The sequence below is a fragment of the Pinus tabuliformis genome, chromosome X, assembly GCF_031772625.1.
Source record: "Pinus tabuliformis cultivar Carrire ecotype Pingquan chromosome X, CPIR1, whole genome shotgun sequence".
NCBI lineage: Eukaryota > Viridiplantae > Streptophyta > Pinopsida > Pinales > Pinaceae > Pinus > Pinus tabuliformis.
The window spans coordinates 623,733,713-623,805,801 of NC_142308.1; the positions used below are offsets into that span (position 1 = coordinate 623,733,713).

General features: G+C 40.1%; 2 protein-coding genes across 3 annotated transcripts; both read right to left on the minus strand.

Moving 5' to 3' along the window:
* Positions 1-7,008: 7,008 nt before the first annotated feature.
* On the minus strand, positions 7,009-53,625 carry LOC149141553 (dolichyl-diphosphooligosaccharide--protein glycosyltransferase subunit DAD1). 2 transcript variants are annotated; one of them, XM_089449621.1, is made up of 5 exons: positions 53,404-53,607; positions 53,194-53,241; positions 7,731-7,818; positions 7,531-7,574; positions 7,009-7,343 (listed from the first exon to the last, which is right to left on the minus strand). In XM_089449621.1, exons 1-5 carry the CDS (start codon positions 53,485-53,487, stop codon positions 7,260-7,262), a joined length of 348 nt encoding a protein of 115 aa, XP_089305747.1. In that variant the 5' UTR covers positions 53,488-53,607; the 3' UTR covers positions 7,009-7,259. The 2 variants fall into 2 exon arrangements, with proteins under 2 accessions (XP_089305747.1, XP_089305748.1); XM_089449622.1 differs by lacking the exon at positions 53,194-53,241 and having other exon boundaries at positions 53,404-53,625.
* On the minus strand, positions 38,274-39,012 carry LOC149141554 (uncharacterized). Its single transcript, XM_089453267.1, has 2 exons — positions 38,911-39,012; positions 38,274-38,808 (listed from the first exon to the last, which is right to left on the minus strand). The coding sequence occupies exons 1-2, from the start codon at positions 38,993-38,995 to the stop codon at positions 38,393-38,395; spliced, it is 501 nt and encodes a 166-aa protein (XP_089309393.1). The 5' UTR covers positions 38,996-39,012; the 3' UTR covers positions 38,274-38,392.
* Positions 53,626-72,089: the final 18,464 nt, after the last annotated feature.

Sequence of the window (72,089 nt, forward strand, 5' to 3'; positions counted from 1 at the left end):
ACAACAAACTTTGTCAAATTAGTTTAAATGCAGTCAAGTAGTAGGAGAGTGATCTTAGTCTGACATTCTCCTGGTTCACAGTTTCCAGCCATTGACATTGATCATGGACACATTTCAGGGAAGAGTGCACATGAATTGGGTGTTTAATGTGAGTGTTAACATGCATGCCATAACGCACACTTGTCCCTCTTTGGCTTTTGATCGCTCAAGGAATATTTTCTGCTTTTTTGATCTTCAGGTCATGGGTTTTCTTTATAAGTACAAGAATCTCGCCCCAGGGTTGCAGATTTTCATGAGTGTTTCCAAGTCTGTATTGCTCACCAATGTTGGCGCTCTACGAATTCAGTAAAGGTCTATCTATATATATACAGCCTTTCCGCTTTAGCGTTTGTTGTCAATTCACCGGTTCTTGCATATCATTTTGGTTTGGTAGTCTAGTCGATTATTGCAGGTGCCCATGTTTTTTGTTCTCTTTCTACACAACACAGCGATAGGTCCTTCATTCGAGCTAGTTGTTGTGTTGCCTTCTGCGTCCTCCCAAACTGTTGACTTTGCAGGTATATCATTTACTTGTCCATTCCTGATATGTGGTGTCTAGTAATTGGGCACATTTTCAATTTAGTTATGATAGAATTACAGGCCTAGCCTTCCCAAGGTTATTTTGTGTAGTCCCCATACATCAATCCACCCTCAACTTTAGTAAGAAATGCACTTTAGCATTCCTAAAGAAAGCAAACAACATCATCATATTCAAAGTTCTCCCATAGTCAAATCTTTCAAAACAAAGTCTAATAAGCTCATATGCAATAAAATCCTAACTAGCATTCCAATTGTCAAATACCTTCCAAATTGGATCCCAATAAGTCATCTACAATATAAAAAAACTAACTCTTACATGAGACATCCCACATAGATTGCTAGGGAAAACATCCACATCCATAATGTTGCACTCTAACATTTAAGGAACTCAAATAAATATTTAACACAATAGGCATGGGAACCATTACCAAATTTTAACCTACCATAACATCACCTGGAAATGAACCTGAGGGCTGTATATAAATCAAAGGTGATTATACAGCCTCAGTGGGCCTTACATTTAAGAACATGGGTTTTCTCCTCAAAGACCACACAATAAATTCTAGAGAGATTTAGCGTATGTACATATGAGCAAGATGTTCTTTGCAGATAGTGTGGATTTGGCAAGGTACCAACACTCTCATTCTCATTTATGAGTTGGAGAGTGGAACAACTTGTGTGTTTTGGGCAGACCTCAATGCCTAAAAAATTCTACAGAAAAAATAAATAAATCAAAAGGGACCAAAATGGAAATTTTAAAATTAGCGATTGTTTATACTAGCTTATCAAGTATAACTTAAATGAAAATTCACCTTAGAGAAGCTAAATTCAATCTTCTAAGATCATTTTTCGCGTTGAATTTGCTCATTTGGGTGCAGTTTCTTTTCTCAAAATAATATTTTCAAACCAACTTTCAGACTTAATTACTTGTTCATTACAGACCATTTTTCTCCACAAGCTCAATACCGAAGCTCAGACTACCAAGACAAACTGAATCACCATAAAAAATTTAAAGAGAAATATTTACATGCAATACCATACCTATAATCTACGAACAAAAAGTATTCAAATTTCAGTGTTTGATTTTTCTCTGCTCTTTGTTAGCATATTTATATTCAAATTTGGTCGTTTGAATAGGAGAGAGAAACACATGATTTTAGTTTTTTGAACTTTTTATTTGTGAAATTATTGTCAAAGTTACTTTTAAAAATTGACAATGTATATAGCTTTTAGAATTAAAAATTTACCAATTTCCTATTTTTCACCCGCAAAAACTTTCCCTGCCTGGCAGCATGGGACAAGTAGACGAGGCGGCCATGTGCAAGCCCTCTGCGGAATTGGACAGCAAAGGCACCCCTCAGATGCAAATTTGGCCTTAAAAATTTTGGTTATGCTATAAACTATCAGGCTATATAGAGAGAGAAACACATGATTTGATTTTTTTGAACTTTCTATTCGTGAAATTATTGTCAAAGTTACATTTATAAATTGTCAATGTATAGCTTTTAAAATTAAAAATTCACGGGTAAGTCCACAATCTCCTTTTTTCCTTAGATCAAACATGAAGCTTTCCTTCACTTTAAAGCTTTGTACTCAGACAATAAGGAAAACGAGTCAGCAAAAGTTGGAGAATTTTCTCATGTTTACCAACTATAGTTTCAGTCTCCGAGAATCAGCAGCTCACAAAGCCAATAGACAAGGCAGAAGCTGTTGAAGCAATTTGGTCCCTAGATCCTGATAAATCTTCTGGCCCGGACGGCTTCACAATAAGTTTCTTCAGATCTTTTTGGAAAGTGATAAAAAAGGATTTAATGAGAATGCTTAATTCGTCCAGGAAAAAAGACAAACTGGGAGGGAGTACAAACTCTTCTTTTGTTGCCTTGATCCCTAAAAGGTCAAAACCTGTTAACTTTTCCCGTTTCAGGTCTATCTCTCTCTGCAACACAGCATATAAAATTCTCACCAAGATTATAGCAAATTGATTGAGGAAAATATTGCCGACAATAACATCAGAAAATCAAGGGGGGTTTATGCAACATCGACAAATTCTAGACAATGTTACATTAGTGCAAGAGGTCATTCATTCAAGCAAAGAAAGGGGAGAGCTAGACATTGTCATCAAACTGGATATGGCCAATGCTTTTGATCGGGTGGCACCCCTTCCTTTTCTCTGTTACGGAAAATTTTGAATTTAGTAAGGATTTTATTAGATGGATAAAGGCATGTATTAGCACCCCATGGATTGCTCCCTTGGTTAATGGTAGACCCTCTCCATTCTTCCTCGCATTAAGGGGGCTCAAACAAGGATGTCCTCTCTCCACCCTATTGTATATATTGAATTTAGTAATGATTTTATTAGATGGATAAAGGCATGTATTAGCACCCCATGGATTGCTTCCTTGGTTAATGGTAGACCCTCTCCATTCTTCCTTGCATTAAGGGGGCTCAAACAAGGATGTCCTCTCTCCACCCTATTGTATATATTGGTAGCAGAGAGTTCAAGTAGAAATCTGGAGTTAACAAGAGTCGAAGGCACACTGATGGGGTTCTCAGCATAGCAAGAAACACCAAAGAAGTAAATCACTCACAATTTGCCGATGATACACTTCTTCCAGGAGGAGCTTCAAAAATAATTGTGTTTCGCTTCAAACATGTGCTTGGTTCCTATCTCTCAGGGGCCCTTGTGAACAAAAAAAAAAGAGCCAATTATATGGCTGGAATTGTTCTGACTCAACGTTGAGAGATATCTCCAATGCCCTTGAATATCCAACAGAAATTGGATGGAGATCCTTAGAATTTGGGAGTCCCCATCTGGTTAGGACCACAAGTATGGTGACTGGAATGAAGTCCTTCAAAAATTCAAAAAGAAGATAGTCTTGGGGGGCACAATGGCTTAATACTAAGGGCCAAATTGTCTTAGTAAAATCAGTGTGATCAGCGCTCCCATTATACCTATGCTCTAGACTACTAGCTCCCAAGAGCATAGCCAACCAAATAAGTGCTATAATAAGGAAATTTCTTTGACAAGGGGGAAACACAATGATATGAAGTTCCAATTCGTGCAATGGAACATAATTCGGCTCCCAAAATTATGGTGGATTGGCAATAAAGGATCCTTATTACATGAATCTAGCACTAGGAGCGAAGAGTGTATGGCGACTCTTATCCGACACCAATGAAAATATTTCCATAAATCTCGATTGCTAAGAGTTGATTCAGCAGAGTGGACAGGTACAGGCTCCAAAATTTGGAAATTATGCAAAGACACCCAAATAATTCTTGAACATGTGAGTCGGTGCCCTGGAAATGCAGCATGCATCAACATCTAGAAGGACAATTACAATCTAGGACCCCCTGGGGAACGAGAAGAAATTCAGGATCTGGCAAATTGGACGCAGAACGAAGGTTATGTAAGGCTAGAAAGCATCTCCAAATGGGATGATCATGGGGTCCGGAAAGGTTGGTCGTGCCCAAATTTACCTCCAAATCTTCAGCTGCAAAGGGAAATGCTAGTTTGCAATTTAGAAGGACTAGCTCCTATATCCATTACATCCTGAGATCAGTGATCTTGGAGAATGAGCCTTCAGCATGGATATACATTTAGAGCATGCTACAAACTCCTAGTTAAAAGGCTCCCTCATCCTGGTCCCAACAAGTTGTGGAGGAGACTTTGGCAAAACGATGGGATCCAAAGTGAATACCTTCTGTTGGGCCTTAGTACAAAAAAAATTAACTGCAGAAAACCTCAAGAAAGAAAAATACAAGGTCCATCGAGATGTGTTCTATGCAGGGAAGCAGAGGAAAACATCCCACATCTCTTCAGATACTGTCCCTTCTCCCTAGCAGTTTGGCAAGTGGTATATGCAAATTTGACACATATTGAAGCAATCCTTGGAACATGGGCAAAAATGTTCAAAACATGGAGAAATAACTATCCATGGCCTCAGAAGGCCTCATCCCTACCAGTTTGTTGTTGGGAGGCTCTTCCTAGATATATCTGTTGGTCAATATGGATTGCCAGAAATCGAGCAATTTTCAAAGGAGAACAACCAAACGCTTATCTTTGTGGCCCATAAGGCAACAAGTCTATTATTTGAGGCAATCAGTCTGTGGAGATAAAGACACTGATCTTCTAAATCTTAATCCATTGGAAAAGGAATGGATAAAAGTAGGCAAGCTGCCAGATCAAGCTAGTAGCATCAAACTGTGACCTACTGATAACGGAAACTTCTGTATCAGACAGAACTTGACAGACTTTCAACAATGGAGAATGAACAAAAACCAATTTTCATTCTTCTTTGATGGAACCTCAAAAGGCAATCCAGGGGTGGCAGGAGTGAGGGGTTATCTTTCACCAATGAACAAATAGAGACTCAATTTGCTTGGGGCCTGGGAGTAGCAACCAACAACCAAGCTGAATATCTTGCACTTTGGCAAGGACTGGAATTGGCAATTGAAAAGAAAATCACCAAAGTCTCAGTGTTTGGAGACTCACTGATAGTAATTAGCTAGGTGAGGAAAGCTAGGGGAATGTCAAACTCAGACCTCCCTCCTATTTTACAAATGATTGTTTCACTCTCTCTGCAATTTGAACAAATTGAATTTTTCGATGTACTTAGACAATTGAACACAAAGGCTTGACTCATTGGCAAACAAAGGTACCACTTTGGAACAGGGGACCTTAGAAGTGGATCAAAGAGTGATAACAATCTCATATATCCCATGATTTCTAGGAGCAATAATGAAGTTCTAAGTTCTAAGTCCCCCTTGTAATCGGATTTCGGTCAATAGTTCGAGGTTAAGAGTGGATCATTGGCTTGCATTAACTCCCCAGCCTTGGCGCATTATGATGGAGTACCCCTGTCTTTGTCATTATTCCATCAGGCGATTGGATCTAGCTCCATGCAGGTGAAAGTGGCAACTGAGTTTAGCATATCAAGGTGGGCGGGAACTTACACAACAGAGAGGAGCCTCAACTTTGCAATTGCATTTAATCCTCAATAATATGAAGTTAATCTCACTCCTCCGTATCAGTAGGTTCATTCCAAAGAATTCACTGTGAGCATGGATTTGGACACCTTGCAATTTAATGCTCCAGGTTGGCAGATCAAAGGGAGACTTGGTTATATGCGGCATAGTGCAGCTCAACTTCGATCCCGCTCTGCGCTGTGTAAACATATCTGTGAGAAGAGGTGGTCGTCTTTTCTTGGCTTCAGTTATGAGAAGTTGCAAAGCCTGGCTATGGCAGTATAAGGGGAATCGTCTCATGAAGGCGAACTGGCAAAATTGAACTGTATCCTGGAAACATTACTGGAGTCAATTGAAGGGCTTCTGCAAACTTTGATTCATAGGGGAGCTGTGGAGGAAAAGGAACAGGTGACATTCCAGTCACTGATGAATACCAAATATGAATTATTGCAAAGCAAGTTGGAAAAGTTTCAATCAGAGATGTGTACTGAGTTGGCAGTCATGAATATCAGGGTGTCAGAGATAGTGGAAAACTCCAGCAACAGAGTTAAGTCTAATTTCGAAGCGGTTGGAACTAGCAAGGATCAAATGCATAAAAAGGCCAGGAATGCTTGATGGACAGGATTAGCAGGTTGAGGATGGCAACGCAGCTGCGTGAATACGCTGGTGATGAAGGGCTACTCTCTGTCAGATAATCTATTAAATTTTGAAGTATTCTAATGTTATGTAGATACATACTATTGTTAGGAATTTTTGTAGAGTCTATAGCATAGATACTCTATCTTTTGGGCTTCTGAATGCAGTGTAGTTTTGGAACATGAAGCCTTTTGTAAGGGTTCTGGCCCAGACTCCAGATTTTTATATAATATCAAAGCCCTACCTGTTTCTTTAAACTAATAAAAAAAATCAACAATTTTCTATTTTTCACCCGTAAAACTTTCCCTACCTGCCAGCCTGTGCAGCATGGAACAAGTAGACAAGACCATGTGCAAGTCCTCTGTGGATTTGAAGAGCAAAGACACCCCTCAGATGCGGCTGCTTGGCCAAAAGGATTTGAGTTTATTTATCTGTGATGATGTGAGGGAGTGTTTCCCATATCTTCCTACCAAAGAAAAACAGACTAGAAGAGAAGGAGGTAGAAGAACATGAAACTCTACAATATGAATTTATTCCCATAAAATACTTAGAATCTAGATAACAGAAACTGACACTTACAATATTTATATATACCAAGTATGCACAAGACAGGCAGATTCTCTCCATCATTTCTACCCAGATAATAGAAACTGACACTTACAATATTTATACATACCAAGTATGCACAAGACAGGCAGATTCTCTCCAGTATTTCTATCCAGTACTTATTGATAGCTGAACATAAGGGTTCTCCCGGGGGAAAGTGTCTGGAGTTCTCAAGAGTCAAAACTATGTGAGCAATGAATTTCAAAGACAATATGAAGGTATAGTAATGCAACTCATAGCATTTAAGTTTATAATTTGTAACCACGCATTGTCTTCTAAGAGAAGAGGCAAAAGCACCCAAAAAGGTAAGGACATTACATTAATCAAAAAACCAAACCCAGGCATTGGTGCATCTGACAACCAATAAATCCTTAATAAGGAAATACATCAAGGAAAGGTATCTAGCCAATTCTTCATTTGTTGCTATTCAATGGCCACCCTCTGTTTCCAGTTTTACAAGTGCTTATCCATTAACCTAGGAAATTCATTATCACCAAGTGAAGTACAAGATTGCACAATACAAAATCTGCAAATGCTCTTTCTGGAGGAAGATCCTGTTACACAAATGAAATACTTGTCAATTACTAGTAAAATAACATATCACTTAAACAATAAATAAATAGAAATCTAGGCAATATGGATATATTGGCATTCAAATGTAATGGCAGAACATTAGCATCTATAGAACAGTTGTCATTTTGTTTATTATACACAGGGTTGACAGAACTTCATGAGACATACCTTGAATTCCTTGTTTTCTTTGTTCACTTGCATCCGCAAACAAACTATATACAGATGAAGAAAAGTGTGAACAAAAATTGATCTAGTTACACATTTCCATATCAAATAAGTCTGAAATATGAAGATTTAAAATAAAACAAGATAATCAGTCTCCAAATCAGTTTAATGCTATTAAGAATAAAGTTGAAAAGGCCATGCACCTGCAAGCACAGCTGTCCCTGTGCATGATAGAACTCCTGAAAGAAAAGCATTAAAAGGAAACGATCCAACTATTGCCATGTACACAACCTGTAATATATATGTTTTGTTATTAATATTCATACAAATAAAAAATTATAATAGAACCAGAGCATGCCAGTGGAACATGATGTAACATTAAACGCATACAACATGGTTGCCAAGCAAACTATAAAGAACATCCCCATCACTCATTGGACTATGAGATCCCAGAATAAATCAAAAATTTCATATAAAACTGACACAAATACTTGAAATTTTCCCACTGGTGTTATGGTTTCAATAGAATATCGTAAAAATTGAAGGGTGGAAAATTTCTTCACTACAATAACTGTTTCACTTTGTGCATGTGTTAAAATTTCAAACCCCATGTGATTAATGTCTTTATAACCTCAATCAAACAAGTAGACTGATGAATTTAATTAATGTGGAAATTAAATTTTACAAAATAAAATCAATCACACAATAGCTAGAAATGAGATAATGGAAGCATAAAAAATAATTTCTCAAGCATATAGGTAATTACTCCTTCAAATCAGTTTTTCATTCCTTCAAAAAACCTTACAACCTCCATACCCTCCGAAAGAAAACAGCATGCACAGATACCAAAAATGCCTTGAATTTGAGCTTCTGCAAGTTATCTGAGAGGTACAGCTGCTGGAAAAACCAACAATAATAGCTCTCTGCTGTACAGCACTGTTGTATGGACCATACAACTGCTCTGCATGATTAAACTGTTGTATGGATTCCGTACAATTGTATGGATCAATATGATATTGTCTGTATGACTGTACGGAACTGCTGTCTCAAACTGCATGCTTCCCAGGAATGCCTCTTCCCTTGCTGCCTGCTCACTATCTCTCGCTTAACTACTCAAGTGTGGAAGAGAGCCTCTACTTTTCCCTATCTTTATAGTTTTAGCAGAGAAGCTTTATAGTCATGCATGAGATACAATTTTACACTCAACAACTAAATATAAAACCTTCAAATTTTTTACTAAAGTGGATTACAAAATGGAACTACTTTTCTAAAATTAGAATTAATTTTGGAAATTATTATTTTTTTGGAAAATATCTCAAACAACTTCTCACATGTTCACATAATGCATGAACATGCGCAAAATTTCCTCCCCGAGATATAATTCTCAAGACTCCCTCTTAGCAAGAAGGAATTCTGCGCCAATTCAAGTTTGTCTCTAAATGTCTCAAACTTCCCTTCCACCAAGGGCTTGGTCAAAATATCAACTACTGATTTATTCGTGAGAATATGTTGGAGCAATACCACTCCCTTCTGAACCCTATCTCATATGAAGTGATCTCTGATCATGATATGCTTCGACCTATCATGAAAAATTGGATTCTCAAAGAGTTTGATACAACTCTAATTATTATATTAAAAGAATGCAGGCCCCAACTGTTGATTAAACAATCCTGCAAGTAATCTCTGAAGCCAGATGGCCTCACAACTAGCAGTATAACTGCTATGCATTCTACTTTTGTTGAGCTAAGTGCCACAGCAGCCTGCTTCTTGCTGAACCACAATACCATTGTTGATCCCAAGCTCAAGCAACACCACTTCCTCTTTGTTGCATTGCCTATCCAATCTGAGTGTAAATAACCTTGCAACTTCACTTCACCATTCCAAGATATCTTGGACCATACTCTACTATGCCCCTCAAATATCTAAGCACATGTTTTGTTGTTATCCAATACTCCTACCTTAGCTCCAACATGAACTGACTCAACGTGTTTACTATAAAACATATATCTAATCTAGTGTTAATGAAATACATCAAGGAACCTACCAACTTCCTGCACATCGCGCAATCCACCAACTTTGAATCTGAATTTGTCACCTTCTTCATATTAGGGATCATGGGTGTCCCAAACATCATTCTTCACGATGGAGATGTACTCCTCCACCATGGCATCTCGCCATACTTGTTGGTCTGCTGCCTCTTGAAAACTGCAAGTCACAAAATCTAGAATGATGTTTATCAATGCCATATAGTCTGGAAACTTATTTGGAGGTTTAATCTCTCTAAAAGTGCTCCTAGGAGTCTCAACATGCTCCTATGCATCCCTCAATGTCTGACTAAACCATTGAGGTCTCCTGATAGAAGTCTTCCCCTCTTCGCCTAAAAATTGGTCTACTACCCTGGAAATTGGTAATGACCTTGGCTCAACCTTTGTAACTTCTTGCTCCTCATCCACTATCAAAGGAATAGACTCGTGAGGATTCATAATTGCAGAGCCTTCTTCAAACTTTATATCCTGGCTCACTACTACCTTTCTCTACTCTGGAATATAGATCATGTAAGCCTTTGAAGTCTCACTATAGTCCACAAATAAACCCTTCATGCTGGGGCTCCAACTTGGTCCTCTTCTTCACCAGTGCATCGTTATAAACTAGACAACCAAAGATGCGAAAATGACTCACCTCTGGCTTCACACCAATGAATGCCTACTTTGATGTCTTGTCCTCCAACATCCTGTGAGGACACCAATTCTAGATGTAGAATGTTTTGTTGCATGCCTCTGCCCAAAGAAACATCAACAAGTCATGGTCATGTATCATGCCTTCGCAGCCCCTACGATGGATCAATTTTGCCATTCTGTAACCCCATTCTATTGTGGGATGTATAGAACTGTCAGCTCTCTTTTGATTCCCGCCTTATTGCAAAAGCCCTTGAACTCCTTGGAGGTATACTCCCCCCCATTGTCCGATCTCAAGACTAAGATATTATGCCCTATCTTGTTTTCAACTAGAGCTCTGAACCCCTATAACTTATTAAAGACTTGATCCTTAATCTTTAAGAAGTAGGTCCAAATCTTCCAAGAAAATCATCAATAAAGGAAGCATAATACATGCTACTTATTATTAACAATATTGCCATCGACCCACAAACATTCAAATGTACTAGTTTTAGGAATCCAAATATACTAGTTTTAGGATATTCAGACACTTGGGAGTAAGTTAAGTTCCACTCGATTTAATGTGTCTATTAGGTAAAAGTGTGTTTCTTAGTGTTTCTTTAGAATGCATTAGTTGCATTGTTAACTAACGATCACGATATGTTCTAGACATAGAGTGATCCAACAACTCATATTCTCCTCAATACTTAATGGCTATTAATTTGTGGCCTACCACCCAATTGGACCATTATCTCTATTTAAAGAGCACAAAGAGTCATTGTCGATTATCAATTGTGAGAAAATCTCTTGTACAATTTTTCTTTTGCATTAATAAAATTGCCTCAAGTGGCCACATTAGCTAGGGCCATGGACAATTTCCCTCTTAGAGGGTTTTAACCACATATAAATATTAGTGTTCTATTCTATGATCTGGTTATGTGAGTGGTTACTGAAGGTGTTCGCCTTGTATGGAATACCCTGTTCTCCAAACATGGTATCAAAGCCCGTTTGAAGAGTTGTTCCCATTGTTGATCGAGATTCTTGAGCATGTGTTGCAGCATTTGTGAGATATGCTATTTTCATACATTTCTAGCCTGAATAAACTATTATATTGCATCTGGAGCATTGCTTTCAATAAAAAATGCCTTTCATTTCATCCAAAGAGGTGTTTGTTTGCCTAAGATATTGTTAAATTATGCAACTAGGGTCAAATTCCACTTTGGACAACTCATTTGATGAAGATAATTATTGCATTAAATTCCTCTTTTCGAGAGGACCAAAATCGGCCTAAAGATCACTCAAATCAGACAAGGAAAAGTGTGTTTTTGAATCTATGTTACTTGGGAGCGGGAGCGGGAGTGGGGAGTGGGAGGGAAAACAGGAGCGAGCGGGAGCGACCATTTTCAAAAGATCCCGGTTTGGGAGTGAATCCCGAAGCGAATTTTTAAAAATATATATATTTTTTAATTTTTTAATTTTTGATACATATATGTCAACAAAAACATGTAGAATGATGAATTAGATATAAAAAAACATAGATTGAACCATATAACAACAATCATCTAGAAGTTATAATCTTCATCAACCACGTCCACAAGTTAGTAACATAGTAACATACAACATATTGAGTCTCATGATTCATCAATCTTAAAGTTTCAAGCTTTCAAAATTCAATATATAACATTTATCATCATTGATCACCAAAGTTGTACTTGTAAGCTAAGTGTAACCATTACAACAAATAATATCTAACATGAAATGAAATGTTATAAAATGAAATGGAATGAAACAACTTTCAACTTTCATGAAGCATCATATTCCTAATTCATTACGAATGAGTTATAATTGCCAACTTCAAACTTAAATTGTCATATATTGTTTAAATAAATATCATAATAAATATGAAAGAGTCAATAGTTATAAAAGCTACTAGAAACTAGAAAAGAGAGGTAAATCTATTATCTATTTCTTATGCTTGGGCCTCTTGCCACCACGAGAAATGTCTAATTTTTTAGTCTTGTTGCAAAATCAGGATCTTTGTCATTAATATCACCCTCCAAGCATTGATATCCAGAGGTATCTTTGTCATTACCTTTGTATCTGTATAGGGATCTTTGTCATTAATATCACCTTCTAAGCATTAACTTAAGATATAAAAAGCATAGCATGTCAAGTCAAGATTTTGTTTGAGTGATGCGTACATTTTTAGGAGGGTCATGATAGCGGAGTTCGACAACCAATGTCACTAACATCAAGGTACATAGAGGGATTGGTGCTCTTGATTAAATATGAGTTCCATACCCTAATACATGACAAAATTCAATGGAAACATTGCAATCCCCAATCCTGAAATCTTGAAAAACTGATAAGTCTGCTGGATTTTGAATGAAATCTAAAATTCTACTTTCTCCATATGAAATCCAATGAGGACGAAACCACTCTCAAACATCCTGAGTCATTTCATGGTAATGTTAAAAATTTAAGTAAAAGGATGAAAATGAAGATTAAGGAGAATGTCACTTTTACTTTAAGAATTTAACATTACCATGAATAGCATATCAATACTAGGGCCTAGACTTGATCATTAAGCTGCCCCACTCAAAAACTATTTGTTTCTTTCAAAAAAAATTGCATTTCGAACATTACTACAAAAAAAAAATGCAAAAAAGGCAAAACGTTCAAGAAAAGGCAGGGAGCGAAATTTTTTTTAGGGAGCGCGCTCCCAAGTCACTCCCGCCCGGAGCGCGGATTGGGAGCAGGAGCGAGGGTGGGGGGGCGCTCCCCCGCAACATAGTTTTGAATTAAAGCCCACACATGCGCAAATTGTCAAAGTGAGCTTCAACATCATGTAGGCTCATGAAGCCCAAACGACATGTCTTTTCACCCTCATCGATTCACATAAATACAAGAGACCTTCATCCTCATTTGGCATCATCTCATCACACACAATCTTCTCTCTCCTTCTCTAATTGGTTCGTACAGCTTATTGGGCATATCTTTTCTCTCACACGTGTGGCAAGAAGGACGAATTTTAGGACAGATTACATGGCCAAAAATTTCAGACTTCTATTGCAGGTTTAACCAGTGATGACCAGGCACTTTGATCAACAGTTTGACCACGATTTTTGGGTAAAAAAATTGTCTTTGGAAGGCCATACTAATTGGCACAGGAACTTAGGAATTCTGGGCACATTGACCAAGGCTGACCGCAAGATTGACCGCAGACTTCAAGTGCAGAATTTGACCAAGTTTGACCATTGATTTAGTGACTGTTTTGGGTTGACTTTGACCCTCATTCAAGGCAGCATTTGACTACCTTTCACCGCACTGTTGAAGGGTTGTGTTGATCATTGACTGTTGACTACATTGCAGTTGACTGCTGTTGACTTGAGCAGATTTCAAGAAGTTCAGATTTGACTATAGTTGACTCTTGTCTTTGTTTTGGATAGTGGATGGGATATTGAAATTGAATATTGGATGATGTACTCTTTCTCTGTTGAACATTTGAAGACAATCTAATAAGAAGAAGATTTGCAAGGGTTTTCACCATAGTGGGTTTTGCCCTGTTCTTTGACCAAATTTGTGTCTCTTGTCTCTTGGTTATCTTTCATTGTGCATTTGTTTAATTGTTCTATCTACTATTTCTCTACTGTCATTGGATAATTGAAGAAGAAAACTATTAAATTGGATGTTATTGAATATTGCTGAAGTAATAGTTGCAGCATAGAACAAATTGATGAAAAATTAACATGATTTCAGAGTTGAGGTGAAGACAAGCCCAAGAGACATAGAGAAAGAGCATCCATTTTCTAGCAGATGACTGAAAAAAATAATGGAAAATCGTTTGGCAAAAATGTCTTCCTCTTTCTTTAAGGAGCATGAGAAGTTGGGTGACTCACTTGTTGCATGGAAAGTTAGGTTGGAAACCATCGCTGACAACAATGACGTTTTGGGCTTCATTCAAGAAAGAGTACCTGAGCCTCCAGATCCATTGTTGTCAAAAACAAGCATAAGAAATATGAGTTAAAAGCAAAGCAAATTATAGTTGATGGTTTACAAGATAATCCACTTACGTATGTTGGAAACTTGAGAAGGTCTAAGGACATGTATGATAAGATAGATGGCATGTATGAAGTCAACAATTTGAGTGAAATCATCTCTTTGAAAGATCAACTCAAAGACACAAAGATGAACAAAGGAGAATCTGTGCAATCATACATTATGAGGATATCTTGTCTTAAAGATCAATTGCAAAGAATTGGAGAAACCACACCTAACAGGGAATTGGTGATAGTAACTCTTAGAGGCCTTCCTCCCATTTGGGAAACCTTCATTACTACTATAAGCAACAACAATAGCTTCCTTTCATTTGATGAGCTTGTTGGAAAGCTCCCTCAAGAAGAATCAAGGATGATATCTAGAGGAAGAATGCAAGGATCAAATGAAAGAGAGCCTATTGCCTACGTTACTCAAGGAAAGAAAAAGAATGCAAAGAAAGGAAAGGGAAAGCCATCAAGAAGACCTCCTCAATCTAATCGAGATTCCAAGGATTCAAGGAGGCGAGATAGAGATGTTGAGTGCTACAATTGTCATCGAAAGGGTCACTATGCTCGAGATTGTTTTGAAAAGAGAGATGCTCCAAGAAGAAACTCTTCAAGGTCTTACAATAATAATCGTGGCTTCAACAACAACAGGTCATATGAAATAAGAGACGATAGAAGAAGGAATGAAAGAAGAAGACTACCCTGATGATCGTGAAAATAGCTATCATCCTCCAAAGAGGTCAAGAAACTCCAGGTATGAAGGCAATGCTACTAATCAATCTAAATATATTCTTATTTCCGCATTATCTAGTTCACCTCCTCCGAATTCTTGGGATAGTTGGTTGGTTGATAGTGGGGCCTCTCATCACTTTTCTGGATATAAGGAGGTTCTCTCTAATCTGGTAGAGAGGGAGACCAATTTGAACATTATTCTTGGTGACAATACCTCTTGTCCCATAAAGGGCTTTGGTTATGTCAAATTTCATTTGAACTCTGGGGAATTTGTCTTTGCCTCATGATGTATTATATGTGTCGAGGTTGAAGAAAAATTTGGTTTTGATATCTCGTTTGGAGGATAAAGGAATGAGGGTTGCATTCATTAAAGGAAAAGTACTCACTTGACCTGCTAAATCCTATATGAGAAATGCCTTCACATTGGGAACTAGGTCTGGAGGACTCTATAGAGTCACTGGAAGACCTCTTCTAGCTATGGTCCATAATACAAATCTTCAAAGTGAGTTGTGCCACCGAAGGCTGGCCCATCTACATTATGATGCTCTTCCAAAATTGAAGAAGTTAGTCTCTGAGATCCAAGATGTTCAAGCTCAACATGATGGAGTATGCCCTCGGTGTGCTAGTGGAAAGAAGACAAGGGAACCATTCCACTCTAGCGAAAACAAGACAGAAGACATCCTTCATCTTATTCATTTTGATATATGTGGTCCAATGCCCGTACATTCACTTGGGGGTCATCTTTATTACATCACCTTCAATGATGATTTCTCAAGGAAGTCATGGATATGCTATTTGAAGCACAAGGTGAGGCATTCAAAATATTCAAGGAGTTCAAGGCTTTCGTTGAAAATCATACAGGGAAGAAAATAAAGATCTTCAGGTCCGACAACAGCGGGGAATACATCTCAACTGAATTTATAGACTTTTGCAAGAAGGAATTGAGAAGGAGACCATTGTGCCATAAACTCCCGAACAAAATGCAGCGGATGAGAGAAAGAACAGGTCCATTGTAGAAGCTTCCAGAGCCATGCTCCATGATCAAAAGCTGCCAAAATTTCTTAGGGCTGAAGCAACAAACATAGCGGTATAAGTTCAAAACAGGTTGTCTCATCAAGCTTTGGACAACAAGACTCCCAAGAAAGTATTCACAGGTGTCAAGCCCGATACTGGTCATCTTCGTATTTTTCGCTGCCTTGTATACTTCCAAGTGCCGAAGGACAAAAGAAACATGCTAGAAGCTACAAGAAGGAAAGGTATGTTTGTTGGATATAGTGAAGATTCTAAAGCATTTAGAATATATATTTCTAGTCAAAGGAAGGTTGAAGTTAGCAAGGATGTAACATTTGATGAAGATGTCACTCTTAGAAAAGCAAGGGACTTGTCTCCGCCTAAAGACAAGAGTGATGATATGGATATTCTAGAAGGTCCTTTTGTGCCTGAATCTGAGAAGGACATTGTTGATGATCCCATGGAGCCTATGGACCCCTTGGATCCTCCTCCAAGTGATCCTCCTAGCAGGAAAAGACCACTTTGGCTCAAAGACACACTACAAGAAGTCGAGAAACATTTTGTTGCTCGTGGAAATTTCAAGGAAAGCAAGAAGCCATGCAAGTACCAAGCATATTGTAGCTATGAGCAATATGATCCAAGTTGAACCTAGTACCTTTGAAGAATCCGTGAAGGAACAAGTCTGGAAAGATACAATGGCCGAAGAATATGAGTCTATTATGAAAAATGGCGTATGGAATATTGTGCCGAGACCAAAGGGAAGATCTACGGTAACCTCCAAATGGCTCTATAAGATAAAGCATGGGGTTGATGGAAGCATCGAAAAATACAAGGCAAGGTTCGTAGCCCATGGATTCTCTCAAAAAGAGGGAAAAGATTATGATGATATATTTGATCCAGTAGCCTAATATACAACCATTCGTTCGATAGTAGCCCTTCCTGCAAGTCAGGGATGGACTCTTCATCAAATGGATGTGAAGACCGCTTTCTTACATGGTTTGCTTCAAGAAGAAGTGTACGTTGAACAACCTCCAGGATTTGAAGTGGAGTGACAGAAAGACCCATGTATGTTGATTGAAGCAAGCCCCTCGTGCTTGGTATGATCGTATCGACAGTTACTTGGTAAAGCTGGGATTCACAAGAAGCAATGTTGATCCAAACTTGTACTTCAAAAGAATCCAAGGCATGCCTCTCATTTTGGTATTTTATGTTGATGACTTATTCATGACAGAAGAAGACCCTCTCATTCTAGAATGTAAGAGGAAGTTGGCTTCTGAATTCGAGATGAAAGACCTTGGTTTGATGCACTATTTCCTGAGATTAGAAGTATGGCAAAAGTCGGGTGAGATTTTCCTTTCACAAGGAAAATATGTTGTGAAACTTCTAGAGAGATTTGGCACGATTGAGTGCAAGTCCTTGCCTACACCTATGGAGATCAATTTCAAGAAGTTGTGTCAAGAGATGCCGGACCGGACCTAGCAAACCCTTCTAAGTATAGACAATTGGATGGTGCTCTGATGTTTCTCGTGAATACTCACCCCAACATATGTTTTGCATTTAACACCTTGAGCCAGCTTATGACTAAGCCTCACCATGTACATTGGGTCATTGCCAAGCATGTCTTGAGATATCTACATGGGACTATTAACCTTGGACTGAGATATGTCGTTGGAGACATTAGTCTACATGGATATACAGATGTAGATTGGGTTGGCAATGTTGTCGACAAGAAGAGTACTTCTAGATGTTGTTTTAATCTAGGATCTGCCATGATATTGTGGATGAGCAAGAAGCAGAAATCCGTAGCCCTTAACACTGTTGAGGCCGGATATATTGCAACTAGTCTTGCGAGTTGTGAAGCAGTTTGGTTGAGAAGCTCTTTGGAGAGCTATTTGAGCAGCTTCTAGACACGATAGTTATCTATTGCAACAACAAGAGTGGGATTCATTTGTTAGAGAATCTTGTTTTCCACAACATGTCCAAGCATATAGAGATTAGATATCATTTCATCTAAGACATGGTGCAAAGAGGAGCCGTGAGACTTCTTCACATCTCGACAGATGAGCAGATATCAAATATTCTCACCAAAGTTTTGTCGAAAGAGAAGTTCTTGGTCTTCAGAGAACAGCTTGGACTGGTTGAGATGACCCTTTCGAATAAGGGTTCAGGCTTATCAAGAACACTGAGCAGTGCTCTTAACCCCTGGTTGAGCTCCCAGGGTGTGGAATGGAGTTATAGGACTCCTGGGGATGAGAGACCTCTGACTGATAGGATGTTGAGACCTAAGATCTCCCCTAGTCAAAGTATGCCCCAGTTAGCGTCCTGCCCACACTATGGGATAACCCCTCCCATCTGGCCAATGGGCTGAGGGACTTGGGATAGAGTGTGATCCCTAGCCCTTGCAGTAGGTGGATCTTGCCCCAAGTTGGTGGATGCATGTGTTCTACCATCTAGATGTTCAGGGTTAAAATGGATGATCAGGGACAATACGGTTGAGTGTGATCCTTACGTTGATCTCACCTATTGTTAGGGACTTTGGGATAGGGTGTGATCCCTACGCTTAGGGTAGGTTGGTCTTGCCCATTGTCTTTGGTTTCGGGTGGTAGTCATGGTTCCCTGATGATGATGATGATGATGATGATGATTATGGGTAGTAGTTGAGTCTCCCAGAGGGTGATAGAGACAAGGTGGTAGTTGGAGCTCCCTTATAGCATTTCTTCTTCTTTAGTTTCGAGAATGTTCAGTATGAGATGAGCAGAGACAAGCAGAAATGGTACATGATGACAAGATGACATGATGATCGATGGACAAATATTGATAGGTGGAATTCTCCCTAGTTGAGAGGGAGTGTTAAATTATGCAACTAAGGTCAAATTCCACTTTGGACAGCTCATTTGATGAAGATAATTATTGCATTAAATTCCTCTTTTCAAGAGGACCAAAATCGACCTAAAGATTACTCAAATCGGACAAGGAGAAGTGTGTTTTTGAATTAAAGCCCACACATATGCAAATTGTCAAGATCGGCTTCAACATCATGTAGGCTCATGAAGACCAAACGACATCTCTTTTCACCCTCATCGATTTGTATAAATACAAGAGACCTTCATCCTCATTTGGCATCATCTCATCGCACACAATCTTCTCTCTCCTCCTCTAATTGGTTTGTACAGCTTACTGGGCATATCTTTTCTCTCACACATGGAAAGAAGGACAAATTTCAAGACAAATTACAGGGCTGAAAATTTCAAATTCCTGTTGCAGGTTTGACCAGCGTTGACCAGGCACTTTGACCAACTGTTTGACTGTGATTTTTGGATAAAAAATTCATTTTTGGAAATCCGTACTGATTGGCACAGAAGCCGAGGAATTTTGGGCACAATGGCCAAGGCTGACAGCAGAGTTGACTGCAGACTTCAAGTGCAGAATTTGAGCAATTTTGACCACTGATTCAATGACTGTTTTGGGCTGACTTTGACCCTCATTCAAGGCTGCATTTGGCTACCTTTGACCAAGCTGCTGAAGGGCTGTGTTGACTGTTCACTGTTCACTGTTCACTGGTTAGGGCTGACTGCATTGCAGTTGACTGCTGTTGACTTGATCAGATTTCAGGAAGTTCAGGTTTGACTATAGTTGACTCTTGTCTCTGTTTTGGATAGTGGATTGGACATTGAAATTGGATATTGGATGATGTGCTCTTTCTCTATTGAACATTTGAAGACAATCTAATAAAAAGAAGATTTGCAAGGGTTTTCCCAATAGTAGGTTTTGCCCTGGTCATTGACCAAATTTGTGTCTCGTCTCTTGGTTGTCTTTCATTGTGCATTTGTTTAATTGTTCTATCTACTATTGCTCTACTATCATTGAATAATAGAAGAAGAAAATTGCTAAATTGGATGCTACTGAATATTGCTGAAGTGATAGTTGCAACATAGAACAAATTGACGAAAACTTAACAGATACAACTTTTTTTTGTTGGATCTAGAGGTATAAAGTCTTAATACAACCTTTTTTAAATCTTTTCTTACAAAGTTACTATCTGTTTTTATTCCTGATTTTCTACTCTTTCCAGACTGTGTAAACTATATGCTCTTTGCCTTGCATTCTATGCAATCTTGACATATTAGAAACAGAACGAAAAGTGTTTTCTTTTATACATTTGCCCTTTGTCGTGCGTTCTGTGTGATCTCAGCTAATCAAAAACAGAGAAAAAACTTGTTAATGAGTTTTGGAATTTTTATTTCAGGCTATTGTTTGTTTTTGGATGAACACATTATTTTGGCAAGCATGCACTTCAAGGCGAAGCCCCAACAAAAACAACACCACCTTCAATGTTATTTGTTTTGCACTAGCTCACTTGGTCGAAAATTACTTTATTTAGCAAGTCGTCTTGAGTTCAAGTCTCTTTTTTAAGTTACTTTTTGAAAAAGTTCATGCAAACTTATGTTATTTCATGACTTTATTGTAAAGTGTATTTAATTTGTATTATCAAAGTGAATCACTATAAAATAACTTTAATATATTTTTCTTAGTTTTTTTTTTGCATGCAACTCTGATTTATAAAGTGACTTCATTCTACAAGCAATGCTCATTATTTTACAAAAGTGGGTCACTTCATAAAGGAACTTATTTGTAAAAGTGAGCTTATAGGCAAAGCTAGTGAGGGAAAATATATTTTTTATTTCTTGAAAACATCCATCACCATGTACTTCTACATGCCATGTAGCTCTTTGTTACCATTAATGCCTTTTTTAAAATAAGGCATAACTTTCACATCCAAAGTCTTTTTTCAGTGCTGTTTTTTTTAAGAACATTTTTTTTCGAGAGTTTTCCATCTAGACAATCAATTTCAACTTTTGAATCCATATTATCTACATATTTTAACATGGCCACTCCAAGTGAAATTTTGCTTACCAATACCAACTACTTCTCATAGATATCCCATGGGGAGGATGTATTAAGACATAAAGAATTGTCCCTGGTTACCTTGAGAAAAAAAATTAGAAGATAAAAAATAAAAAATCTCCACTAATGCTGACAGAAAAGCCAAATGGGATAATAAGAACAACGATTTACAACTTCATATTCAAGGAATCGATGACCCGTATAAAAATTGGGAAAAGTTGAAAAAGATTTTGGTGAACCTAATGTGATTAGAACTCATTAGCTTGAAAATCAAATCATGACTTTAAGTCCTAATGATTTCTCTTGCATTGAAGATTATTTATCTAAGTTCAAAACATTTAAACAATGAAAGTTTAAAAAACTTACACATTTACTTGAAGATTGTAAAGTTGATCTAAAGGATGACCGATGCATATATATTATTCTTTCTAAGCTTTTTTCTGCATATTCTGTTTTCATATCTACATCTTATGCCACTAAAGAAGCTCTAAGGGTTGGATATCAAGATCCTACTCATGAAATTTGTGTGACTCTCTAATCAGAGAGCAAGACAAGGTCTTGTATATTGGAGTGATCAACACTACAGGTACATTTAATAACGCCTTAGAAGCCCAATAAAAAGATAAAATGAAGCATCCAAAAAAGCAACATCCTCACAACAATAAGCAACACAAGGCTCCCAAACCCTCTCAGCTAGCTTCTACTCCCAATGGTGACAAAGGATCAAAATCGAACAGTAGGAATACTGACAAAAATTACAATTATTATGAGAAAGACAATCATCTAGAGTCTAATTGTTTTAAAAAGATGGAGGCCTTCAAAGCAACAATGAAGAAGCACAACATAAATCTTGATTCCTCTTCTTCTAACACTTCTTCTCATGGACATGCACTTTTAAGTTTTTACTTCTAGTTTCTCTTTCAAGCAACAATAAAGAAGCACAACATAAATCTTGATTCCTCTTCTTCTAACACTTATTCTCATGGACATGCACTTTTAAGTTTTTACTTCCAGTTTCTCTTTTGATGCAATCTATACTTCTTTTATTTAATGGAATGATTTTGGAGCATCTTATCATTATGGCCGAGGATAAAGCAATTTTTCTGCTCTTAATGATTGTACACCAAACAAATATTTGCTGGTGGTGATAGATCTCTTGTTGTAGGGTCTAGAACAGTTCAAGTAGATAATGGTTATTTTGATGATGTATCTTGTGTTCCAGGTCTTTCCTACAACCTTCCATCAGCATATCAAATCATTCATTCAAGTGAAAATAAAACAATAGAGCTTTCACCTCACCAACTTGTAATCAAGGATTTCAAAGATTATAAGCATGTCCTTACAATAAGAATACTTGATGATATTATCAAGTTGTACTGTTGTACAAGTTTGACAACTTTGGGCCATCATCTTTTCCCTCAATTTTTATTGCTCACAATAATGACTTGAGCAAACTTTGGCATGACAAATTTGGTCATCTAAACTATCACTCATTACAACAACTATGTAATCAAAATATGGTGAGTGGTCTTCCTCTTGTTTAGATGGTGTTTGTATCAGTTGTGTTCTTGATAAACATCATCATGACAATTTTGACAAATGTGCATCTTGGCACATCTCAGCTCCTTTGCAGCTTGTTAATAACGATTTGTGTGGTCCACTTTCTTCTCCTTTCTCTAGGAACAAGTATTTCTTAACTTTCATTTATGCCTTCCCCAAATGCACTTGGATTTACTACTTAAAAATTAAGAGTGAAATTTTAAGTTATTCTTGGCCTACAATGCCCTTGTAGAAAAACACTCTGGACATCAACTACAAAGGTTAACAATAGATAATGGAGGTGAATATATCAACAACAAATTCACAACTTAATGCACTATACAGGGCATTCAAATGCAGCATTTTTTTTGTGACTAGAGGAATCAACTACTGGGTCAGTTTCATACTCGCATGACATGGTGTCAATTCTGACTGCTGTTGAAGTTTCTAAGTTTACTTAGTTTAAAAACCCTTCATGCACTTTTTCTGATTTATTCTTACCTACTTGTTATTTTTCTTTAACAAGTTATTTACAAATTAAATACTGAAAATAAACACCAGTGCATTCTCAACATATTACAGATCAGCAACTAAAAGAAAGAAGAACAAACACACCATATGACACCATTATTTTTGGACCAATGTCCCCAAAAAAACCCAATGTGGGAAAACCGGTGCAGATATCTAAGGGTTTTCTTATTAAGCAATAATAGAGTACAATCTAGGTGCCGAAACTGGCCTACCTAACAGAGCATTTCCTTAGCAGCTATACCTCACAGTTTGAGAGAAATCTCCTGGCTGAAACCCCAGAAAATCCTTCCGGCAGCTCCTCAGCACAAAACTGCTCTGCAACCGCAGCGTCTACCCAATATGGATTGCGTCAGCCCCTCTCTGTCTCACGCTGACCTTGCGTCAACCTTTCTTGGCTTGCATCAACCCTAGGAGGCCCTGCATCAGCTTTCTGGGCCTCTGCGTCAAACACGTTGGCCTCTCTGGTGCTTTGCACGGCACTTGGCTACCTCTGCATGGCCCTGCGTAAGCCCTTGCTGGCTCTGCGTCACTCTCCTTGGTTGCTGCGCTGCTCTCCCGGCACAATCTCTACCTTCTTTGTTTCTCTGTACTCAATGCCCCTCAGCTGCTCTCCCGATCACTGATTCTATCTCTCTTAGCAAACCCCGCTCTAGAGAATAGAATGACTGATCACTCTGGTGTATTCTCCAAGTGACCCTCAAGCCTCCTCTTATACTTTTCCTGTTGACATCTCAACGGCCGAGATTAAGTCCCTAATCAACGGCTAAGATTAGATCTGGCTTGATCCATGTCTTTTGGACCATTCTAACACAGATTCATATTAATACACATTAATATTTTATTTTCCCTAAGTTTAGACTTAGGGACTCCATTAAAAATATTAATTATTTTAATATCTCCTCATCTGTTTAGAATCTTCCCAAACCCTTTCTGCATATTGCAGATCTCATGTGCCCCAACCTCTCTACCAAATTTCGTGGCTGGAGCACATCTGATGCTACCCCAAATCAACACTCCCTCTTAGCGAGGACTATGCTCCAACGATACTCCTCACTGAGTATTACTCTGATCATCCGGCATCGGTACCTGTGCTGATGGTAGGCCTCCCTGCCCAACATCCTCTGCACTGCTGCCTCCTGTACTGTTACCCATGGTTCTGCCACTGCCGTTGCTGCATCTGTACGACAACTCCCTCTGCATCCGTGCTGTTGCTGGTCCTTTCTCCCAGCGCTGCATCTACACTGCACCTCCTCTCATCAAGCTGCATCGTGTTGCCCACTACTGCACTGCAACTCAATTACTGAGAAGTAAGTAACTGATCTCTCAACTGACCTCCCTATTGAGCTAGAAACACCCATTGATGCTGAAGCTCCCTCTGTCGCTGACAAGTGCTCCCTATCTCTAACCTCCACGCTGTTGCAACAACTCCCTGCATCTCGCACCGTTGCACACCTCTCTGTGCCTTCCTACACTGGTGCAACACTCTCGTGCCTCTCACACTGCTACAGCCTGCTAGCTTTGCGCTATCTCGAGATTCCTACATTGTAGCTCTCTCTGTCGCTCCATCCGCATCTGTCTCTATCCACTCAGCCAATCCTGCTACTCGTCGGGGCTCCCGTAGCAAGGTCTAATCCAAAAGGCTGGGTACCTCAAGGATCCTGCCCCTCATCGCCTGTAGTCCGCCTTGACTACAGCTCGATGTCTCCCTACTTCTGCTCAAGTGGCGCGTGTGCACTCATGGCACAGTCATCATCTGTCAAAACTTCCTTCTCTGCCTGTGCTGGCGTTGCCTTAGTCTCGGAAGACTCTCCCTTACTCTTCTTCCTTAGGCACTGGGTCGCATAATGACCCATCTCCCCACAATGGAAGCACTTGACCTTGGAGAGATATTTCTTCTTCTGCTTCTCTTGCTTTCCCTCAGATGCCAGGGACACATCCTCCACCTCTTGCTTGACCTTGATCCCTTTGCTGCTGCTACCTATCTTCGACTGTCGTCTGATCTCTTCCTGACGAAGCGCTACCCACATCTCGTCCCAAGGTGGGAGAGTCCCTCTGCCCAGGATACTCTAGACAAACACTTCCCAATCTTCTGAGACAGCATTCAGGGTTGTCCTCACCATAAGCTCCTAATCCAGTGTCACTCCTATAGCAGTCAACTAGTCTCAGATCTCATTCAGTCCTCTGAGGAAGGTTTCAATCGATTGACCCTTCTTCATTTGATATGACCTCATCTGGTTCTCGTGCAGCATTCTTCTCTGCACAGAAGTATGTTGGTACAGGTTCTTGAGAGCCTCCCACATCTCAACTGTCATTTCCTTCTCGACTATATGTGGTACCACATGATCCTTGACCCCGTCAAGGATAATGCACTTGGCCCTCACCATCGCCTCTTCGTACTTGTTGTTATCATTGGGGTCGACTTGGATAGCTATAACCTTCAAGGAGAAGTTCTTGACACGATTCCTCTCAAGCACTGATAAGATTCTGGGCTTCCAGACTGCGAAGTTTGATGCTCTGTTCAGTCTATCCTACCTAGTCTCTTACCCCGTGTAGTGCCATGACACTCCTCTACTTCCCTCCTGGAAGTTCTCTGTCTGACTCTTCTGAGTCTCTACTTCCCGTCTGGAAGTTCTCTTCTGGACTCCCTCTGAGTCCTGATTTCCCTCCTGGAAATCCTTCTACCGCTTGTCGAGATGCCCCCTACTTTGATCGTCTTGTGCAACTGCACTGCTGATCCAGGTTCCTCGGCTAGAAACCCTCGGTAACAACTCCTCTGGCCCTGCTCTGTCAGGTATTGTTCTGACTACAGTACCTCACCAGCTCCACTCTGCAATATTTCTGCAGCCTTCTAGACTCCAGCAACTGCCTCTCTGTGAACTGTGTCAGCCCCTCTCTGCCTCACGCTGGCTCTGCGTCACCCCAGATGGGTCTGCGTCAACCCTGGGATGCCCTACGTCAGCCCTCTGGCCCTCTGCGTCAGCAACGTTGGCCTCTCTGAGGCTCTGCGCAACTCCCGGCTTCTTCTGCGTGGCTCTGGCTGGCTCTATGTCACACTTCTTGGCTTCTGCGCTGCTAGAAACAGCTTTTGTCACCTCGAAACAGCTTTTTTCTGTTGCTATTGCTTCGCTCGACTGATGTCTTTTAGTCCTCCTATGATCTGCAATCACGCTTTGATACCATGTTGAAGTTTCCAAGTTTACTTAGTTTAGAAACCCCTCATGCACTTTTTCTGATTTATTCCTACCTACTTGTTATTTTTCTTTAACAAGTTATTTACAAAGTAAATTCTGAAATAAACACCAATGCATGCTCAACATATTACAGATCAGCAACTAAAAGAAACAAGAACAAACACACCACATGACAACATTATTTTTGGACTAATGTCCCCGGGAAAAACCAATGCGGAAAAATCGGCGCAACTATCTGAGGGTTTTCTTATTAAGCAATAACAAAGTACAATCTGGGTGTCGAAACTGGCCTACCCAACAAAGAATTTCCTTAGTAGCTATACCTCACAGTTTGAGAGAAATCTCTTGGCTGAAACCTCGGAAAATCCTTCCGACAGTGCCTCAGCACAAAACTGCTCTGCAACCCCAGCGTCGGCCCAATATGGACTGCGTCAGCCCCTCTGTCTCACCTTGGCCCTGTGTCAGCCCCAGGAGGCCCTGCGTCAGCTTTATGGGCCTCTGCGTCAGACACGTTGGCCTCTCTGGTGCTCTGCGCAGCACTTGGCTGCCTCTGCGTGGCCCTGCGTGAGCCCTTGCTAGCTCTGCGTCACTCTCCTTGGCTGTTGCGCTGCTCTCCCGGCACAATCTCTACCTTCTCTGTTTCTCTGTACTCAATGCCCCTCAGCTGCTCTCCCAATCATTGATTCTATCTCTCTTAGCAAACCTCGCTCTAGAGAATAGAATGACTGATCACTCTGGTGTATTCTCCAAGTGACCCTCAAGCCTCCTCTTATACTTTTCCTGTTGACATCTCAACCGCCGAGATTAAGTCCCGAATCAACCGCTAAGATTAGATCTGGTTTGATACATGTCATTTGGACCACTCTAACACAGATTCATATTAATACACATTAATATTTTATTTTCCCTAAGTTTAGACTTAGGGATTCCATTAAAAATATTAATTATTTTAATATCTCATGATCTGTTTAGAATCTGCCCAAACCCTTTCTGGGTATTGGAGATCTCATGTGCCCCAACCTCTCTACCAAATTTCGTGGCTTGAGCACATCCAATGCTACCCCAAATCAACAACTGCTACCATTATAATCTCTAGGTGCCTACATATGCCCCTTTTGCAAACACGAGTAAGTTGGGGGGATTTGAACCTTGAATCTCTTGGTACATAACACTTCATTTTCACAGCAGTTTTCAATTGAGTTGCTACTCGAGGGCTCTTCAAATCAGTGTTTTAAATACCGACCGATTTGAATTGATAACCGGTCAAACCAGCCGGTTCACTAACCAACCGAGTCAAACCGACAAAAAAACCTGGTTGGACCCCTCCCTTCGCCCAAAATTTAGAAAAAACGGTCCTAACCGGCCGGTTTATGGCTAAATCAGTCGGTTCCGTCCTAAACCAACCGGTTAGCTGCCAAGGCCAATGCAAGTTATAAATACAATTAGAGTGCAATGCAATTAGAGAAATAAACACTTTTTATTAATGATATTACCCTCTAGACAAAGGAGGAAGGCTCTTTTTCAAGGAACTTCTCTACAAGGTGATAACTTGTCAAAAACAAATCCACTTTAAGATGGTCCAAAACTGCTTCAAGGGTCCGAGTATAAATGACTTACAACCTTCCAGCGAGATGATGACAGCAAAAATTTTCTTGGCCTAAGGAGCAAGATCTTCAAATGCAATAGACGATAAGAATGCCAGGGCTTTGCTGCAAGAGGAGCTTGAAATCCAGTGATGAAGAGTCCTACAATTAAAGCTAGACAGTCACCTTATACCAGTGATTGGAATGCCAAGGGATTTTCTAAGTAGAAAATGCAATAGGCCAGCAATTCTCCTCCAAAGGCTCTGCTCAAAAGCATTAGTAGTTTAATTCTGCAAGATGATGAAATCACAATTCTGGGAACAAAATAGATCACTCTAATAGGCAAATGAGCAATGTTGAATGACTTGTACTTGCAACATGAGATAGGTCACTAAAACATTACAAGATCATGTACCTTTGGCTAAAGTATTCTTTTACTCTAGGAAACAATGTCTAGGAACCAGTGAAATAACTCAAATAATTGAAATTTGCTAAGGAAGAAATGAATACCACCACTCAGATTAGCCAATTGTACCCACTTATTTCATTTTTTGGACTTTATAGACCATTTAGAGCCTCATTTCTTATGTATTTTGTCGATGATATGTATTGCACTCTATGCCATTTTGATATATTCACCTTTACATGGTATATAAATGAGCAAACTTTGCATATTTTGTCTCTATTGACTTGGAATCATGGTTTTAAATCTTAAAAATAGTTTTTTTCATTAAAAATTAATTATTTAATGTATTTTTTTAAAAACCGGTTCATTTAGACCTGACCAGTCATGGTTCCGGTTTGAAACCCGGTTTATTAGGTGGACCAGTCCAATAACTGGTTCCGATTTTTAAAACTATGCTTCAAATGCAACATATTGTTACATATACGCCACAACAAAATAGTGTTGCTAAAAGAAAAAAATCGTACATTAAAGGAAACCGCTAACTGTATGGTTCAATATAAGGGATTAAGTCTTCGTTATTAGGCAAGAGAAATCAACTATGCAAATTACAAGTAAATCGTACTCCCACAAAGGCTTTAAAAAATATAACACTAAAAGAAGCATGGTCTAAAATTAAGCTAGATGTAAGCCACTTCTATGTATTCAAAAGTGTAACATGGGCTCACATTTATGATGAGAAAACAGAAGCCTTACAGCGTAAAAGTGAAGTGTATTTTTGTTGAATACTTTGAAGATGTAAAAGGTTATAGACTTCTACAACCTCATTCCAATGAAATAATCATTAGAAGAAGCATTAAATTTGATGGAAATATATTGGCATGTGAGCTTAATTCAATGTTGGTGCCATCTTCAACCTATGAGCCATCTTCAACAATTGTGTCACCTTCTATTCCTATTCGGGTTTCTTCTTCAATGAAGACAGTGAGGATAAAAATCCACCTCTACCTACACACGTTCCTCTAGATGAATCCATTGAAGATGAACCTACACCAACACCATTGCTTCCCAAATGGGTCCATTCAACACGAAAACCAGTTGGTGATCTTGTCAGTGATCCTACATATCAATGTCATACTCATTCATAGATTCAGTGAGCTTCCTTTATTTTGGCTCAAGTTTTAGAGACTCGTGATTCGAAAACATTTGTAGAAGCTTCAGCCCATCAGGATTGGGAAACAAAGATGAATAAAGAATAGCATTCCTCAATGGTGAAAAATACTTGGGAATTTGTCGCTCTTCCAAAAGGAAGAAAACTTGTCAAATGTAAATGGGTATAGAACTAAGTATGCATTAGATGGAAGTGTTGAAAGACATAAGGCCCAATTAGTTGCTAAAGAGTTCTCCCAAGTTGAAGGAATTAACTACAAAGAAGCCTTAGCCCCTACTGCCAAAACGAATTCCATCCACTTTGTTATAGCCCTTGTTGCCTCACATGGATGGGAGGTCCATCAAATGGATGTTAAATACACATTCTTACATGGGGATCTACAAGAAAAAAATCTACATGGAACATCCCCCCGAATATGTTCAAAGTGACTCCAACCTTGTTTGTCACCTTAAGAAATCTATCTATAGTCTTAAACAAGCTCCTTGAACTTGGTATGCAAAAATAGATAACTTTATTCATGACATTTGCTTTTCTAGATGTCATTCTGACCCCAATGTCTAAACCAAGAAAGTAGCAAGCCATATCATATATTGTGTTCTTAACATTGATGACCTTATCCTCACTAGTAGTTACCCTAAACTTTTAACCCATGGGAAATCAAACCTTAAGAAGAAGTTTGAAATGGAAAACTTGGCCATTTGCATCATTTCCTTGGCCTCCAAGGATTGCAAACCAAGTAAGAAATTTATGGGCTAGAATCCTTCAACCTAATGAGGACTTGCTAATTCTTTAACTCCACTACAAATCATTTGTCCTCCAAGACTGAAACTAAAAGCAAATTCTTCCTTAGATTTGGAACAAACAAGACAATGTCAAAATCTAAAGTATTACCTGACTCAAGCTAGAAAGGAATAGGAACAACTCCTGCTACTAAGTACTTAGCATTATCACCAAGCTCAACCTATACTCTTGGGCCTTGCAACTTCAAACTATAAAGCATTTGTTGGGTTGATGTCATATGTCGAGATGCCCCATTGTACACATACCACGCATCCCTTGAAATCGCATTGGTAGAAAGGCAAGACATTATCGAGAAACCATTCTCGAACTTGGCATCAAACTCATTCATCTGAGTTTCTATAAAAACCATTGTTTCCATTTACCCTTTTTCTTCTCTAAACACTATGATGCATGGTGACCATGCTTATGACAAACAAAGCACTTGACTTTACTCAAGTCCTTCCCTAACTATGAGGTTGCCTCCTCACTCTTTACTTTACCCATGTTGGGTCCGTTCGGTACTTTACCTCTACCCTTATTTCACTAATCAAATATAGATAGGTCATCACCACCCTTCTCGTTGGCCTTTGACTCCATCCGCGTCTCCTCACACAATCATCCTAAAGCCTCTCAAAGTCAGAAAGATTTTCTTGAGCCTAAATACCTTTGACAAATGGTTCCAATGAATTTGGAAACCATTCAATATCATGTTCACTAGCTTTGTATCTACAACCTTCTCCCCAGGCACTACAAGTTGATTACAAATTTGTGGCCTTTGTAAAATAACTAGTGACTGCATATGATTTGGTCATCTCAATGGATTTGAGTTTGTTCCACAATATCTTCTTCTCGCTTGTGTTTTAACTCTAGCAAAGATTAACCAAGGGATCGAACATCTCCTTCACCATATTCTTCTTAAATACATGAGGAATCAGATGGTCCTTTGTGACATCCAAGATCATCTGCTTGGCCTTTTGATGCAAACATAAGTTGCCTACCATTTAAAACCTACAACCACAATATGTAGCAACAACATGTATACACTAAAAAACTCACATCACATAAGTAAGAGAATTTTCACTCTGTAATTGCCCCGTAGGGGAAATCTGTATTAATCACACATATACACTCTCATAATCATACAAACGATTACAAATGTTCTCCTTATATGCTATAAGGGAACTATAACATCCATTTTCATATGCACTCCTTAATTTCAACCATCTCCTTAACAACCTCCTAAAATCCCTCAAGAAATCCCCACCAAATCCTCTACCTCATCTCCATGAATCTCTCCATAACTTCCTAGCCCTAATTCCTCTATTCCTCCTTTATCTTCTAAGGGATACAATTATTTCAACTATTACATTTTCATGCATTAATAATTCTCTCATAAACATTATGTCTCATATCCCTTTTTAATGAATACTCTATAATTATTTTCCATTTCCTTTCCTTGGTCCTCAAACTTTTCCTTTCATCTTTTCTTCACATGTTCCATCTTCTTGGATTTATGGTCTTCTTCCTGCTTCCTCCATACTTTCACCATGTTCCTGCAAAATACACATGTTGTTAAAGTCCATATAAAAGAATTACCATCCATTGGAATGCATGGGTCGTTAGTTGTTGTATCTGCTGGTTCACTAGTAAAATCTTTCTCGTACATTGTTCACCAAACGCTTTTGTGTCGCAAATACCTTTTACCTATGCCTATTTTTCCCCTTTTCATCTCTCTCATCATCTTTCACCTATGTTTTTGCCTCACCCATAAGCCAGTTGTCAATGTTCCTACATCAGACCCCCAAAACATTTAAAAATTAATTATAAATGTTTGCTTGCAAGGCATTCACAAATTTGCTATCACACTCTACTAGGAATCGATTTTATGGTCATTGGAAATTCCAATTTATGAAGGATTATTTTGTTCACTAAATACTTGACTGAATCTCCACCCATCTAGATGCATTCACCAATCGATTTCAAAGTTTAACTACAGCATGACTCTATGGCAATTCCATTCGTTGTTTACAGACATTTCCCAACCAGGGATCAATTCTTATGCTTAATTTAGAATCTGACTCAACACATAGCAACACTGGTCAACACCATCACATATCAAATATGATTTCCCTTACCAATGCCTTCACTTAATAAATGATCTTAGCATAGCTTTAATAAATTGGAAACAAAAGTCCACTTACCTTTCAATCACTTTGACAACGCTGCTTCTCAGCCAATGACCACACCTTAGTCATCATTTATCTGCTAAGCATTTGATTTCCAAAGGTTCGTCTCCCCAGGCATAACAGTGAAGGACAAACAACAATAGCATTGTTTATTTTCTTGAGTAGCCCTTTTCAACGTCTCCAGCATGCAGCAAGAGGCCTTCTCCCACAATGGCGCTTTCTCTTTACTCTTCCATCAGCAGAAAAATAACTAAATAAAACATATGATGACTCCTCTATGCCGCACAAATGCAATCACAGCAGGGTGATGCAAACAACACAATACTGACCTCTTGCTCAATAATAGCATCAATTATAGCTCGGCTCCTTCAATTAACAAAATTTGAAACAGTAGCAGTGATGCTTCATCCATGCAGCCTTCAACAAGGATTGTTCTCCCTTCCTAAACACCAATCTATCCTTCACTTCTCACACTCACTTTTTGCTCTCGCTCTCATGTATTGTCTTCACATAAAAAAGACATGCAATCTCCAATGCTGAGGAATTCAAGGGATCCTCCTCGACATCAAATTTTCGAGGTTCCTTTATGGTCAATCTTAATGACACGTGCAATTGTGCCCTGTTCACATCTAGTTATATTCGCACAACTACAATCTCTTCCACTCAGGTGAAAAGCAAATTTCTACTCCCTTCAACAGGCACAGATCCCATAACATAGTGCCCTCTCATGCACTTGCTTGACTTACGCAACGGCTTCTCTTTACAATCGCAGCTTCTTCACTATGCACAAAGCTCTCTTTCCACTACACATTTCCTCCATATAGTGACCACTTCTCCGGCACTTCTCACAGCACAATGCATACAAACTTGGGTGGCTACCAAATAAATAGCAGCAGTACTATCACATAAAAATTCATACAATCTCTTAGGCCACAAATCTACATGTTACAATGTTAGTAGTAACTCTCTGGCAGCAATGGCACCTTCAGTTAATTGCAGGCTCAATTCTCCTTACCATTGACTTCAAGCAACAATCCCTTTTTATTTGGCTATGATTTGTGTCAAGTCCTCTCAAAATCAATTACCAACAGCAATTGCTTTTTCCACACATGGGCAACATATACTAGCATGGCTCTTAATCGACAACACAACTCTTCTTTCACAACAGTTTGTTACACGCAGCAATGGATGCTCCACATGCCTCACATCTCTTCAATAGTTGTCTCTTCCAATATTATCAAAACCGAACCGGTGAACGAACTGAAAAACCTTGTGAACTGGGAACCAGTCAGAACGAGACCGGAACCAGAACCAGAACCAACCAACAAAAAAAAATTAAGTTTACCAAAAACACATAAAATATTATATTTTAAAGAAAAACATATATATTCATGTGCATCCATATGGATCCAAACCATTTATACACAAATATGCAAAAGTTCTCATTTACATAGCATGTAAGGTGCACATAACCAAAATATCATCAAATGCAACCCATCTTTAAATCTAAATACATCAACAAATAGGCTCTAGATGGCCTCTAGCATCCTAAAAAATTCATGCTACAACAAATACCTACATATCATCAAAATCATTGCCTATATTGGGGTCTTTGTCGTCAATATAACCATTTAGGCATTAAAATAAGATAGAAAAAACATAGCATGTCATGTCAAGATTTTGTTTGAGTGATGGGTACATTTTTAGTAGAGTCATAATAGAGGAGTTCGACAACCAATGCCACTAACATCAAAGTACATAGAGGGCTTGGTTCTCTTTATAAAATACTAGTTCCATATCCTCGTACATGACAAAATCCAATGGAAACATTGCAATCCCCTCAATCTTGAATACTGAAAAATTGTTAACTATGTTGGATTTTGAGTGAAATATAAAACTCTACTTTCTCCATATGAAATCCAATGAGGTTGGAATCACTCTCAAACATCTTGAGTCATTTCATTGTAATGTTAAAAATTTAAGTAAAAGTGACAATCTCCTGCATAGGTAAAAACTGAACGGAGCCAATTCTGAACCGGTCAGTTCGGTGAAATAGACCAATTCCGAAGTTACCTATTTCGATTAAGAGGCTCGGTTCAAACTGGTTTTGGGCCAAAAACAGAGGGACCGGCCGATTCCACCAGTTCCGGACTGGTTCTAATAACACTGGTCTCTTCCACTCAATGAAATACCTTTAACATTCAATGACTCCACTTCTATCTAGATGCAAGTATCCAATGCACCTCATGTGCCAGCACCATGTTCACAGGTTCCTGCAACAATTAATAGGATGCCTGGTGTCGATGCTCCTGCATCACCTTCACTTCCTTTTTGTTGTGAGGTCCAAGTCTTGCGAATCTCTAGGTGAAGACAACATCCTTGGTAATATTCCAAATATCATTTTTTTAGTAAGAATATAGCTCACTTTCAATGCTATGAAATTTGAAGCACCATCCTACCATCTCTGAGATCTATTGCACAAACTCTTAAATCGAAAAAATATAACTTTGAAATGCTCTTATTGTTGGTCCTTCAACCTTGCAATAGATTTACTAAAGCAAATCCTTAAGAATCTCAATGAGAGATCAAGCTCTAATTGATCCAGGTGGATATTGGTAACCACTCACCTATTCCACCTATACTTGCAGTCGATTTCATATGTTTCCTTGTTTATTTCAGCATTTACTATTTTTAGCAGTTTTTCGAGTGCTGAACTTCCGAAGCAGTTTTGACCCCCTAAACGGCATTTTTTTGAGGTCCGTCACAGGCCCATAATCATAGGCAGGGGCCTACCACAAATTCTGTAGTACTCGAAGAGACCTTTCCAACAAGGTATTGTACGCACCAAACGAAGATAATATGACCAAGTTACGACCTGGGGAAGTTGGCTACCCAACTAACCCAATAGGGCCTACAAACTCTTGTCGTTCCATCTCCTAGGGTTAGGGTTTTGGTTGTTTAGAGTTTTCCGTTATTGTTCAATAATAAATAGGCCCTTGAGCCTCATTGTAACACAATTCAGAGGCATGTAGCCAGCACATCTCTTCTCAGAGATAAGCTTGAAGAAATTTCAACCCCCACTCCAGTTATCAGTTTTCCTTATCACTCCATGCATTTAGTTTTAAATCCAAACATGATAAAAATTCTAAAATCTGGAAATGACTATTTTCTGAAAACACAAATTTAGAGATTTCACAACTGCTGAAATTGCAGAAATAAAACACAGCAAAATTATGACAACCACACAGAAAATAACACAGTGATTTTTTGTTAATATGACCCTGAAAAAACCCCCTACAACTCTTGGGGAAAACCAATTTGAGAGCTCTTCTTTATTTCTAAAAATACTTTTACAGAGAAACTAAAATACACAGTAAAAATTCCAGCAACCACAAATTACAACTTATCTCGATTTTCATGCTTGAACTTCACCTCGAAAATCGTGCCAATCAGCAAACAGCCAAAACAGAAATTTTTCCAACAATAAAACATCATTAAATGTTGTACGGCCAACCTCGAAAAACATGCCCAAAACTAGCTGTACGGACCATACATATTTCAACAGTACGATTGCCTCAAAATTCGTGCCCTTACTGTTGTCCCTCTTCCTCTATATCTGTGCCTTTCTCCTGTTGTACTGTTTTGCCTTGGGATGCATGCCAATAAATGTTGCTACTCAGATTTGTTGAAATGTCTTCCTGCTGCTCTCCTTCACTTCCTCACTACTCAGAAATTTTCTCCTTGCTCTCTCTTCTCTTTCTCTCAAATGCTCATGAAAGAATGAATTGATCTTTTCCTCTTCTCTTCTCCTTTTATTCTCTAAATGACCTTTTGGGTTACCATAAGATCTAATGGCTAAGATTCATTTAGATCTAAGGATGACAATAAATGTGAATTTAATTCTCACTTTCTATTTTTTAACTCACCCACTTAAATAAAGACCCACTTAGCCTTTTATTTCCATGGTCACTTTTTCACTTTATAATTCTTCATTGACTTAATAAAGTCACCTTTAAATTAGAATGTAACTTTACCACTTATAAAGTCACTTTTAAACTAGAATATAACTTTACCACTTATAAAGTCACTTTAGGAGAAAAGTAAAAAATAAATTTGGACAGTTTTCCCTAGGCCCAAGATCAAAGTCTTACGGAACCACTTGTCCTCTCGTACCCAAATTTTAACACTCCCTCTTACCGAGAAAAGTGTTCCTCACCACTCCCATCTTGTCTTTGAAGTAGACATGCTTGCCCTGTGGCAGGCTTTGGTGAAAATGTCTACTACCTGCTCATTTGTGGAATGTACTCAAGCTTGACAGCTCCCTTTTGGACATAGTCTCTAATGAAGAGATACTTGATCTCAATATGCTTTGACCTGTCATGAAAAACTAGATTCTTTGTGAGTTTTATGCAACTCTGATTATCACAGTAAATTACTGAAGGTCTCAATGCCTGACCAAATAGACCAAACAACATCTTGCGAAGCCATATGGCCTCACAACTAGCCAAATTAGCAGCCATATACTCTGCCTCAGTTGAGCTCAATGCAACTGACTATTGTTTCCGGCTGATCCATGACACAACTACCGAACCCAACCCAAAACAGCACTTGGAAGTACTCTTCCTATCTGAAGCACAACCTGCCCAATCTGAATCCATGTGCCATGCTAGTCTCACTCCATCACCCCGTCTATAATCCAGATCAAAATCCACAGTCCCCTACAAGTAATGAAGAATGTGTTTTGCAGCCACCCAGTGCACTCTCCTGGGCTCACACATGAACTAACTCATAGTGTTAACTGCAAAACATATATTTGGTCGAGTGTTGACCAAATACATCAAACAACCAATCAGCTGTCTGTATAGAGTATGATCCACCAACTCGAAATCAGAAGCGTGAAGCTTCTTCCAGTTAGTGATCATAGGTGTAGACATGGGTTTGCAGTCCTCCATGTGAAATCTGCTAAGAATATCTACAATGTACTTCCTTGTCCCAGGTAGAAATGCCCCTCCTCCTGCCACACCTCCAATCCCAGAAAATAATGCATCAAGCCGATATCCTTAGTCTCAAACTCTGAAGCAAGATCTCTCTTGCATCCCTCAATAAGTCTCTCTGCACCAATGATGATTAAGTCATCAACATACAACACCAGAATGAGAGGCTCCTCACCCACCACAATGAAGTATAGGTTCGAATCAGCCTCACTCTTTGTGAAACCCAACTGCTGCAAGTATGTAGCAATCCTAGAGTACTAAGCTCTAGGAGCTTGCTTCAGGCCATAGAGTGCCTTTTTCAATCTGCATACATGGGACTCCTTCCCATGCACCTCAAAGCCCTGCGACTGCTCAATATAAACCTCCTCCTTAATGAAGCCATTGAGAAATGCGGTCTTCACATCCATTTGGTGGATCTTCCAACCCATCTCTGCTGCAATCGATATAACGGAGCGAATAGATGTATACCGAGCTACAAGAACGAAGGTCTCCTCATACTCAACTCCCTCTACCTGTGAGAACCCTCTCGCCACAAATCGAGCTTTGAATTTCTCGATAATGCCATCTACAGCATGCTTTATCTTGTAGAGCCATCTGGAAGTAACAACTGATTTACCTTCAGGCCTCGGCACTACCTCCTAAATATCGTTCTTCATAATAGAAGAATACTCCTCCATCATGGCCTATCTCCAGGCCTGCTGGTTGGCGGCCTCCTCTCATAACTAGAAGGTTCGGAGTCAACAATGCTTGTTACCAATGCCATGTAACTATAGAACTGTTCAGGTGGTTTACTCCAATGTTGCAGTTATCGTTATCGGGATATTATCGGCGAGGGGAAAAAATAGGAAAAAATCGGGAAATAATCGGGAAAAAATCGTAAAATACAAAAATATTCATTTTTTTCAATTTTTTTAATATCTAAAACATCTACAACATAAAATAAATACATTGACACAAATATGATAAAAGAACTAATATATAAGATGTGTAATATCATTTCTAGTGCTACATCACACAGTAAGTCCTGACTCCTGAGTCCCAACTCAGCCTCAAAATATCAACAAAAAATATAATAATGTATCTCATATCATGAGTCATAATGTCATATACAATGAAATTAACCAAATAACTAAAGTCTAATACTACTGATTTCCTTTGCCCCTCTTGCAAGAAAATCCAATAGCTTTCCCTTTCCCTCTAGATGTAGATGTCGGTGGAGTTGGCAGTGGACTCTGTTGTGCTCTAGAAGCTGAAGAACTAGGAGCTATAGGAGGTAGACCACGTCCTCTACTGATGGCAGGGGTAGCCCGGGTAAGTGGTGTCACCTCCTCCTCCTGTTGCTCTGCCTCCTCCTCCTCCTCCTCCACTACCTCCTGCTCTAACCAATCATCAGCAGACTCCATGAGAGGCCTCTCGGCCTCAACCCTCCATGCAACAATGGTGTCAATCCCATCCAATGAGATGACCTCCATATCAAGTATTCTCTCAAGTTGCCTCACCCACAACCGAAGATTGTAGTAGACGTAGACCATGTCATTTAAGTCGTTGGGACTCCAACCTATACAAAAAATCATGAAATAATAATTATAAAAAAAAAAATTGTTTAATGAATTCAAAAAATTATTTGGAAATTTGCAATATTTTAAGTTTTAAGTTTAACCTGCTGCGCTCGCATCCTGAGGAGCTATATGTTTGGCTGAGGATTCGAATGGCAAGCTTTTGCAAAAGGGGTACCTTGGCACCATACATTCTCCACCATGCATCTACAACAAAATTACAAATAAAATTTTAAATAGACATAAGAAAAAAAATGAAATTTGAAAGTTGAAGCAAAGTATGAAGTTATGAACTTGAAGAGACAATGAAATTTGAAACAAACTAAAAAATACCTAGCATTTTAATCGTCCTATCAGTCACAGCCATGTCAAAGCCAAATGTGCCACCTGCCATCCTGTATATCTCAATTTCTTTGGAGATTTATGTACGTTCTGCTGGAGATCTCACCATCCTCTAAACACAGGTTAAGAATCCATCCATGATCTCAGCGTCAAATACGAACCCACATGGTTAAAAAAATGCGGGGTTCAGGTAGATCCCTGCAACATGAATGGGACGATGGTGTGTTGTTTCATCGTTCATCAATCACTTCCCATAGGAGGAGTTGTCTCTGAAACCCCTCATCTCCTTTATCATCATAGTAGGCCCGAATAAATTCTTTGGCCCTATCCATGGCCTCATACAAATAGCCCATTGCGGGCTTCTCACCATCAACTAATCGAAGAACCTTTTCCAAAGGTTCAGTAACGGTGCACACCTCCTGCACTCCCGCCCAGAAGTCTTCCTAGTATGAAACTAATCTGCATATGGTCTCTCCCTCTAGTTTGCAGCTCATTGTCAAAGCACACCACTCCTCTGAAGGAAACATTCTCTTCACATCCGACATAGAATTCAAGAGGGATTGAAGAAATATGAAACTAGTAGCAAACCGTGTAATGGCAGGGCGCACCAACTCTTTGTTGTTGGTGAATTTTCTCATCAAGCTAAGCACAGATATATGATTATATATAAATTTTGTAATGCTTTTTGATGACTCAACAATATCTTTGACAAAGAAAATTTTACCTATGTCCTCCAACATCAAATCAATACACTGTGCAGCACAAGGTGTCCAAAATAAAGTAGGATGCCTCTCCATAAACATCCTGCCAGTAGCAACATAATTTGCAGCATTGTCCATTATGACTTGAACAACATGTTCTACACCCAGCTTCAAAATAAACACATCCAGCAAATCACATAAAGTTTTTGCATCTTTGATATGTGAAGATGCATCAATAGATTTCATAAACATTGTCTCATTGGGACAACTAACCAAGAAGTTTATAACGGTTCTCCCCTTTCGGTCAGTCCAACCATCTGACATCACAGTGCATCCCGTTTGTGCCCATGATGCCCTAAACTCCTCCAATCTTTTGGTGCAGTCAACCTTTTCATTTCGAAGAATCCGGCCTCTAAAGTCATCATAAGAAGAGATTTTGTACCCTAGGCCAACAGTTGCAATAGCATCAACAGCAGGCTGGAAAAATGGATTATTCCTTGCAACGCTGAAAGGAATATCACTCCAAAGGAAAAATTTGGCCAACAACTTGTCAGTTTGTTCTTTCTCAGTTTTTTTAAGCATTGAAGTGATAGATGGTTGTGAACCAGGCGTGGTTCTAGGAACAAAAAATGATGAGGCAGTTACCAGGTTGGTTGTAGATATTGATGCTGAAGTAGAATCAGTGCCACTTCTTTGTTCACGTAAGCCTAACACCATCTTTGCTAGTTGTTTCTTCATTTTTGCTTTGGCTTCTCTATTGTGCTCTAAATTTTCCAATGATCTCATGGCTCTTCGGATGATTTCCGGATTTGTATTTGAGCAAGGCCCTACATCAAATCCAGGGATTTGTGCAAGGTGATACTTCAATCTATAAACCCCCCCAACATATGTTGCCCACACAACTTGCAAGACAAGTTTATTCTATCAAACCCTCCATCAGGTTCACCAAATTCCCACAGAGGGTCCAATTTCCTTGGCATGTTTGTAACTTGGTTGAACTCTTGACTCTTGAGTTTTAAATTTGTAAGATGAAGTTTGAACTTTGAAGTTGAATGGTGAACCTATGGCAAAATAAGGATTGCAAGTTACAAAAATTAAAAAAAATTACATACATGAGTAACATGACAAAACACATTGAATTTTTGACAATTTAACAAACAAAAACACCATCAAATCAACTCAAAAATATTTGATAAACCAATGGGTTATCCAAACCCAACCAAAAACAAAAACAAAACAAAACAAAACACATAAATTTGGTGCCCATACCGGTTTGCCGGAGAAAATTGATCCTCTCCTCCTCAGCTCTCAATCCACCGGGGGTTTTGAGTTGTTTTCTCCTCCAATCAGCGCCCAATCGACCAAGGTTTTTCTCCAAGGCCACTCTCAATCCACCATTGTCGTTGTCTGATGAAATGAATAAATAAAAAATCATTTGTTTGGTGTTTATAACCCGTTGTCTGCCAGCTCGACGATAAAAACACATCGAATCACGATAAAAATGAAATTATCGCGGATTTTTCAACAACAACAAAAATACGCGTAAAAATCGGCCGATTTTATCGTTTTTATGAAAAAATCGCAATAAAACGATAAAATCGTGATTTTATCACGATTTTCGCATCACTGGTTTACTCTCTCTAACCTATCTCTTTGGCCCAGCAACTGATGTGGCCTCGCGCAAGGTATCTTGAAGCCACTTGGGCTTCCTCTTCCCTAAGCATACTTCTCTCACCGGAGTCAAAGAATCCTCATCATCATCATCAGAAGCCTGAACTCCTAAAGGCCTGCCAACTGACCTCATGCCTAAATCTGTGCCTGTAGATGCTGAAGTACCATGCGAACTGTCCATTAGTGGACTACCCTGTGAACTGCTCTGCGGACTGCCCTGCATGTTGCCCGAAGAACCACCCACCTGACTCTGAGAGCCACTGCTCACTGATGGACCTGACACTGCATGTACCTCCTGATCCCTGACCACTAGATCCCTGTGACTGACTCAACTGCTCCTAAGGGTCTGGTGACTCTGGATACTCTAACTCCCGTGACCTCCTGAAAGCTCTCTCCCCCTCGAACTTCACATCCCACCTGACAACCACTTTCCTCTACACAGGAATATAAATCCGATAAGCTTTCGAGGTCTTGCTATAACCCATAAAGATGCCCTTGTCTACAGTGGGCTCTAGCTTGGCCCTGTTCTCCTTGGGGACATAGGAATATGTAAGGCACCCAAAGATACGAAGTGCCCAACATCAAGCTTCTTCCCAGAAAAAGCCTGCTCCGGAGTCACATTCCCCAAGGCACGATGTGGCCTCCTGTTTTGCAAGTACACAGCAGTGTTGCAGGCCTCTGCGCTCAAAAATAAAGGTAACCCCGGATCATGAAGCATGGCTTTGGCAACCCCTACAATGGATCTGTTCTTCCTCTCCGCAACCCCATTCTGCTGGGAGTTGTAAGGAACTGTGAACTCCCTCCTAATGCCTGCCTTAGCACAAAAATCAACAAACTCACTAAAGGTATACTCCCCTCCATTGTTCGACCTGAGGACCTTGATCTTCTTGCTTGTCTGGGTCTCCACAAAAGCTTTGAACTCTTGAAACCGCTTGAAGACCTCACTCTTGGTATTCAAGAAATAAATCCAGGTCTTCTTGGAGTGGTCATCAATGAATAAAACATAGTACTCATAACCACTCAAGGATACATGAGACATCTGGCCACTCACATCGGTATGAATCTAGTCAAGGATCCCAGTCGCTCTGCTATCACTGTTGGGAAAAGGGGATCTGGCAAACTTCCCCATAGCACATCCTCTACATACATCAAGGTGATCAGAACTGAAATCCGGCACACCAGTGATGATCTCCCACAATGTGCTCAAGGCCCCATGATACATGTGCCCCATCCTGCAGTGCCAAATCTCACACAACTCTGAACTGCTAGATTTGTTGTCAGTCCTGTCTCGGGTGCTGCTACTCAATGCCATCAAGGGCTGGAATGAGAACTTGTACACCTTGGCATGGCGCACGCCAATCTCTCTAGCTGAAGAAGCTGGAATTCCCCTAGGATATATAAGCACCTGCCCTCTCCTGAACAACACATCATACCCTCTATCCTCAAGTGTTGAGACGAATATCAGGTTTTTCTTCATTCCAGGCACATATAGAACATCTAACACTTTCAAGGGAGGTTTGGGTCCCTATCAAATGTCAATGTCCCCACACCCACTGCTCTAACAATGTTGTCATCACCAAGTACTACCTCCATATCACATTCCCCAAGGCACGATGTGGCCTCCTGTTTTGCAAGTACACAGCAGTGTTGCAGGCCTCTGCGCTCAAAAATAAAGGTAACCCCGGATCATGAAGCATGGCTTTGGCAACCCCTACAATGGATCTGTTCTTCCTCTCCGCAACCCCATTCTGCTGGGAGTTGTAAGGAACTGTGAACTCCCTCCTAATGCCTGCCTTAGCACAAAAATCAACAAACTCACTAAAGGTATACTCCCCTCCATTGTTCGACCTGAGGACCTTGATCTTCTTGCTTGTCTGGGTCTCCACAAAAGCTTTGAACTCTTGAAACCGCTTGAAGACCTCACTCTTGGTATTCAAGAAATAAATCCAGGTCTTCTTGGAGTGGTCATCAATGAATAAAACATAGTACTCATAACCACTCAAGGATACATGAGACATCTGGCCACTCACATCGGTATGAATCTAGTCAAGGATCCCGGTCGCTCTGCTATCACTGTTGGGAAAAGGGGATCTGGCAAACTTCCCCATAGCACATCCTCTACATACATCAAGGTGATCAGAACTGAAATCTGGCACACCAGTGATGATCTCCCACAATGTGCTCAAGGCCCCATGATACATGTGCCCCATCCTGCAGTGCCAAATCTCACACAACTCTGAACTGCTAGATTTGTTGTCAGTCCTGTCTCGGGTGCTGCTACTCAATGCCATCAAGGGCTGGAATGAGAACTTGTACACCTTGGCATGGCGCACACCAATCTCTCTAGCTGAAGAAGCTGGAATTCCCCTAGGATATATAAGCACCTGCCCTCTCCTGAACAACACATCATACCCTCTATCCTCAAGTGTTGAGACGAATATCAGGTTTTTCTTCATTCCAGGCACATATAGAACATCTAACACTTTCAAGGGAGGTTTGGGTCCCTATCAAATGTCAATGTCCCCACACCCACTGCTCTAACAATGTTGTCATCACCAAGTACTACCTCCATATCAGTATCACCCTCTGAAAGCTCTGAGAAGTACTCTCTGACTCCTGCCATGTGGCGGGAAGCGCCACTGTCAACATACCAAATGCTAGAAGATGCTCTGCTAGTAGCGGGAATGCACACTCCCTCTGAACTTGTATGGCAGGTGATCCTGCACTAGTGGCCCTCACAAGCTATGAATCCAAACTGCCGATCAAAGCTCTCTGAGAACTCTCTATCTCTACAGAAGCTACCATAGGTTTGTCTTTCCCTTTCTTGTTCTTCTTCTCCAGACACACAACAGCATAGTGTCCCAACTTTTGACAATTCCAACATTTGACTTTGGAATAGTCCTTCTCCTTGTTTTGTTGCTTGCCTTTACCTTTACCTTTACCTCCACTGTTGGAAGCTTGCTTCTTTGCTCTACCCTTCTTGCCTCTTGCTAACAATGCCACATTGTCATCCTCCTCCACCTGTTTGGCTGCCCCAAAATGGTTCTTTCTGATCTCATTCTGAATGCAATCATCCCACAACCTCTCAAATCGGGAAGGTTTTCCCGTGCAACAATGCCATCCACAAGATTCTTCCAAGTCTTGGGAAGACCATTCAAAGCAATCCTCACCAACTCAGTGGGTGCAATGATCTCACCTATGACTGCCAACTGATCTCTCACTGAAGTGATCTTTGTGAGGTATGTTGTAGCATTGTCAGCCTTAGCCATTTTAATGGCCTTTAGTTTCTCCTTTAGGAGAATTTTTTTGTTTTCATTTGAGCTCTAGTAAAGACTGGTCAAGGCTATCCACATCTCATGTGCATAAGTCTTTCCTCTCACATGAGGAATGACATGGTCTTTGATTCATTCCAAAATCAATCTTTTTGCCTTAGCATTCTTTTTGTTAAACTCTACCAACTGTACAGGGTCAACAGATACTACTACTAGGTTCTGTGTGGTATTTACCATAATGCCCCAGACTTCTGCTTCCTCAAAAATGCTCTGGATTCTCTCATTCCATGCACTGTAGTTGTTCTGCCCATCCAACTTGTCTTCCACTCTCAAACCCAAAGACATGTTTCATTGTCCTACCAAACTGAAATTTTCAAATTTGTGTTAAAGGTCTCTGTTTTCTGTGTAAAAATCAGCTTGTTGTAATTTTCACTTTGTTGTCCCAAACTGCACTTTTTCAGCCAATCAAGCTCTGATACCATGAAGAAATTTCAACCCCCACTCCGGTAATCAGTTTTCCTTATCACTCCATGCATTTAGTTTTAAATCCAAACATGATAAAAAATCTAAAATCTAGAAATGACAATATTTTCTGAAAACACAAATTTAGAGATTTAACAATTGTTGAAATTGCAGAAATGAAATACAGCGAAATTATGACAGCCACACACAGAAAATAACACAGTGATTTTTGGTCAATGTGACCCTAGAAAAACCCCCTACAACTCTTGGGGAAAACCAGTTTGAGAGCTCTTCTTTATTTTTGAAAATGCTTTTACAGAGAAACTGAAATACATAGTAAAAATTCCAGCAACCACAAATTACAACTTATCTCGATTTTCGTGCTTGAACTCCGCCTCGAAAATTGTGCCAATCAGCAAACAGCCAAAACAAAAAAAATTCCACCAATAAAACATCATTAAATGTTGTACGGCCAGCCTCGGAAAGCGTGCCCATAATTAGCTATACAGATCGTACGAATTTCAACAGTACGACTGCCTCGAAATTTGTGCCCTTGTTGTTGTCCCTCTTCCTCGATATCTATGTCTCTCTTGTTGTACAGTTTTGCCTTGGGATACATGTCAATAAATGTCGTCCCTCTTCCTCGATATCTGTCTTTCTCCTCTTGTACGGTTTTGCCTTGGGATACGTGCCAATAAATGTTGCTGCCTAAATTTGTTGAAATGTCTTCTTGCTGCTCTTCCTCACTTCCTCACTGCTCAGAAATTTTCTCCTTGCTCTCTCTTCTCTTTCTCCCAAATGCTCATGAAAGAATGAATTGATCTTTTCCTCTTCTCTTCTCTTTTTATTCTTTAAATGACCTTTTGAGTTACCCTAAGATCTAATGGCTAACATTAATTTAGATCTAGGGATGAGAATAAATATGCATTTAATTCTCACTTTCTATTTTTTAACTCACCCACTTAAATAAAGACCCACTTAACTTTTTATTTCCACCATAGTCATTTTTTCACTTTCTAATTCTTCATTGACTTTAATAAAGTCACCTTTAAATTAGAAGGTAACTTTACTACTTATAAAGTCACTTTTAAATTAGAATGTAACTTTACCACTTATAAAGTCACTTTTAAATTAAATTGACTTTACCACTTATAAAGTCACTTTAGAAGAAAAGTAAAAAACAAATTTGGACACTTTTCCATAGGCCAAAGATCAAAGCCTTAGGGAACCACTTGTCCTCTGGTACCCAAATTTTAACAAAGCTACCATCGCCTGAGCTAGTTTATTTCCATTCTGTTTGTAAGCATATTTTAGTATTTTGATATTAATGAAATGAAATGTTATTTCTGTTGCATCTCTGTATTTATCGTTATATATGTAATTTGTTGCATTCTTGTTTAAGTTCGGATCAGTGGTATCAGAGCGGTCTTCTTTTTCTCTGTTTTTCTTTGTGTGTCCCCCAACGAGGTCATGGTATAAGGAGTTAGGGCTCGATCTGGTTGAACCTTTGTAAGACCCGCCTCGCAAACCCTTACGGCCTCCCATGGCAGAAGAAAAGAAAGACGAGGGGGCAGGAGATCCTTTCAAAATATTGCTCGAGAAAGCCCTCGAGCGACAGAAGAATGCGATGATGAATAACTTTGCCCAAATCTTTCAACAGCTACCCACAGGCGATGCATCTTCATCCAACAGCCACTCTGGAGGTGCCACTCTTTTTAAGGTGCAAGTTAACTTTGATATTCCCATATTTGAGGGCCAGATAGATGCAAACGTTGTAGATAAATGGTTTAATTTGTTGGAAGGATATTTTCAATTCATGATTTTTCCAATCGGGAAAATATTACTTTTGCACTTCTCAAAGCCACCCCACACGTCAAGGACTGGTGGGAAACCTACTGTAAACAAAAGGACGAGCGGGAATCCTCAATGTTTTCAGTCGCACCCGCTTGGGATTCTTTCTGAGACGCCATCAAGTAACACTATTACCATGTCGGGAGCTATGAAGATAAATACATAAAGTGGACCACGCTACGACAGGGAAGGGACCAAGATGTGTCGGAGTTCACAAATGTGTTCCATACCCTTTGCACGAAGTTGGGCATCAAGGATTCTGAGCAGCATTTGGTACTCAAATACCGTAGTTGTCTACACAAGTACATCCAGGACAAAATGGAGTTCCTGGACATCTCCTCGCTGGGCACGGCATACTGATACGCTGTCAAGATTGAGCAAAAGTTTAAATAGAAGAAGCGAAACATTGGATCTGCGACTCCGAAGCAAGGAAAAGGCGCCCCCAAACCACAAAGCAAAGGCCAAAGCCAAGGTGGGATGACCTAGGACAACCCGCCAAAGCTGCAAGCAAAGAACAACACCACGAAGACAAAGAAGGACACAGGAAAATGGTGTGAATTCCATAAGAACTCCACTCACAACACAAGTGAGTGTCGAGCCAGGCAATGACTGGTGATCGAGTTAAAGGCTTCTGAATCAAACACATGTTCCGACTCTAAGTCAAAACCCGACAAGGGGAATGACAAAGGGAAGCAGAACATTGACGTGGAGCCCAGTGCCACTGTGGCCACCACCAAAATCTTGGAAGAATGAGCCTGCAGATCCAGAGGAGGGGGAACGCCTCTTTCGCTCACAAATGTGGGTGAAGGGCTCTCCGCTGCAATTCATTGTTGACAACAGGAGCCAAAAGAACCTCATTTCAATAGAGGTCGTGAAGCGGTAAGCCTACCAACGACAACACATCCACAGTCGTACACCATTGGGTGGCTTCACCAAGTACGAGATCTTTGCGTCGGTCAGCAATGTCGTCATTCCTACAGCATCAAGCCCTTCACGTATGAGGTATTGTGTGATGTTGCTCCTTTTGAAGTTTGTGATGTATTATTAGGTCAACCATACTTTTGGAAGCGGCATGTTGTATATGAGTCTAGACCTCGCTTTATGATTATTGCTTTGGGCAATAAGTTGTACAAGATACCGGAGGTAGCCTCACCTATTGTTATCTCTTTGATCACTGCAAAGCAATGTAGTAAGATCATTTCCCAAACCAGGAAATTTGTTTTCCTTATGATTCACCCTCAGGGCAAGAAGAAGGTTGTGGCCACGACTTCTAGACAAGGCTCCTCCTCACAGCAGCAACAGATAGACAAAGTCGTGAACGAGTACAGTGACATTTTCGCCTCACCTACAGGGGTACCTCTACACTGTCAGGTCAAGCACTCCATCGATCTGACCCTGGGCATGCCATTACCCAATGGACCAATCTATCGACGCTCTATTCTGGAGAACGATGAGATTAAGAGGCAGATTCAGGAGTTGTTGCAAAAAGGGCACATCAAGCCAAGCTCATCACCCTGTTGGAGACCAATTGTATTGGTACAGAAGAAGGACGGGACCTGAAGACTCTGTATTCATTATCGGGCACTGACCAAGATCACTGTCCAGAATAGGTACCCAATCCCACGAATTGATGACCTTCTGGACCAGCTCAAGCGGGCCAAATATTTCAGCAAGATTGACTTGAAGTCTGGTTATCACCAGGTGCATATCAAACCCTTCGATGTGTGGAAAAATGCCTTCAAATCCAAGGAAGGCCTTTTTGAATGGTTGGTCATGCGTTTCTGGTTGACGAATGCCCTTACAACCTTCATGAAATTGATGGACGACATCTTGCAAACCTTCACCAATGCATTTGTGGTGGTGTATTTAGATTACATCTTGATCTTCAACCAGAGTTGGGAAGAGCTCGTCCACCATATTTGACAAGTCCTTCAAACCCTGCGACAACACAAACTGTGTGCCAATTTGGAGAAATGCACTTTTGGCATTACCCAGGTTCAATATCTGGGTACATCATTGATGAGTTGGGTGTGCATGTGGACCCAGCCAAGATACAAGTCATTCAGGATTGGCCAGCCCCATCCACTCTGACAGAGCTCCGCAGCTTTCTGGGTCTTGCCAATTTCTATGGCAGGTTCGTGTTGGGGTTCTCTCATATCATTCGGCCTTTATGTCAAGTCACAAAGGGCGGAGCGAAAGCAAAGTTTCTTTGGTCCGAAACCCAACAAAAAGTGTTTGTCAAGTTGAAGCATCGCCTCTGCTCTGCACCAGCGCTCACATTACCAAGCCTGCAACAACCTTTTGAGATTGAGATAAACACCTCCGATTATGCTATTTGTGCAATTATTACTCAATAGGGGCATCTACTGGCTTACCACAGTGAGACTTTCAAACACAATCCGAAAGTATCCCACTTATGACAAAGATGTCTTTCATTGTGCAGGTCCGTCGTCAATGGAAGCATTACATTCTAGGGAAGGAAACGGTCATCCACACAGACCACCGATGCCTACAATTCATACAGACACAAGGGAAGTTGCAGAATGATCGCCACCAGAAATGGTCCATATACCTGCAACAGTTCCATCTGAACATTAAGTACAAGAAGGGCAGCACTAATAATGTTGCAGACTGCTTTAGTCGGCCACCAGTCATAGCACTAATCACTGTGCTCGACTCCTGTGAGCACGAGACTTCGGGTTGGCTGCACCTGTACAAGAGCAATCCAGAATTCAGCAGCACATACTAGACACTCCTGGAAGGGAAGCAAGTACCAAATTTTCACCTCTAAGATGCATTGTTATCTCACTTGGGACACATATGTGTTCCTTCAAGCAAGCGTGCCAAGATGAATTGGGAGGCGCACTACAGTCGAGTCACTGGACATTTCAGAGTAGATAAAATAGTGACAGTATTGGAGAAGTATTTTTTTGGCCGAAACTTCATTAGGATGTTGGGAAGTACATTAGATCCTACACCGCCTACACCATTGCCAAACCAACCATCAAAAAACAAGGCCTATGTACTCCTCTACCTACTCCTAGTCGACCTTGGGAATCCATCTCCATGGATTACATGTTGGGCCTTCCTTCTACTAAGCACGGCAACAACTGTGTTTTCATGGTCGTCGACAATTCTCTAAGATGGCCATCATGGCAGCCTGCAAGAAGAGTATCACAGCAGAAGCCACTACTAAGCTCTTCTTTGAGCAAGTATGGGTACACTTTGGGATCCCACAGTCCATTATCTTAAATCGGGACAACGGATTCCTAAGTGCATTTTAGTCAAGTCTCTGGTTGATGTTCGATACCAAACTTAGTAAGTCCATGGCATTCCGCCCCCAAACTAATGGTCAAATGGAGGTCGTCAACAAGATGATCATACACATTTTGTGTATGTACAACTCGAAGCATCCACCCACATGGGATGAAAGCCTCCCCTATGTCCAGCACAACTACAATTAAGCTCTCCATAGCTCAACAGGCCATAGCCCCTTCCAGGTAGGGTTGGGATTTCAGCCATTATGTCCCATTGATGTGGTCATACCATTTGCGGCTACTTAGGCAGATTCGACTCATGTCTAATCCGAAGCCGACAGGGCTAACAGCTTCATTGAGCACATTCAACACATCTGCAGGTCCATGATATAATGGACAAAGCCAATGCTAAGTACAAGTAGCACTATGATCAGCATCAACTGTCGCACAAGTTCCAGGTGGGCGACAAAGTTTGGCTACATTTGTAGAAAGAGAGCGTCGTTGGACCCCATCACAAGCCTCTCCTACTCCGATATGGATGATACACTATTACCAAGGTTGTAGGGGACAATGCTTTCGAGCTCAGCATCCCACCATTCCTTGGTTTGCACCCAGTGTTCAATGTAGACCGCCTTCGGCCATACTTTCCACCATTGTTGGACACATCCGACATTGCAGAACAACTCACACCAACAGAGCTAAACCCGAACCGCATGGAATAGGCCACAACTGATCAACTCATGGACACACAAATCAAGAACACTCGCCAACAGAAGATCCAACTATATCGAGTTGTCATAGCAGGCCAACTCCTTCACCAGGGCAAGTGGTCCACCAAGGACTAGGTTCAACAGAAATTCTCACCTCATGGAGGGTCTGCACGAGGACTGATCCAGGTGGATATTGGTGGCCACCCACCTATACCTATACCTCCAATCGGTTGCTTCCTTGTTTATTTCAACATTTACTATTTTTAGCAATTTTTCAGGTTCTGAACTTCTAGAGTAGTTTTGACCCTCTAAACGGTGTTTTTTTAGGTCCACCGTAGGCCCGTAGTTGTAGGCAAGGGCCTGCCGCAAATTTTGTAGTGCTCGGAAAGACCTTTCCAACAAGGTATCGTACGTAATATGACCCTGAGAAGTTGGCTGCTCAACTAACCCCAACAAGGCCCACAAACTCTTGGTGTTCTATCTCCTGGGGTTAGGGTTTTGGTTGTTTAGGGTTTCCTTGATTGTGCGATAATAAATAGGTCCTTGAGCTTCATTATAACACAGTTCAGCGGCATGTAGCCGCTACTTCTCTTCTCAAAGATAAGCTACCATCGTCTGAGTTAGTTTATTTCCATTCTGTTTGTAAGCATATTTCAGTATTTTGATATTAATGAAATGAAATGTTATTTCTGCTGCATCTATGTATTTATGGTTATAGCTGTACTTTGTTGTGTTTTTGTTTAAGTTCAGATCACTAATACCATGTTAAGGTTTCAATCCTTAGGTGACTAATGTCCTTGTGATCTCAATCAAACAAGTAGATTGTTGGATTTAGTTAACACAAAAATTAAAATTTTAACCATAGCATCAACCACACAATAGCTGAAAATTAGATAGCAGAAGCAGAAAAATAATTTCCGACACACAGGTAATTACTCCTTCAAATCAGTTTTTTATTCCTTCTGAAAAAATTGACAAGGAAACCTCCACACACTACCAAAAGAAAAAGCCCCACGCACGAGATCAAATTGCCTTGAATTTGAGCTTCTACAAGTTGTTTGAGAGGTACAGCTGCTGAAAAAACGGCAACAACTGCTCTCTGTTATACAACACTATTGTACAGATCTGTACGATATTGGCTGTGTGATTGTACGGAACTGTTGCCTCTGTTGCCAACTGTATGCTGCTCAATAATGCTCTCTCTCAACTACTCAAGTTTCTAAGAAAGCCTCTACCTTTCCCTATCTTTTATAATTTTAGTAGAAAATCTATTTTTAAGATTTCTCCAGTCTAAGTCATGCATGAGATACAATTTTAGACTCAACTGCTAAACATAAATCTTCCATTTTTCTACAAGTGAATTACAAAATAGAATTACTTTCATAAAATCACATTTTTTTGTCCATTGTTTTTTTGAAAATATCTCAAACTACTTCTAGCATGTTCACGCTGAACATGTGCTGAAGTTCCTCTCCAAGCTATAATTATCAACAGCATGAAACTAGTTACTAAACTGTATCTGAATGAACAAAGCATTTTTGCAGTTCCAAAATGTCAGAAGTCCAATGTAAACGAGAACACAGAGATAACCTTAGAGATTTAATGAAACAGGGCTAGAGGGTTTCAAGGGATAAAAAAGGTGACCCCATGTCTCGAGCATATAAAATTGATTAGTAATGTACTAATGTCGTGACCACAGCAACGTGATCGAGAATGGAAATGCGAATGGAATTATAAACAGTTCACCATGCCATGTTTCTGCAAGCATAGCAGACTAGTCAGTTAATCACAAATACTGGATACAGTAGTGACGAAGATGGGGTTTCGGTTTGGACAGTTAGTTAGTCAGTTAGAATATAAACACGGATGAATTCTGTAAACAATGTCCGCCGGTATATCAAACAGTTGATTTCACAGAAAATGTCTGACATCTGGGTAACAAAGGAAACAACAAAAGCCCCACTTCTACAAAATGCCATAAATCCAGAAAATCTCTGAAACGTATTTTTGCTATAAAGTGATAGACTGTCTTAAGGGCTACCCATTGCATATTTGCTTTCAATATAAAAAATCAAGAGGCATAACAAAATTTAATAGCACAATAGAAGCAGATGGTGTCACCTGCACAACTGCCGTGAGAATAGCGTAAACCACATACAGATCAATAATCTGCAGTACCCGTTTCAATGTCATATCAATAATAGTGCACGAGATTAGACTTTCATCCGTCAAACGACAAGGGCTATTGTTAACACACAGCCCTCCACCAAGTTTTTCTTAGAATTCACAAAGGATACCGGGCAAAACCTAAATAAAAGAATTTGGCATTACCTTAAGTTTGGTGGGAGTTGCAGAATATGCAGATCGAAGCGAGGCAACGAGTACGTGCGCATCCTTGGCTGTTGAACTTCCCATCCTTGCTGGATATTTCTCTCCGGCCCTGGCCTTGGCCCTTCACCTCGCTATAAAACTATTTAATTGCTAAGCCTGCTCAACATAATTTTGCAAATTATTATATGAACGAAACAATTAAAAAGGTTCAACCTAATAAGCTCACTGACTTTGACCTTGAGGAGAATTTCCCGAAATTATGTCGGAAGTATAATATTATTCATGGACTTCAATTTTAATATTGAAATTTTGGTCATGAATTTTAAAAATATATAAATATGAAACTATGTTTTTAAAGGTCTGGTATATTTTTAAATTTGGAAAATATAAATGAAATAGGAGAAATCTATATATTATTAAAATGTTAAAAAAAAAAATTAAGAGATGAGTTTTTCTTGTTAGGGTTTATATGGGTAGAATTTGAAAAATATAAATCTGAAATATGTTCCATAGTTTGTTTTCCTGGTGGATGTTTCAAGTTCATGTCATGATCCATCAAAGACAAGGTTGTCCTAATGATGGGTCACGTCAAGATTGAGTTTGTTTATTTATTTTTTAAATTTTAAAAGAATAGTCTACTATTCTCAAGGTTACTATCTTAGCATTGGTGATATAATTTAAAGACCTTAATAGGTAGTAATATCATCACGTCTAAATAAAATTTGGCCATTTGAAATAAGTTATTTGTGATTCACAAGGTCGCAAACTTCCACTTTTGTCAAATGTTTTTGGGTCTTAAAACATTAATCTATTTTCTTATGTCTAAGGATATTAACCTATTTCCTTCCATCTAAGGAAGAGGAGTTCTTAGATAACCAACAACAGTTTTGGTCATACCCCAAAAGCAAAAGGCAATTTCAACTAGTCACTAGTATCCACTAGGTACCCATTGTCTCATCTAATCATTGTTGAGGCTACCACTAAGCGGTCATCTGGGGTCTAGAAGCAACTACCCTTTACCTGTATACATGAAGCCTAGAAACTATAACCCTTTGCTTATTAACTCAATATAAGTTAAAAACAAAAACAAAAAAAAACTTCATATTTTATTAAAATACACATAATATACATATTGCATACATTTTACAAGAATAAATAAATAAATCTCGCAATAGCGACAACCAGCGTCTCAAGGCACATAGTGTGCCCAATTAAAATTGGCCACATATGGCCATCAAATCTAAAAAATTTCAACATCATAATTTCCAAATGATAAAACAATAAGCATAATAGTAACAAGTTTATTCACATAAAATGAGCATACTAATCAATTTATGTAGGAATTATATCTAAGAGGTTGTTTGTTCTCAAGGAGGAGACCCCCATCTTTCAACTTTGGGCTTATGATTTGCCATGATTATTGGGAATCACGATTGTCGTTAGACCAAAACCCACAGGTGTTAGTCAATGATCGCATCGCCAGATATAAGGATCCACGAGAGGCAGTTAGTCCATGTCACGAAACACATGGGGAACGTTGGTTTATCCAATGTCCAATAATCTCCCCCCCAATGTGGGTTGGGTGTGTATCGAACTCGTGACCTACGCTTTGATACCACATGTTGGGAATCACGATTGTCGTTAGGCCAAAACCAGCAAGTGTTAGTCAACGATCGCATCACCAGAGATAAGGATCCACGAGAGGTGGTTAGTCCATGTCACAAAACACACGGAGAGCATTGGTTTATCCAATGTCCAACAATGATGACCTTTGATCTCTCATTGCACTAATTAGGTTCTTTGGGATGCTTTGCTTCAAATATGCCCATTGGAATAGTAGGAATTTGTCAAACGATGACATCCTTGGGGCTCTTGCTTGGGGCTAGCTCATTTACTTTTCTCAACATTCTCTTGTAACTTTTCTTGCTCTACATTGGTGTCATTGATGACTTGAGGTTCTAAAGTGTGGAGAGTAGGTAGGGGAGTGCCCTTCAAATTGCACTATGTGCATGGTGCAATGGTCTAGTATTCCATAAGCTCATGTAGGTGGGCTATTTCCACCTCCACCTTGCATAACTTCATTTGAATCTACAAAAGCATATGGGCACATATTAGAGATGGTAAAAACCTATATGCATTGAGAATTGGTGAATACTCATTCATTTTTTATTTTTCTAAAGGTGATATAAAAATATCAATTCTAATCTAGTGCCATGTTGTGTGGGATTCCACAACTAAAGGGACAAAATCTCCTAACAATGTTGTTTTCTAAGTGATATGGAAGAGTAAAGAGTGAAAAAGTTTCTAAGCATGTGCCCAAGCCAATAAGGTGTATTTACAAATCCAAAACAAGTGCTTTGAGGTTTCATTCTTACCACATAGAGGACTTTTAAGGTGCAATATTTCCAAGTGCTTCAAAGGTTACACTATCTACAAGCCTCCTTGAAATATGGACCAAACAAACAGAGCTTTGTGTGCTCTAAGACCGACTTCTAAATGGATTTCATTTGATAGAGCTCAAGTTTCTCCTTAGAATTGTTTCTCTGTATTTTACTAAGCTTGTCCTCAAGCTCAAGCCTATAAGATAATCATTTATAGTCATTTGTTGGATTATATTTCAAAAAACCCTTGCTTTGATTCCATCTCCAATGTTTCCACCACATTTGTGGCCTTGGAAGACCAAGTTTTAGGAAGAGTTTATCCATTATTGTTTAGAATTTATGTGAAATTACTCTTTGTGGGATTAAACCTAAATACCACACTCAGGGTTTCCTGATTTTCCCAATCTCTAGTTTGACTATCATAATGGTCCCTTGAGACCCCAATACCGTAATTTCACAACCTCATGGTTGTAAGCCATGCGATTTTGGAAAAAAAAAACTACCCCAAGGACTAGACCACCATAAACAATGGTCATTGATAGAAAACTTAGCCCTAGGCAAGTCACTTTTCCACACCAACTTGTGTTTGTTGGTCTCCTAGTCTAATTTCCATTAATTTTATCTACAAATTAGGTTCCCTTCACCTAGATGGTTGTTGAAGTGGTTAACAATGTTTGTAGAATTAAGTTACTTCATATCTTGCAACTATGCAAGGCCCCTAAGTTGATGCAATTTTTGAGTGGGATCTTCTATGCCTCCCCATGTTCCATTGTGTTAATGACTCATTTAGCACAAAGAGCTTTTGCTTGTGTACAAGTAGTCAAGATACCCAAATATCCTCCTCTTTGGGGGTAGCACAAAGGCTCTAATTAAATCTATGAAAGTCTTTAGTTCCTCTAGATTTGGATTATAAGATATTTCTTGGGAGCTTTTCTAACTTAGCAGGGATCAAACATGATGAATAATATGCATGGGTAGTGATATGCGCTTTAGTAAAGATTTAAAATTGTCTACAAGGGATAAGGGTTTCATAATTAACTTATCATTTTTTTAAACTCTTAGTAACTTTGTTTCTTGTAGCTCCTACAAGGAGGCTTTGAAGGCAAATGAGATGATAAATAAATTGAACACTTGTGTAGATCATAACCAAGCCCACCCTCAACCTAACAATAAATTGAAGATATATTTCTAACTATCTTGCTATCATTGGATTTTGGCCATTTGTATCTTCAATCCCAAGCCTTAACAAAAATTTTAATGTAAACCAAGGGATTATCCAAACTTTGTGTATCTTCAATAATGGTTTAAAGAGACATTTGTGAAGTGGCCATTAAATAGTTGTTTATCATTCTAACCTCAAAGAGGAATACCTTTAATGTTGCCTTCTTTTATTTTACTATGGATGGGATAGCTAGAACATCAATGGTGGTAATGTGATGTCCCCACTTTCAATCCTTGGGTTGTTGTAGTAAACCAAAAAATGTACGAATTGTAAATAAGTGGATATAATGATAGGAAGCAAGCTATGTAAAAGACCCCATATGTAAATGATGTAAACATATTTTATGAATTCCTAGTGTGGAGCTCAAGGTCAAGTCTCAACTTGTGAATGCATAGGCATGTTTTTTTAATCAATATACTTTCACTATACCATGTGGTGGACTTGCCATAGTAATTTCGAGATATGTAAATATTATTTGAAAAAATAAAATAAATATCCAAGGGTAGTTATAGAAGAGCACAAGAGAGCCTATGAGTATATTAAAAGGGAAGAGCAAAGGGGGTCCAAGGGGTTGAAAAATAATCCTAAGTTATCTAATTCTCATAACCTTCATCTTTTCATCATGTACTTTATTAAAGCCCCAACCACTGTAAGGTGGAGAAGTCCACTTTACTAGTTATTAGAGCACGGGGATTGAGTAAAAGTTTGGAGAAGCATAAGAGACTCAATTTCCATTAGAATATGAACTACATGGATATCTGAACCATCTACATTCCCATTCACTCTTCATGTGATTTGAATTTATCATTCCTATAGGCTCATTAGAGGAAATTCATTCATTAGATTCAACTCTTATTCTCTTGTTATTTTGGAAATTGTAATTCAAACATGTAAGTTATTAGGTAGAGTTGCGAAAGAGAAAATTGTGAACCTAAGAAATAAGAGATATAGAACACTACAAAGGAGCATAGATGCACCATAAACATTGGGATGAAAGCAAACCATTCTACTTTTGTTGTATATTGTTGTTCATGTAGTGTTGAAGTGCCAAGAGATGACTTTGTTGGATTGATCCTAAAGGTAGACAATAGGTTGAACTCCTACAGACATTGAGAACATTAAAGAGGGAGAAGGATTTCTTAAGGTGTAGTTAAGAAAATAAATTAAAGGCCTTCTAGTATGCTTGAAGGACTATTTAGAGAAAAGGTATATCTGTGGTGTTGTGGTGGGTAGGAAGGAAGTGTCATGGTTGGGTTATCTAGAAGGTCACTAAGAGAGTTCCATGGTAAATAGTTTGGTTGAGCTTGCGATTAATTGGTTTGGGTGAGTGATTTAAGTGTCCTAGACTAGTTTCCTTCTCCTTCATGGCCTCATAGCCTAGCTTTTGGGGGGTGACCATAGAGCATTGCTTATGGTTGGGTGGAAAATTGCTTACGAATAGCCAATTTCCTTGGATCATCTTGTTCAAATATAAGCATTACATATTTGTATGGATTTTTTGTTTATTATTGTAAAGCTAAGATGTGTTTTTCTTATGTGTGAATTTGGAAAGGAATTCATGAACCAATAATGTTGCATGTCAAATTTGTTTAAATAGTTAGATGCATATTTTTGTGGAATTTGAATGCTTCATAGTTTATTGGCTTGATTTTACATTACGTATTCAATATTATGTGTGCATTTGAACTTGAGTGGTGCTAGCTATGTTAAATACAAAGTATCCTTGTGAGATGGCATGGTCAAAGGTCAAATGCTAACTTGATATTGAGTGAAAACCTGATGAAAACGAAGTCTAGGTGATCTTCATTTTCAGTATTGTTACAGGCTCGATCCTGGGACCTGTGGGTTATGGGCCCACGAAGCCCCATTCTGAGACTTCTCACAGTCTTCTCAACGTGACTGAGCAACACTTCCTACTGATCCAACCACAATAAAAGTCATCTCTCGCCAGGCAACTGCTTCCGGAGTTCAACATACATTCATTTAAGGCATTTCAGCCTTAATCCAGAATTTATCTAGCAATTACATTTTTCCCTCTTCATGCGCACAGGTTTTCTCTTCTCGTCTTCTTGATTCACTCAGGAATCTTTAAGTTCTTTATACATACATTCAGTCGTAACTGATTTTTTTAACTAAAATTAGTTCCTTGAACAGAATTCAGTTGTGGTTGGCCTGGCTGTCCACGTGATCGTCCACTTGTCTTCTTCCTTTAATTTTTTTTCATTGAGGTGTCCAGATGCTCCTGCATCATACTCCCGAGGTACAAAAAATTATGACCTCCTGGTCATATGCTCCCGAGGTACAAAATTATGACCTCCTGGTCATATGTTTTTCCTTCGCAATTCGCAATTCTACCCACTGTTTCACTTCGTCAGTGGAACTGCCTTCTGTGAGCTGCAACCAAACCTCTGCAATAGCAAGTCCTCCCTGCTACCAGATGCCCTACCAAGCTTCTCCATTGAGCTTAGTCCTCTCGGCATCTCCGCGGTTCTCTCCTCTCGAACCCATTGAGCACTCCTGCTCTAGGTTTGCTGCAATCTTCTCACCTTCACAAAATAAATTAAAAATTAAAAACTGTACCTCTTCTTTCAAAAACTCCTCTCCGCAGGAAATCTTTCCCGCTCTGATACCACTTGATGAAAACGAAGTCTAGGTGATCTTCATTTTCAGTATTGTTACAGGCTCAATCCTGGGACCTGTGGGTTATGGGCCCACGAAGCCCCATTCTGAGACTTCTCACAGTCTTCTCAACGTGACTGAGCAACACTTCCTACTGATCCAACCACAATAAAAGTCATCTCTCGCCAGGCAACTGCTTCCGGAGTTCAACAAGACCTGTAACCTGTTCATCATCATCAGAACATTCATATTCAATCTCATAATCACAACTTAAATCTTGCACATCTTCATCACAAGCAGAACAATTAGTGACAGCCCTTTTTCGTCCTCTGTTGCTGTAAGCATCCAACAGATCTTTATGGCCACCATCCTCCAGACTGTGTTGCTTCCCAGGCTCATACCCTTGTGTTTGATCTTCTTCCTCTCCTCGGTCTCCTCCACCATCTTCTTTTGAAACAGGAGCTTGTCCTTCACCTTGAGCATGTGAGAATCGCTCTTCACCATCTCCGCGTAGTAATCCGGGGGCCTAAGAAAAGGAACCCCCAGGGCCCGCAATTTATCATAGGCATCCCGAGTCCCCTCTAATGCCTGTGTGTAGAAGGCCATCTCGCGCGTTAGGTCATCATTGACATCGATTTCTTGTTCCGTCTTATAATTAATGCAGAGATTCTCCATCCAGTCCAGGTTACCGGGCCACGCGATTTCTTCAAGTTTTTCATGGAGTCCGGCGACGTTGTAGACTGCGTCCTTGCGAGGCTCCCTTGTAGGAACATCTTCTCCTTCATCAGAATCATCTTCACTGTCTTCCTCTTCTTCGCTTTCTCCTTTTTCTTCGCTGAAGTACAAGGAGGTTTTGTCTTTGGAGCCCGCCATCTCTCTGGCAAGCGACTTGCAAAACCCTGCTACTTGAACTAAAAAAAATAATAATAAAAAAACACATAGACTTAAACTCTCAAAGACTCGTTCCTGTATAAATTCACAAAGAAAACACATTTTTATTATTTACAATCATTTAAGGCATTTCAGCCTTAATCCAGAATTTATCCAGCAATTACATTTTGCCCTCTTCATGCGCACAGGTTTTCTCTTCTCGTCTTCTTGATTCACTCAGGAATCTTTAAGTTCTTTATACATACATTCAGTCGTAACTGATTTTTTTAACTAAAATTAGTTCCTTGAACAGAATTCAGTTGTGGTTGGCCTAGCTGTCCACGTGATCGTCCACTTGTCTTCTTCCTTTAATTTTTTTTCATTGAGGTGTCCAGATGCCCTACCAAGCTTCTCCACTGAGCTTAGTCCTCTCGGCATCTCCGCGATTCTCTCCTCTCGAACCCATTGAGCACTCCTGCTCTAGGTTTGCTGCAATCTTCTCACCTTCACAAAATAAATTAAAAATTAAAAACTGTACCTCTTCTTTCAAAAACTCCTCTCCGCAGGAAATCTTTCCCGCTCTGATACCACTTGATGAAAACGAAGTCTAGGTGATCTTCATTTTCAGTATTGTTACAGGCTCGATCATGGGACCTGTGGGTTATGGGCCCACGAAGCCCCATTCTGAGACTTCTCACAGTCTTCTCAACGTGACTGAGCAACACTTCCTACTGATCCAACCACAATAAAAGTCATCTCTCGCCAGGCAACTGCTTTCGGAGTTCAACAAGACCTGTAACCTGTTCATCATCATCAGAACATTCATATTCAATCTCATAATCACAACTTAAATCTTGCACATCTTCATCACAAGCAGAACAATTAGTGACAGCCCTTTTTCGTCCTCTGTTGCTGTAAGCATCCAACAGATCTTTATGGCCACCATCCTCCAGACTGTGTTGCTTCCCAGGCTCATACCCTTGTGTTTGATCTTCTTCCTCTCCTCGGTCTCCTCCACCATCTTCTTCTGAAACAGGAGCTTGTCCTTCACCTTGAGCATGTGAGAATCGCTCTTCACCATCTCCGCGTAGTAATCCGGGGGCCTAAGAAAAGGAACCCCCAGGGCCCGCAATTTATCATAGGCATCCCGAGTCCCCTCTAATGCCTGTGTGTAGAAGGCCATCTCGCGCATTATGTCATCATTGACATCGATTTCTTGTTTCGTCTTATAATTAATGCAGAGATTCTCCATCCAGTCCAGGTTACCGGGCCACGCGATTTCTTCAAGTTTTTCATGGAGTCCGGCGACGTTGTAGACTGCGTCCTTGCGAGGCTCCCTTGTAGGAACATCTTCTCCTTCATCAGAATCATCTTCACTGTCTTCCTCTTCTTCGCTTTCTCCTTTTTCTTCGCTGAAGTACAAGGAGGTTTTGTCTTTGGAACCCGCCATCTCTCTGGCAAGCGACTTGCAAAACCCTGCAACTTGAACTAAAAATAATAATAATAAAAAACACAGAGACTTAAACTCTCAAAGACTCGTTCCTGTATAAATTCACAAAGAAAACACATTTTTATTATTTACAATCATTTAAGGCATTTCAGCCTTAATCCAGAATTTATCCAGCAATTACATTTTGCCCTCTTCATGCGCACAGGTTTTCTCTTCTCGTCTTCTTGATTCACTCAGGAATCTTTAAGTTCTTTATACATACATTCAGTCGTAACTGATTTTTTTAACTAAAATTAGTTCCTTGAACAGAATTCAGTTGTGGTTGGCCTGGCTGTCCACGTGATCATCCACTTTGTTGAAAATAATACTGAGAGGGGGGGTGAATCAGTATTATCAAGCAATTTAATAAATCTTCCTTATTTGATCTTTGAATTATTTTTGCATGTCAGTACCATAAAATAATGAGCATGAAAAACAGATAATCACACCAAAGAACACAAGATGTAAGGTGGAAACCCAATGTGGGTGAAAACCACTTGCTGCAATATGTCTCTATCTTCTTTCAATTTAGAAACTTCTTTTACAATGATTTTGTACTGGTGCAGTCCTTTACCAGTACGCAGGCTGCAACCTGCAGAGAGCTACAACTCTCTCTCTTTCTCGTTTTCCAGTCTACTCCTGGAAGGGAGCTACAACCCCCTACTTCTTTTCATAAAGCATCAGATGATCAACAAGTACATAACAGATATAGACCACTACAGATATCAGATCAGCAATAACAGAAACAACCCAGAACACCTTATCAACAGAGAAAATCAGTCAACAGAACATCTTAAAACAAAGACGCAATTTTTCTTTCTGTGGCCTGCGACCAGACGCCGTTAACTTTCTGCTACTCTGTGTCCACACGCAGATATCCTTCTGCTCCGCTGCGTGCCCACGCACTGTTCCTGTGACTGCTCTGCGTTCTGTTGCTTCAGGGACGCACCCAAAGATACTATCGCGCCGCGTCTTTCGCTACAGAGACGCACCTGAAAACATTATCGCGCCGCGTCCTTCTGCTTCAGAGACGCACCTGAACCTTGATCGCCCTGCGTCCCCACGCAGGTCTCTTTCTACTGTACTGCGTCTCGGCGCACTTACCCTTTACAGTATCAGCGTCCCAACGCACTTGCCCTTTACAGTATCAGCGTCCCGGCGCACTTTCCCTTCACTGAACCTGTGACCCTTCAGATGTAAATGATATGAAGACTTCAGAACAGACCCAAACAGTCAGATCTACAGATCTGATCATGCGCCATAGAGATCACAGTCCATTAGAAGATTCGCCCTCTTAGATCTGGACTAGATCTCACCAAATAAGATATTCAACCCAAGACACTTGCTCAATCCAAATGAACTCCTTTGCTTTATATAGGCAAGCTCCTCCCCAAAACATGGAACAATACCACGAGCCGACACCATAGAAACACAAAACCGTCGGCTAGATACCACACAAGAAACCCCCACGTGCTTTTCTCTGCCTTGAAATGAGTGCACTGGGTAGACGCACCCCCTGAACGGCTGGCCGGCGTCCCTGGACGCGGGTTCTGCATGGTATACCTGCGGGGACGCACTTTCTGAACCGATTGCCTGCGTCCTTCTTAATTTTCAACAAACTGAGAGCCTTACCACTGGAGTTGCCATCAAGTACAACATCTGTAACATACAGTCATACCAGAAACATAATGCCAACACACTTGTCTTCTTCCTTTAATTTTTTTTCATTGAGGTGTCCAGATGCTCCTGCATCAAAACCTACATGCTTGTTTATTTTCCAAAGGCCATTTTCCAAGTTTAAAGTGTTAACTTTGTTTGGTGGCTAGTTTGGCCTCTATGAATTCAAATTATTATTCTGAAGTGGGGTTGATAGCCCCTTAGTGTCTTTCAAAGGATTTCTTCTCAATATGGCTAACGGGCTAACGTGAAGTTTGGCTTGATGACCTTTGATTACTTTATTACATTGAAGGTTGGGAAGATTTTTGAAGAAATATTGATGGTCTATTGAGAAATTCTTTGGAAAGTGATCAATGGCCATATTTTGAAAGAGCCCGACAATGTAGAAAATGGTTCTTTTGAAAGTGGTTGATGACCATCTTTTGAAAAAACCTACTGGCCCATTGGGCATATCTTTTGAAAATGTTTGATGGCATTTTTCAAAGAGTCTTAATGGCATATTGGGCCTATCTTTCAAAAGTGCTTGATGACATCTTTAGAAGAGACCCAGTCGCCTATTAGGCTTATCTTTTAAAAATTCTTAAGGGAATGTTTCAAAAGTGAATGATTAGACAAATATTTTGAAAGAGGGGAGATCTTTCAATTAGGGTAAATAGTCTAGTTTTGGATGATATTTGAAGGAGGATTGATAACTTAAGTTATAGGTTCATTTGAACTAGCTTGTCGGGGATAAGAATAAGCATTATGTGTGGTCTATGTAGAAATTTTGAATAATATGACACTTATTCATAGAGATTATCCTGATTATACACTATTTGCGGAATGCATGCATAATACATAACCTCCTCTACTATTGATCATCAATTTGCAGTATTCAGAAACAATCGCATGCGCACATTGAAGCATCAATCACACATATCAACACAGTATATCACGGGGAAAGCATACAGCTGAAAACCCCCAAATATCTGTATATTATATTGATTGAGAACATGTAACAATACATAGTACAATACTCCTCACAAGTACTCAGTACTATCTCCACCTGTTACACACAAACTAGCTCAGATCTGAATCAATCACAGGTTCAAATCTCCTCCACTGCTTGCCTGCCTCCACTACACAATCCTGCATGAGAATGGATGAGTATGGCTGATCCAAACTCGTATTTTCTTTGGCTGAACCATGCAATCCTCATTGGCAATACTCAATCCATTGTTTGTGCAAAATCTCATGCACAACTATAGTCACAACTGATAGCAATCTCCACCTCTAACACCTGTCTCCACTGAACTGTCCATGCACTAAGTTAACTGATGTATTCTCTAGTTGCTTTACGAGTTAATAATTAGTGAATTAATTAACAATTAATTCACATCACTCATCACTAGTGTATTCTGCACTTAGACTAAATACAACTAGTTTAACCAAGTCAAACTGAACACAATTCCATCAACTCCTCAATCAACTCCACCAAACTCAACCACATGAGTTCTAACTGAAGTCCATCATGCAATAGCTCAACTGACCCATAAGAAAAGCGTATTTCCTTCTGACAGTTGCATGTGCCACATCCGTAGCTCGAACTCAAGTGCTCCAAGAGGATAAGATAATGTTTATAGTCCAAATATTATTAAGAGCTAATAATATTCGACTGTTCTATTTTTAGCCTGGCAGTCTAAAAGTATACTCCGCCCATATGTCTAAAAATAGAAGTCCATCTATTTTTACCAACATGACCAATCATCCACAAATAGCATCCTGCAACTCATAGACCATGATCCATATGTCTAAAAATAGACTTTGCGCCAAAAATAGCCTGTGGCCCACTTAGTGAAGGCGGCTCCTTTTCACTAAGCTCCATCATCTTGTTGCATTTTCAACACTCCCTCTCAACAAGATATGGATTATCTACAACCCCTATCCTACAACTCTAGAATGTTCTGCATGCAACACATTTGCCCGGCCCACTTGCTCCAACAACACTTGGAACAAAAACACTCCCAACTGACCACTATGTTGGGCTAGGAACATACTCTAATGTTGAAGCTCTACCTGCTGCTGACAAGTGCTCCCTCTCTGACATCTGTGCTACTGCAACATATCCATGCATCTCACACCATTTCACACTTCTCTATGCCATCTAGCAATGTGCAAAACACTTGTGCCTCTCGCATTGCTGCAACCTGCTAGCTATGCGCTGCCCTGGGATTCCCTACACTGTCGCTCTCTCTGCCGCTCCATCCGCATCTATCTCTACCCAATCAATCAGTTCCTGCTACTCCACATCGGGGCTCCCGTAGCAAGGTCTCATCCAAGAGGTTGGGTACCTCAAGGATCCTGCCCCTCATCCTTGGGACGATCACTCTATATCGCCCCACCTCCTTCCTGGAGGTATGGTTGCATGTGATCCCTCTGCCCACCTGACTCAAAGTTTCCCCCTACTGGAGGTCTCTGCATGATTAGATGTCTCTACTCGATCTCCTCTCAGCTTCCCTTGTTGTGGCTGCTCCACAACCTCCTGAAGCTGCGCACCAATCGTGACTCCTCCACAATCGTCTAAGACTTCTTCTGGCTCTGCATGTTGAGAGGTAATATACGCTCCCTCTCAACCACTAAGTCTCCATCAGTTGCCTCGCTGCTCAAGGCTTTGCATGCATCTTGAACCTCAAGAGCATACAGGTTCTTGACCCGTGAACCAATCTGCTTCACCTGTCTAGTGATGATGTGTCTAAGGAAAACCTTTCCCTTACTGAAGACTACATCATAGCCTCTGTCTTCCAGCATCGCGATCGACACCAAGTTTCTCTCCAGTCCTGGTACATACTTGACATTGGTCAAGGTAAGGCGAGCTCCATGCTCCCTCTGAAAAATAACGTGCCTACACCTGAGACACTATACTTCTCATCATTACCCATCGCTATGAGTATATGGAGATCTTTCTCCTCCAAAGTACTGAACAAACTCTTGTCATCGGTCATGTGGAAAGAAGCTCCACTGTCAAGAAACCAACCACTTCCCACCATGGATGAAACCATGCATGCGAAGAGTGTGAAATCCAACTCAAACTGTGAAGCAAGTGCCTCACCTTCAGATCCTTCCCCAGATCCCTTCTTGGATTTCCTCCGTGGACAACTTACAGCATAATGGCCCACCTCATGACAACGAAAGCATCGCACTTTCGATTTGTCAACCTTCTTCCCATCATTGGAAGAACTGGATACGGAAAGAGAACCCTTCTCCTCCCCCTTCTTTGCTTTGGTAGCCAAAGCACAATTTTCTTCATCAAATGCCTTTGATGAAGATCCGTCCCTAGTATCCCGCCTGATCTCCTCTTACACAAGATCCGACCAAAGTCTCTCCCATCCTGTCAATTTCTCCTGACCATTGACATATTCCTGATAGGAATGCGAACTCTTCGGAAGACCAAGGAGAGCCAAGCTCACCAAGTCCTCATCATCGACAGTCACCCCCACACTTCCCAGCTCATCCCGACATTGGGTGAACTTCGTGAGATACCTGGGCATACTGTCTCCATTCTCACACTTAATGTTTCTAAGTTTATCCTTGAGCGCCAACTTCCTCTGGTCGCTCTTGCTTTGGAATAGATCTGTCAACGCTTTCCACATCATGTATGGAGAAGCCTTTCCATGCAAGCTGGACACAATGTGATCCTTCACGCCCTCCAATAGAATCCTTTGACACTTTGTTGTCTTCTTTTGCCAAACCTCAACGTGAGCAACATCAGTAGGCTTTGGGACCTCAGCCTCTATGAACTCCTTCAGCCCATTGTCATCTAACACCGCCTCCATCTTGTCTTTCCATGCAATATAATTTGAGCTGCCCTCAAGAGCATACTCCAATCGAAATCCGTTGAAAGACATTTCAACTTTGACACCAAGAAAACATTGCTGCAAATTCGAATTCCACCAGCTCAAAACTCAACCGCTTCTGATCTAGAATTCGTGAGAACAAAGTATTTCTCGTACAGAGATTGACTGTATGGGCTTTTACCAGATATCTCACCTTCCAAAGGAAGGGTGAATCCAGAGGCTACCTGGCCCGATTACAGACTCTGCCTGAAGAAATAAAATGTAAACACTTTCTGAATAATATATCTGATGATCAACTCTGCTCCGATACCATGTAGAAATTTTGAATAATATGACACTTATTCACAAATATTATCCTGATTATACACTATTTAAGGAATGCATGCATAATACATAACCTCCTCTACTATTGATCATCAATTTGCAGTATTCAAAAACAATCACATGCACACATTGAAGCATCAATCACACATATCAACACAGTATATCACGGGGAAAGCATACAGCTGAAAACCCCCAACTATCTGTATATTATATGGATTGAGAACATGTAACAATACATAGTACAATACTCCTCACAAGTACTCAGTACTATCTCCACCTGTTACATACAAACTAGCTCAGATCTGAATCAATCACAGGTTCAAATCTCCTCCACTGCTTGCCTGCCTCCACTGCGCAATCCTGCATGAGAATGGATGAGTATGGCTTATCCAAACTCGTATTTTCTTTTGCCGAACCATGCAATCCTCATTGTCAATACTCAATCCGTTGATTGTGCAAAATCTCATGCACAACTATAGTCACAACTGATAGAAATCTCCACCTCTAACACCTGTCTCCACTGAATTGTCCATGCACTGAGTTAACTCATGTATTCTTTAGTTTCTTTATGAGTTAATAATTAGTGAATTAATTAACAATTAATTCACATCACTCATCACTAGTGTATTATGCACTTAGACTAAATACAACTAATTTAACCAAGTCAAACTGAACACAACTCCATCAACTCCTCAGTCAACTCCACCAAACTCAACCACATGAGTTCTAACTGAAGTCCATCATGCAATAGCTCAACTGACCCATAAGAAAAGCATATTTTCTTCTGACAGTTGCATGTGCCACATCTGTAGCTCGAACTGAAGTGCTCCAAGAGGATAAGATAATGTTTATAGTCCAAATACTATTAAGAGCTAATAATATTCGACTGTTCTATTTTTAGCCTAGCAGTCTAAAAATAGACTCCACCCATATGTCTAAAAATAGAAGTCCATCTATTTTTACCAACATGACCAATCATCCACAAATAGCATCCGGCAACTCATAGACCATGATCCATATGTCTAAAAATAGACTTTGCGCCAAAAATAACCTGCGGGCCCACTTAGTGAAGGCGGCTCCTTTTCACTAAGCTCCATCATCTTGTTGCATTTTCAACACTCCCTCTCAACAAGATATGGATTATCTGCAACCCCTATCCTGCAACTCTGGAATGTTTTGCATGCAACACATTTGCCCAGTCCACTTGCTCCAACAACACTTGGAACAAAAACACTCCCAACTGACCACTCTGTTGGGCTAGGAACATACTCTGATGCTGAAGCTCTACCTGCTGCTGACAAGTGCTCCCTCTCTGACATTTGCGCTACTGCAACATCTCCATGCATCTCGCACCATTGCACACTTCTCTGTGCCACCTAGCACTGTGCAAAACACTTGTGCCTCTCGCATTATTGTAGCCTGCTAGTTATGCGCTTTCCTGGGATTCCCTACACTGTCGCTCTCTCTGCCGCTCCATCCGCATCTGTCTCTACCCAATCAGTCAGTTCCTGCTACTCCACATCCAGGCTCCCGTAGCAAGGTCTCATCCAAGAGGTTAGGTACCTCAAGGATCTTGCCCCTCCTCCTTGGGACGATCACTCTATATCGCCCCACCTCCTTCCTGGGGGTATGGCTACATGTGATCCCTCAGCCCACCTGGCTTGAAGTTTCCCCCTACTGGAGGTCTCTGCATGAGTAGATGTCTCTACTCAATCTCCTCTCAGCTTCCCTTGTTGTGGCTTCTCCACAACCTCCTAAAGCTGCTGCGCCAATCGTGACTCCTCCACAATCATCTGAGACTTCCTCTGGCTCTGCATGTTGAGAGGTAATATACGCTCCCTCTCAACCACCAAGTCTCCATCAGTTGCCTCGCTGCTCAAGGCTTTGCATGCATCTTGAACCTCAAGGGCATACAGGTTCTTGACCCGTGAACCAATCTACTTCACCTGTCTAGTGATGATGTGTCTAAGGAAAACCTTTCCCTTACTGAAGACTACATCATAGCCTCTGTCTTCCAGCATCACGATCGACACCAAGTTTCTCTCCAGTCCTGGTACATACTTGACATCGGTCAAGGTAAGGCGAGCTCCATGCTCCCTCTGAAAAATAACCGTGCCTACACCTGAGACACTATACTTCTCATCATTACCCATCGCTATGAGTATTTGGAGATCTTTCTCCTCCAAAGTACTGAACAAACTCTTGTCATCGGTCATGTGTAAAGAAGCTCCACTGTCAAGAAACCAACCACTTCCCACCATGGATGAAACCATGCATGCGAAGAGTGTGAAATCCAACTCAAACTGTGAAGCAAGTGCCTCACCTTCAGATCCTTCCCTGGATCCCTTCTTGGATTTCCTCCGTGGACAATTTACAGCATAATGGCCCACCTCATGACAACGAAAGCATCGCACTTTCGATTTGTCAACCTTCTTCCCATCATTGGAAGAACTGGATACGGAAAGAGAACCCTTCTCCTCCCCCTTCTTTGCTTTGGTAGCCAAAGCACAATTTTCTTCATCAAATGCCTTTGATGAAGATCCGTCCCTAGTATTCCGCCTGATCTCCTCTTACACAAGATCCGACCAAAGTCTCTCCCATCCTGGCAATTTCTCCCGACCATTGACAGAGTCCTGATAGGAATGCCAACTCTTCGGAAGACCAAGGAGAGCCAAGCTCACCAAGTCCTCATCATCGACAGTCACCCCCACACTTCCTAGCTCATCCCGACATTGGGTGAACTTCGTGAGATACCTGGGCATACTGTCTCCATTCTCACACTTAATGTTTCTGAGTTTATCCTTGAGCGCCAACTTCCTCTGGTCGCTCTTGCTTTGGAATAGATTTGTCAACGCTTTCCACATCAAGTATGGAGAAGCCTTTCCATGCAGGCTGGACACAATGTGATCCTTCACGCCCTCCAACAGAATCCTTCGACACTTTGCTGTCTTCTTTTGCCAAACCTCAACGTGAGCAGCATCAGTAGGCTTTGGGACCTCATCCTCTATGAACTCCTTCAGCCCATTGTCATCTAACACTGCCTCCATCCTATCTTTCCATGCAATATAATTCGAGCTGCCCTCAAGAGCATACTCCAATCGCAATTCGTTGAAAGACATTTCAACTTTGATACCAAGAAAACACTGCTGCAAATTCGAATTCCACCAGCTCAAAACTCAACCGCTTCTGATCTAGAATTCATGAGAACAAAGTATTTCTCGTACAGAGATTGACTGTATGGAATTTACCGGATATCTCACCTTCCAAAGGAAGGATGAATCCAGAGGCTACCTGGCTCGATTATAGACTCTGCCTGAAGAAATAAAATGTAAACACTTTCTGAATAATAGATCTGATGATCAACTCTGCTCCGATACCATGTAGAAATTTTGAATAATATGACACTTATTCATAGAGATTATCCTAATTATACACTATTTGCGGAATGCATGCATAATACATAACCTCCTCTACTATTGATCATCAATTTGCAGTATTCAGAAACAATTGCATGCGCACATTGAAGCATCAATCACACATATCAACACAGTATATCACGGGGAAAGCATATAGCTGAAAACCCCCAACTATCTGTATATTATATTGATTGAGAACATGTAACAATTCATAGTACAATACTCCTCACAAGTACTCAGTACTATCTCCACCTGTTACACACAAACTAGCTCAGATCTGAATCAATCACAAGTTCAAATCTCCTCCACTGCTTGCCTGCTTCCACTGCGCAATCCTGCATAAGAATGGATGCGTATGGTTGATCCAAACTCGTATTTTCTTTGGCTGAACCACGCAATCCTCATTGGCAATACTCAATCCATTGGTTGTGCAAAATCTCATGCACAACTATAGTCACAACTGATAGCAATCTCCACCTCTAACACCTGTCTCCACTGAACTGTCCATGCACTGAGTTAACTGATGTATTCTTTAGTTGCTTTATGAGTTAATAATTAGTGAATTAATTAACAATTAATTCACATCACTCATCACTATTGTATTCTGCAGTTAAACTAAATACAACTAGTTTAACCAAGTCAAACTGAACACAACTCCATCAACTCCTCAATCAACTCCACCAAACTCAACCACATGAGTTCTAACTGAAGTCAATCATGCAATAGCTCAACTGACCCATAAGAAAAGCATATTTCCTTCTGACAGTTGCATGTGCCACATCCGTAGCTCGAACTGAAGTGCTCCAAGAGGATAAGATAATGTTTATATTCCAAATATTATTAAGAGCTAATAAT

What these genes read in the sequence shown, in the direction of transcription:
- LOC149141553 (XM_089449621.1), bottom strand. Translation starts at nt 53,487, where the DNA reads ATGGGAAGTTCAACAGCCAAGGATGCGCACGTACTCGTTGCCTCGCTT. An exon ending in TTCTCACGGCAGTTGTGCAG is followed by an intron (nt 7,819 to 53,193) that starts GTGACACCATCT and finishes TATATATTACAG; the next exon opens with GTTGTGTACATGGCAATAGT. An exon ending in AGGGACAGCTGTGCTTGCAG is followed by an intron (nt 7,575 to 7,730) that starts GTGCATGGCCTT and finishes ATCTGTATATAG; the next exon opens with TTTGTTTGCGGATGCAAGTG.
- LOC149141554 (XM_089453267.1), bottom strand. Translation starts at nt 38,995, where the DNA reads ATGGTGCCAAGGTACCCCTTTTGCAAAAGCTTGCCATTCGAATCCTCA. An exon ending in TCAGGATGCGAGCGCAGCAG is followed by an intron (nt 38,809 to 38,910) that starts GTTAAACTTAAA and finishes TTTTTTGTATAG; the next exon opens with GTTGGAGTCCCAACGACTTA.